This window comes from Homo sapiens, chromosome 5 (assembly GCF_000001405.40).
Source record: "Homo sapiens chromosome 5, GRCh38.p14 Primary Assembly".
NCBI lineage: Eukaryota > Metazoa > Chordata > Mammalia > Primates > Hominidae > Homo > Homo sapiens.
Window position 1 is genome coordinate 39,488,083 of NC_000005.10, and position 72,089 is coordinate 39,560,171.

Genomic DNA, 72,089 nt, shown 5'->3' on the forward strand with positions numbered 1-72,089 from the left:
CATGGAAATATAATTTGTATACAGGAGCTGAGATTTGACTCAGAAGGTCTAGCTCAAGTTGTAGTAGTCAGCTATTACACTTGCTGTCCTTTCACTTAGCTTTAGAAGATAGTGGTCTGAGCCTATATTTCACTTTCTCGTCACTCAATATCCTATTGAAATAACTTTTAAAAAATAAGAATGAACTAGATAAAGAGACTTCTGGAATGGCAGTAGAAGGAGCTCTGCAGAACTGTTTCACAGCAAAACAGACACAGCAGGTGAAAATTATACATATTATATTATACACATATAACCATAGCAGGTAAAAATTATATATAATATTATATATTTGGAATATATAATATTATTGTAATGTATTGTAATATAATATAAAATATATTATATATAATATATTTATTGCTATATATTATATATTATATATAATATACTATATATAATAATATATAAACATATTATTGGAATATAATATATAATATATTGGAATATAATATATAATATGTTATATTGGAATATAATATAATATATAATATGTTATATGTTATATAACATATAACATATAATATAATATATTATATATAATGCATAATACATAATATATAATATAATATAACATATAACATATTATAATATATTATTCTATAATATAATATATATATTATATTATAAATAATACATATTATATTATATTATATTATATACAATGTATATTATATTATAAATTATATAATATATACTATAGTATATATTATATTATAGATTATATACTATAGTATATATTATATTATCGATAATATAATATATACTATAGTATATATTATATAATTTATTATATAATATATTATATAATTTATTATATAATATATTATATAATTTATTATATAATATATTATATAATTAGAATATATAATTAATTTAGTCATTATTGTTTATATATTTATATATTATATAATTATATATTACAATATATTACATTTTATATAATAAATTAATATTATATAATATATTATATATAAATAATAATTAAATTTATCATATATTATATAAATATATAAAATATAATTATACAACATATAAATATATATTATATAAAATATAAAATTATTCCCTCAAAGCAGGAGGAAGGTATACTAATAAAATATAATATATCATATTATATTATATTAATATATAATATATTATATAAAATTATATATAATATATAACATATATTGTATATATATATAACTCCAACCACTTAAACTCCAGAAATTGTCTTAGTGGCATACAGAAAAACCTAAAAGAAAAAAAACACTCAAGAAAATCTACTGAATTAATGAGAACAGTGAGAGTCTGTGGCACTTAAGCTATGGCTCTCAAGCTATAGCTCTCTTCTTCTACCCCCCTACCTCAGCTTGAGACAGGCTCTACTGCAGGTGGATTTGGCCAAGAAGAAGGGATCTCTCTCCTCTCGCCTCTCACCAAGGATATGGTGTCTCACCAGAGTGGGAGGCCTCCAGCATTTCTCAGCTCCCCTTCTCCATGCCCTCCAAACAACTCCAGGTTGTACAGATCAAATTCCCACCAAGTGCAGCTGAGTGGTTGGGAGCTCCCTTCCTCCACCCACTTGCCATTTGTCGGTGGAGTCCTTACTTCAAATCAGTTAAGCTGGGAATAATGGGACCCTAATTGCCCTCACCCAGCTCTCTTGTTGAGTTGAGATTCCACATGAGAGGAGGCAAATCAAATATCTGGAGACTACTGTCTCACCCAGAATCCTGTTCATAAAGCAAGGATGTCACTCTGAGAGAAGTGGGCCACAGTTCCTGCCCTCAAGTCAGAGCAGGGGCCCAGAGATCTTGCCCAAGGAGAGAAGTCAATAGAAACAGAGAGGTTTGAATCTCTCCACAAATGAACTGACGTTATTTGCAACAGAGTGTGGGAAAGCTCAAATTTAACTACCAAAAACGATGGAAATTTTGGTGGTAGGCTGTTAAGAGGCAGCTGATAGTTTAATGAGAACAGTAAGCTAAACTATAGGCCAGATAGTTTACCAGAGAGGAGCACGAAAAGAGACAGCTATGAAGAATTCTTCTGGAAACAGAACAAACTTCAAAGCATGGCCTCAAAAACTACCCTTGCAAAGGAACCCAAATCTTAATTGTTTGAGAGTGTGGAATACTTTATGTCATAGGGTATTATTTAAAACAATAAAGCAGAATACAAAGTCTTCTAAAGTGTACATGAAACATTTTTCAGGATAGACCATATTCTTAGTCACAAAAGAAGTCTCAATAAATTTAAAAGGATTGAAATATACAGAATACAATTTCCAACTACAATAAAGTGAAATTAGAAATCAACAAGAAAAGAATTTGTGAAATTCACAAATATGTAGTAATTAAATAACATATTCCTAAATAACCAATGGGTCAAAGAATACACCATAATAGAAAGTAGAAAATATTTTGGAAAGAATGAAATGAAGAAAAAAACATATTAAAACTTATGGGATGCAGCCAAAGCCCTACTTAGAGGAAAATTTATATCTGCGAGCAGCTATATTAAAAAAAGGAAAAAGAAATCAAATTAGTAAGTTAAATTTCTACCATAAGACACTTGAAAAATAACTGCAAGCTAAATCTGAAGCAAGCTGAAAGAAATAATAAAGATTATAGCTAAAATAATAAAATAGAGAGTTTCAAGACAATAAAGATAACTTAAAACAATTTGGTTCTTTGAAAAACTCAACAAAATTGAAAAATCTTTAGACTGATCAACCAACTAACCTTAAGTTCATAAAAATCAGGAAATCCAGAATGAAAGGGAGAATATGCATGCTCACCTTACAAAAATAAAAGGAAATATAGGAAATAGTAGGAACAACTGTGTATCAACAAATTATATAACTTAGATCAAATCAACAAATTCTAGGAAAGACACAAACTACTGAAACTGACTCAAAAAATAGAAAATTTAAATCACCCTATAACCTATAAAGATTAAATTTATGATTAAAAATGTTTCTTTATCCCCTTCACAATATCCCAGTATTTTATGGTTTCACTGGTAAATCTTATGACACATTTAAGAATAATTAATATCAGTTCTTCAAAAACTCTTCCTAAATACTGAAAATGATGGCACACTCTCCAACTAATTTTATGAGGCCAGTATTATTTTAGTACCAAAATCAGATAAAGATATCACAAGAAAAATACAGATCAATATCCTTTATGAATATAGAAAAAAAATATGCCAGACTGAATCCAGCAACATGTGAAAAGATGACACACCATGACCAAATGGGATTCATTATAGGAATGCAAGGTTAGTTTAACATCAGAAAAATGAATATAATTTACTGTGTCAATAGAATTGTCCTTTGTTACAGGACAAAAGCAACCTGATTATCTCCATAAATGTGGAAGAAGATTTTGCCAAAATCCAAAATGTCTTCGTGATAATATTTAACAAACTAAGAATAGAAGGGAAATTTTTCAGCCTGATAAAGGGCATCTACAAAAAACTCACAGCTAATATCATACTTAAAGTGAAAGATTGAATGCTTTCCCCTAATACTAAAAGCAAAAGAAAGATGTCTACTCTTACCACTTATATTGAACATTGTACTGGAAGTTCTACCCAGGGCAATTAGGCAAGAAACTGAAAATAAAAGACATCCAGATTAGAAAGGAAAAAGTAAAACTATCTCTGTTTCAAGATGACATGTTCCTGTATTTAGAAAATTGTAGGGAATCCATTGCAAATCTTTTAGAACTAATAATCTAGTTAAGTACTTCCAATAGACAAAAATCAACTGTAGTTTCATACACTTGAAATGAGAAATCCAAAATAGATATTTAAAATAGCTTCTCTAACAATAGTATCAAAGAAATAAAATACTTAGGTATAAATTTACAAAAGAAGTACAAAACTTATACTCTAAAAACTATAAAATCTTGTTGAAATAAGAACACCTAAATAAATGGAAAAGCATCCCAAGTTCATGAATCAGAAAGCCTAATATTATTAATATTGTAATACTCCCCCAATTGATCTATAGATTTAATGCAATTGTATCAAAATCCCAGATGGTTTCTGTGAAAGTAGATGAAGTGGTCATAAAATTTACATTGAAATATAAGACAGCAAGATAGCCAAAATAATCTTGAAAAAGAGTATAGTTAGATGGCTCACATTTTCCAGTTTCAAAGCTTACTACAAAGCTACAGCAATCAAGACTGTGTGATACTGGCATAAACATTGACTGTATGATCTTAAACATAGATCAATGAAATAGAGTTGGGATTCCTTCACGTTTACTGTCAATTGATTTTTGCCAAGAATGCCAGGCAATCCAATGGAGGAAAGAAGAGTCTTTTTGTCATATAATGTTGGGACGATTGGATATCTGCTTGCAAAAGAATAAAGTTGGACTCCTATCTCACACAATACACAAAATTGCATAATGGGTCAAAGACCTAAGTGTAAGGTCTAAAACTACAAAATTCTTATAAGAAAACATGTATGTATGTATTTTTGAGCTTTGATTAGGCAACGGTTTCTTAAATATGATGCCAAAAACATAAGCCACAAAGATAAAGATAAATTAGACTTCCAAATTGAAAACTTTTGTGCTTGATGTTTTTTACCATCAAGAAAATGAAAAGACAAATAGCACAATTGTTCTTAATGTACTTACAAAGAAATGCATCTTGAAACTAGATACTTTTTTTTCCCAACTAGAACAAAAATGTTTTAATAGTGAGAAAATTTAGACTCAGTGATAGTGTGGGAATATATTCTCTGTTGCTTTTTTTTTACAAAGTAGTTTGGCAGTGTGTATCAAAATTTTAAATGTTCCTTTCTTTATATTCAGAAAGTCTACCTCTACTAATACACCATATCAAAATACAAAAATACACAAAGGTTAAAGAATAAGGATGACTACTGAAGAATCATTTACTATACCAAATAAATGAAAACAACCCAAAAGCTTATCAATAGGGAAGACACTTAATAACGACTGGTATAGTCATTATGTATAGGATGACTGTTTTCTTATTTCTATAGGAGTGAAGTAAATCTGCATACATTAACGTGGAAAGTTGTTCATGCTAGATAAAGACAAGGGAAAAAATTATAATACATGACAATATGTATAAATATAATATCTTATGGTTTAATAAACATAAAACAAGGCTTTTGTGCCCATTATTTCTCAGGAAACACCTAAACATTACTAATTAGATAAATACTTGCTGCAATTATCATAGCTTATGATATAGATTAGTACCCATAAGGGAAATAACTTTATCCCAAGTGAAAATACATGGAATTTGAATATTTGCCTTTTTGATGTTTGATTTAGGGCACAGTTTTGAAGTTACTCTTTGTTTATGCCATCATGACTTCAAACATATACTCCAAAATTGGTGAATATTTATTTAGTCAATTTCATGTAATACAGTAATGCATTAATAGAAATGTAATTCAAATTATATATATGCATATATAATTGCCTGGAAATATATATGTCAAACAATTTTCAGTGGTTACTCAGAGTACAAATTGAAAAAAAAAAAGAAGAATTAAAGGGGGCATACTTTATCTTTTCTTCTCTAATCTTCTATGTTTGAATTTAACACTGGAATTTAATATTTTTATAACTAAAAATAAAGAAAATGTTCAGTTAAATATGTGTTAAAGAAAATTAAACTTAAAGAATAAAAATATTACTACATTTAGAAAATGCTTTTTTTATATAAAGTAGTTTTGCTTACTCTTTACATTTTTTACTTTTTTCTTTTTCTATTCCTGGAACACTCAAAAATTGGCCACTTCCTTGAACTCAGTTTTTCTCTCTATAGATTTCTTTCTTAAGTATTGCTGAGACAGACTAGGTTAAACTTCTAATGTTTAAAAGTTCCCCATCTTGAAGTCTCTGATGCCTTGTTTTCTGTCTTTTTATTAGGATTACATCTCATTTATGTCCCACTTTTAGTACTCACTTTTCATTATTCTCTTGGTTTGACTGACTGTTTGTGCCAAACAGCATAACCCATTATTAAGAGTCTAGAGTATCCAAGTTTTGAGACTTGCACAGAGCGTTTTCAGTATCACTTACTGTTTTATGTGTATGCTTGTCAAAAGCAATTATGCCTGATTCAGCAAAATTCAATGCTTTCTAACAAATGATCAGGAGGGTAAACAACTCATTTACATGGGGAGGTTTATATTTTCAGAATTGCCTCAAGGGAACCTTTCCAAGAGGCCAGAAAGGAATTCAGCAAAAAGGAAACAGCAGGAGGATCCTGTATTTCTCTGCGATTCAGCAGTGTTGGTTGCCAATACCAACATCATAACATTTCAGAGCTCAATTTTCCATATTTTGAAACTTCTTACAGGGATTTCATCAAGCAAGTCAATCGACTATCAAACCCAACTGTGTCTGTTAGTTGCTGAACTTTCTACTTCATGGCACCTGAGCTAAGCTGCAGAAGTTTTACATCCTGATAATAAATCAGAAATGATAGACACTTACATTTGCTTTCTGGTTCTCAAACTTTGGCTTGCATCTGAATTGCTTGGAGGGTCTGTTAAGATGCAGATTCTTGGGCCCAACCACAGAGTTACTGATTCTATGAGTCTGGGATGGAGCCTAAGAATTTGCATTTCTAGTAAGGTCCCAGGTACTGCTACAGCTGCTGTTCTGGGCACTATATTTTGAGAACCACTATATTAACTCTTAAGTCCCCAGGGCCCCCCAGTTAATAACTAGATGCTTTAGCTCACAAAAAGATATGCTCCGGATTCTCAAATATTAAGGAACCCAAACATTAGTGACACAGCCTCTGAGTATGATTATTCCAAGAAGAAGAGAAAAGAATGGTATATGTGGCTAGCATTTTTGTAAAATAACACATCTGAGTGCTTATGAAAAACGGTACATCAGTGCTGAGATGTAGCAGATTGTCTTTTACAAGAGTGTTAATTATTTCAGTGTAAACAACTTATATGATCTTTATCTGACACCTTTGAATTAACTGGGAAGAGTGGACAAACTGAGGTTACATGTAGGTACTGTGCTTTAAGATTTCATGATTCTAAAATTCTCAAAACAGCAGCTTTTAACCATGTGCTTCGCTGGAATTGTCCACATTCACAGGAGAGAGTGTTGTCTAGAGGTAGATGCTTCTAAATAATTTCATTAGGCTTCTGATCATATAAGGAGCTTTCTGGTCTTTAAAGCAAAATTCATTCAGTTCTGGTTTGTAATTAAGCAAAATTACCATGCTTCATATTTGTTTCTTTTGGTTTGGCAACTGTGACAGTTAATTACTAATACTGTTATTAATTAAAAGTGAAAGCTGTTATTATTACAGCATAAACTGGAACTGTGCCAGACAAAGTAGGAACATAAGAACATCCAACTTATTCAGCAAATCCAATGCCAGATGCAGTGCTGTTTCATGTACGCTTAAATGTTTTCCTTTTTTTATGTCATATTGAAATGGGCAGAGCTTTTATTTTATCACCAGTTTGGTCAAATTGATTTTCAACTGAATCATACCCATTGGCATGGATTTCCAGAAAGCTGAGATTTGCCTTATGAGAAGCCAAAGGCAACTTCAATTTTACTAAAAACATCACTTAGGGTGGGAGGAGGCTATATGAGCCTTCCCTTCATATATACTTAGGTTGGAAGAGGAATAATAATTCATCTTTACTGCAAATTTTCATGAGTGTAAAATTGGAGCATGTTATTAAATCAATAATATTTAATATTCATAAATGTTTTGAAAACATTTTTGTAGTCTTATCATTTAAGTAGTTCTGTAAAAGTGTAATTCTCATTCATATTTTATGTTAAGATAGATGAAACATAAAGAGGTAAGGCAGTTTCCTTAGGCCCTAAAACAGCTGCTTTGTAATAGAGAGCGAAAGAGAGAGCACTGGGACTAGACTCCGTTCCCTGACCCATGATAAAAAGAATGGACTTTCGGCTGGGCGCGGTGGCTCATGCCTGTAATCCTAGCATTTTCGGAGGCTGAGGCAGGTGGATCACCCGACGTGAGAAACTCGAGATCAGCCTGACCAACATGGCGAAACCCCGTCTCTACTAAAAATACAAAAAATCAGCCGGGCGTAGTGGCAGGTGCCTGTAATCCCAACTACTCGGGAGCCTGAGGCAAGAGAATCGCTTGAATCCAGGAGGCAGAGCTTACTGTGAGCCGAGATCACGCCATGCACTCCAACCTGGTCAGTAAGAGCGAAACTCCGTCTCAAAAATAATAATAATAATAATAATAATAATAAAATAAAAATAAAAAGAATTGACTTTCTAGTCAAGCACAGGTTGTTTGGATTCCAGCTCTTGTTTTTACTAGCTGCATGACACTGAACAAATGACTCAACCTTTCCAAGCCTCAGGTTGCTTATCTGTAAGATGGGGCTAAGGCTTTTTTTTTTCTTTTTTTTTTCCCGAGATGGGGTCTCACTCTGTCGCCCAGGCTGGAGTGCAATGGCGCAATCACGGCTCACCGCAACCTCCGCCTGCCGGGCTCAAGCAATTCTCCTGCCTCAGCCTCCCGAATAGCTGGGATTACAGGCACGTGCCACCGCACTGGCTAATTTTTGTATTTTTAGTAGAGACGGGGTTTCACTATGTTGGCCAGGCTGGTCTCAAACTCCTGACCTCAGGTGATCCACCTACCTTGGCCTCCCAAAGAGCTAGGATTACAGGCATGAGCCACCGTGCCCAGCCGGGGCTAAGGCCTTCTTACTTCACACGGTTGCAGTTGTTGTAAAGATTACAGCTGATTCTGTGTAAAGTACCAAGCACACAAGTAGTCAATGAATGTAGTTATTATTAGCACATACTGGGTATTGGGATTCTAGATGGTAGGTTCTGTGTGGCCAAAAACCATGTCTCTTTTGATCATCATATCCCCAGAATCTAGCACAGTACATGGCACAGAGAAAACAGTCACTGAATATACATTGAATGAATAAATGCACCAGACATAGTAACTACTTATCATTTAATTAATCACATGGCTTGACATGGCCATCCTTATACAGATGTTAAAGTGTACTGGAGTTTTTTTGGTGTGAACAAAATTACCTAAAATGTTACCCCCAATTGCACAATATGACCCTTACCCATTTTTATCTTTATATTCCTAGGCTCTGTGATACAAAGAACAATGCAAACAATAACATAGCATTTTTATGTCAATTCTTCCTAAAAACTTAGAAACTGCTCCTTATTTTTTCCTTTAAAAATCCATTCGTAATGGCTGCTAGTGGAAGAATATACTGAGGGTAATTTGCATCTGTGTCTCCTGCATTTCAGTCCTCAAGTTTGGCCCAAATAAACTATTTACTTATGTTTTTTAAATGCACAAGAGATTATGCCTGTGCACTGATCTCATCTTCTTGGAAACAAGACAGGTAGATGAGGATAGAGATGGTTAGCCATTGTGATACTTTCTCCCAAACAGAATAATGCATTGTACTTTTTACCGGGGAATGTGATGGGACGGAAATACCGACTCTTGGGAGACAGCATCCTGTAGTATTAGAGAAAACTCAAACAGATCTCCAACTCTGGGATGACCTAGGTTAACTGACATGGAATAAATCCTGTGTTAAGAGTCTCAAGCCTCAGTGAGGACAAGGCAGGGCCTTAGCTTGTGCACAAATGTGGGTATTCACATGCAGAAGCACATGAATTCAGAGCAGCACATCAAGAGAAACCCTTCCATAGAATGGAGTTTAGAATGTGCCTCACACCCACCCCCTGTAAACTGGTGGCCAAAATTGATTGAATCTGAATTAATTTTTGGTGCTTTGATGCCAGAAAAATTTGGATTTGAAACTGAGCTCTTCTACACTCTAGCTCTTTAAGTTGTGCAAGTTACCTAGCCTTCCTTGCCTCAATGTACTTATATATTAAATGACGATAATAATAGAATCTAGATGCCTTAAACACTTGACAGGTACTGGCTGTGATGATGTAGCAAGTTAGAAGACATCCTGAGAGTGGTACCTTTACTGGTGGGAGAGGATTGGGTAGAGCTTAAGATACAGGGTTTTCAGCTGGGTAAACAAAAGAGAATTGGTATGTATCAAAGGCAAAGATGAGGGTAACCCAAACACATTTTCACCTATTTAACAATTTCACTTGAGGATAACATGAGGGGGGTAAATATCAGTGGAAATTGCCCATAGTTATTCAACTTGACAGGCTGGTGTTATCTAGTTTTTCACTGTTCTGCAAAATCAGGATTTTAAATGTGCACTTTTCTGCATATCTTTCCAATGACAGAATTGGAAAAATGCCAGACTATGTTCAAAAACAACTCTCCTGTTGGGTTCTAGCAGATCGAGTTTATCATGACCATTAATCTCACGGATGATGTTGTAACTTCTGCTTTTTTTGCTTTCTCTATCTTGACCACAGGCAAACTTATAGTTTATCAATTCTGATCCTTCTCACTTCCAGGAATCTAGTGATCCCAATGTAAATGCTTTCCACTTGTGCAATAATCAGGAAAAGTGTGCTGATGGCATTATCCACACAGAGGTGTATATTATTTTTCTCAAAAGGTTGGCAATGTGAAAAAAAATGCCTGGAGAGGCTAATTCTTATCTCAAAGGAATTCATATTTTATGATGGAATTTCAGGCTTTGTAGAAATTCATGGGAATGAACATCTATTGAGGTAGGAAAAGAATATGAGTTGGGGAAAAAAACGAGAATTTTTTTTTTTCATCCCTCTTGTAATCGCCCATGTCTACATATCTCTGTCAATCCCCATTCTGTCTAACACATTCAACCATTAGAGAGAAAATCCACAAAACACAGGATTTGTAATGATTGTGAGAACAAACATATTTAAGAAACACTGACGTATACTGTGTATAAATTGTTCAGCCCAATGTATTAAAATTTAAAAATGTAAGAGTAGAGCACAGGCAGGATTATTTTCTATGATTGTAATGAATTTCTGTGCAGATTCTAACAAGTAAATGAAACAAACTTAACTCCAAAGTAGACACTATAGATTAAGAGCTAAAAATAGTCATTTTCTTAACCATTAGAAGTGGGCAGGGTTGGGTGTGGTGGCTCATGTCTATAATCCCAACAATTGGGTGGCTGGGGCAGGAGGACGGCTTGAGTTCAGGAGTTTGAGACCAGACTGGGTGACATAGTGAGATTCCCATCTTTACAAAAAATTAAAAAAACAGCCAGGCATGGTGGCACATGCCTGTGGTCCAAGCTAGTCAAGAAGCTGAGGCAGAAGGATTGCTTGAGCCCGGGACTTGGAGGCTGCAGTGACCTATGATCATGCAACTGCACTTCAGCCTGGGAGACAGAGCAAGACCCTGGCTCTTAAAAAAAGAAAAGAAAACAAAAAGAATTGAGCAGCATGTCTTTAGCCTAAGAGATCCTCAATCCTCAAATTCTCAGGCAGTCTCTTTCTTTCTTTCTTTCTTTCTTTCTTTCTTTCTTTCTTTCTTTCTTTCTTTCTTTCTTTCTTTCTTTCTTTCTTTCTTTCTCTCTCTCTTTCTTTCTCTCTCTCTCTTTCTTTCTCTCTCTCTCTCTCTCTCTCTTTCTTTCTTTCTTTCTTTCTCGCTTTCTTTCTTTTGAGACAGGGTCTCATTCTGTCACCCAGGATGGAGTACAATGGTGTGATAATGGCTCACTGCAGCCTCAACCTCCCCAGCCTCAAGTGATTCTCCCACCTCAGCCTCCCAAGTGGCTGGGACTAAAGGTATATACCACCATACCCCTGGCCAATTTTTGTACTTTTTGTAGAGTTGGGGTCTCACTATGTTGCCCAGGCTGGTCTTGGACTCCTCGGCTCAAGAGATCTGCCTGCTTTGGCCTCCCAAAGTGATGGGATTACAGGCATGAGCCACTGTGTCCCACCTAAGGCAGTATTTTTCAAAAGAATTAATTATACAGTATATTCCATGAGGACAAAGACCTTATTTCCCATAGAGTCTTAGTACTGATCATGGTAGCTGACACAGAGCAGAGGCTCTATAAAGATACGTTGAATAAATGAATGAATACATGTATTCCATATACTTTGGTTGTAATAATGTTTATACTGAGAGAGTGGTGATCAGTAAGATGGATTCCTTATGTCACCTGTTGTAGGGAACCCAACTGACTGACAGCTTCAGGGGCTGTCCTTCCGGATCCATCATTGTATTTGTGCCGGGGTCATGCCTCCCAAGAACTACTCCTAGCCAATGACTGAGCACAGTGTGGGGTGGGGATGGAGGAAATTAATGAGGGCTAATTTCTGTGAGACATGGGACTTTCCAACAGTCCCAGATAGTTCCCATTGCCTGGCCAAACCTTACTTGGAATTATGCTGCCATCTGAGACTCTTCTACCAAATCCTTCTTCTTTCCCTCTCTCCTTCCACTGGTGTCAGACTGACATTACCATCTTAAATATCTCCTTGTCTTCTCCTGCTTTCTCTCCCAGTACATTTCTTGCAAATCTTATTCTGTCTTTTAAGCAGTCTAATCCTGCTTTTAAGTAGTCCTGAAATAACAGGCAGATATACAGTGGCTAAGTCAGGGAGAGGCATGGGAAAGTCTATGCCATGAGCAGTTTATATTTAACTTGTGTTAATCCGGCCCAGCACATTTAAAAAAAATTAGTAAAGAAATTTTCATCACATCAGCAAAGTTATCATTAGTCTCACTCAAATGTACTTAGTAACAATGACTTTACTCCTTAAAAACACCCTCTCCCACTACTGGTATCACCAGGGAGTCATCCATAGACATGAAATGAGAACATTCCTAATCTGAGTATACACTGAGAAGCAACAAAGGTATTTACAGTACCACCATGATTACAGATTTAGATTAAAAACCGTGAGTTTAAAAAAAAGTGTGGAATTACTTACATGGTATACATGTTAGGCTTACTGCCTAATATTTCTTCATAGAATCCAGTATTATTTGAAGCTCTGGGCATGTGAACCAAAGCTTATTTTTACAGCTGGGCTTAACATCCTCACTTTGGATGATTTGTGACACAGTGACACCTCATGTGTCTAATAAACTATAAAAAATGGTAAATCTTTTGGAATTTGAATGTCTACTTAATTTTACACTTAATCATATATTTAATCTTCAAAGAAGCAAAAGTTGTCAGCTGCATATAAGTCTTATAATTGCAACAGAATGCTTATTTCCATATAATGTTTGTGCAGTGCTGAGAGCAAGGTGGGCATTCAATACCTACCCATGGATGAAAATATTTTGAAAAAAATGATTACTAAGATACAGAAACAGATTCAAATGGACATTTTAGTATTTAAGTCAAGATATCTTCAGCAGACACATTTGGTTAATAAAAACCAACAACTGAAATGCAAAAGATGATATTAGTTCTTAAAGTCAAGCTGGATTCTTTCCAGCAGGCAGGGAAAGGCCATTACCCAAAGGGCCAAGTCATTCCCAGCGAGCTCTCCGCAGCCAGCAAGCACAGCCGTGAACTGGAATAACATTTACTGGAATGGGATGCGGAGGCCTCCTTTTGGATGACTCTAGAGTGATTCACAGGAACAATTTATAAAATTTTCACAGGGTTTCAAACTTTTTCCTGCTTTTTGAAAAATATATGCATTTCTACAAGCAGGGCAGAAGGGGCAAATGCGGGAATGTGGATGGTTCCAGTTCATTGTCCCTCTCATTTCAGTGCAGACCCTGTGATTGCTCTTTTATTTTATTTTATTTTTAATGTAGCTCAAAAGGCTAAAGGGAAAAAAAATCCATCAGCTGTGAAGAATGACTAAGTGCCACCTGTTTGCACAAGTAGTAACCATGCGACTCCTACATTCTGATAGTTTTTAAAAAATTAACATGTGTTTCGTGTGTGTGTGTGTGTGTGTGTGTGTGTGTGTGTGTGTCTTGGGCATGGTTAGGTTTGCTCTTGCCCTAGGTCGGCATATCTAGTTTCAGTTCTAGGCAGCCATGGACAATTTGCCTTTTTATTCTACTTGGAAACTCTGCTGATAAAGCTGTTTAAGGGGCTCAGGTGCTGACAGGCTGGGCACTGTCAGTATCTGGGATTACAGGAAGTCCATCAGATTACTGAGCTGCGTTTGCTCCACACGTGGTAGCAAGGAAATGAAAGTCATTCATTGTGCTTTTTCCTTGCTCCCTGTCACTGGCAGTTTAAGACCCTTCTTCAAACTCTTTGACTGAATCATAATTTTATATGCCAATGTTTTAGCAAAATTACACACTGGTGTTACTATAAGTGATAAATAACAATGCTTTTCATGTTTCTTTTACATTTAAATTTTACAAATTTAAGCTCTTATTTTAAAAATTATATCACCTTCTCCCACTTCGCTGTATCCTGACCCCAGAGCAAATACATAGTCACACACAGGCTACAAAAGCCTGGGATATAAACTGGGTCATTTTTGTATTCACATGCAGTGATGGATCGCTAATTTTGGTGTGAATCATGGAGTTAGGTGGGACTTGTTAAAAATATATGTTCCTGAGTCCCTATGCTGAAGGCCCTAAATCAGGACCTTTGGGAATGGCTCTCTGGGTCTCCTACACAGTAGTCTGAGAACAATCGCTACATTAATTCCCTAATGTGGTCTCAATTCAGTGGAAATAAGACTTTCAACTCCTTTTTAAAGCCTTTTCTCCTATCACCTTACCCATGTCACAAGCTACTTCTATGAGCCCCTGAACACCGGCTCACTGTGTGTCTGAGAGCAGTCACCTTGGCTGCCCTGGGACTCCATGGTGTTTCTCCTGCTTCCCTCAGCCCCCTTTGGGCAAGTCTTGTGCAAGACTAGAGAGTAGCAAGCACTCTCTAGAGCTAACGCCTGCCCCATATCTGTGCCGAGAGTAGTCATTTACTCTCCTTTTGCTGTGAAAGCCACCCTTGTTGATTCCTCTCTATCAAACCGGCTGCCCTGAACGTACTGCAAAGTTCTACCACGAAAAGTGGAAACTGCAGCACCAATAGGCTTGCTCTTCAAATTACCAGCTCGGTGCTTATGATGAAATTGAAGATCTGTTTCTCTACCTATAAAATAAGAGTTGTATTAAATAAATTTTTGAAGTGCTTTTCTACTTTAAAATTGTATGCTTCTAGATGGCTAGTAATTTTTGTACTTGTAGCACGTTAGAGTTATGGAACTCTCCAACAGCAGCTGTTTTGGCTCATATGATTTCCCAATCTGTCTGTGGGCTCCCTGCTTGGGAGGTGTCCTCTCTCATGAGACAGAACTTAGCAGAAATAGTGTCTTGGGTGTGGCTAGTCAGCTACAGGAGGCCAAAGAGAAGGACACTAATCTAGAGATGGGAGGGTAGAGCCATGTAAGGAACCACATAGCTAATCAAGTAGTCCAGGCTAGTGATAGGTATATAAAGAACTAAATTCAAGAGGCAAAAGAATTTGAAATATTATAAACAAAAATTGGGGGTGGGGTTTGCAAGAGAGATGTTTGGGAAGTCTAGGTTACTGGCAGGCATACTCAGATCAAAAATCAAATCTCTTTTAAGAACATAGAGAATGTTAGAAATTATCATTGAAATCTTGGGGTGGACTGGGGTTTGCAAGAAGGTGTTAAGAAAAGAAATGCAAACTTGACATTGGCTGGCAACAGCCTCTGATTCAGCCTTCTCCATAAGATACCAACAGGTTGGTTGCTACCTTTCCCTACAGCCAAAAGGGGTTCCAGCCTATGTTCTCAGCCTCCTTAGGCCTTGAATTAGTTTGGCCAAGTATTTAGTAGAGGAGAAGGTTGGGGCCACTAGCTGGTAGTGTGTGAGATCAGGCTTGCTCTATTTCCAGTATCCAGGATTTGCAAGGTGGGACTGAGATGACTTGGCTGAGTTGCAGCCATCCCTTCCTTACTTCTGCCCCATTTTCTTTGTCCCCATGACTATCTTTCTGCCTTGCTGTCTCCATCTTTTATCCCAGTTCTCTGGAGCTTTGCCAGTTTAACTGGGGTTTGCATTTGTTTCCTAGGGTTGTCCTAACAATGTATCACCAATCTGGTGGTTTAAATAACAGAAATGTATTGTTTCACAGTTTTGCAAACTGGAAGTCTGAGATCTAAGTGTCTACAGGGTTGGCTTCTACTCAGGGCTGAGGGAGAAATATGTTCCATGTCTCTCTCTAGCTTCTGGTGTGTTGCTGGCAATCTTTGATGTTTCTTGGCTCCTGTTAGTTACCCTGATTTACTCCTTTATCTTTATAAGGTGTTCTCCCTGTGGGCATGTCTATGTCCAGTTTTTCCCTTTTCATGAGGAGATCAGTTATATTGGATTAGGGGCCCACCGTCTTCCAGTATGAGTATGTTCTTATTTTAATTAATTATATCTACAATAACTGTGTTTCCAAATAAAGCCACTGTCTGAGGCTCTACAGGATTGGACCTCAATATATAAACTTTTTTTTTGAAGAGGGAAGCAATTCAACCTATAGCAAGGTTATTGCCTGTTTTTGTTTTCAATTTTTAAAAATTTGAGACAGTCTCACTCTGTCACCCAGGCTGGAGTGTAGTGGTGCGATCTCAGCTTACTGCAACCTCTGCTTCCCTGGCTCAAGCAATCCTCCCACCTCAGCCTCCCAAGTAGCTGGGACTACAGGTGTATGCCACCACACCCAGCTAATTTTTGTATTTTTTGTAGAAACTGGGTTTTGCCATGTTGCCCAGGCTGGTCTCAAACTCCTAATCTCAAGTGATCCTCCCAAAGTGCTGTGATTACAGGCATGATCCACCACACCTGGCCAATTGCCTAGTTTTTAATCAAACTGTTTTTCTTACACTGGAAACTTCCTACCTGCATTTCCCAGTTATTCCCAGGAATTGAGCTTTAAGCTAGAGAGACCAATCAGAATCACTGTACTGATTGTAGCTCACCCGATGAAAACCACTCAGCCTAGAATCCTGTTACCATGCCTTAGCTACCTGATCAGACTCCCATGGCTAGCACTGCTGACCCTGGAAACTTCAAATCTGTGCTTTGAGCTGTTTATGTTGCCATTTTGCTTTTTGAGACCTGTCCTATATACAGGTTAGCACTCTCCACCTTCTTCTACTTCTCAGTGCCTCCTCTTCTTATCCGTATGGTACTTCTCCAGGCAAGTGCATGTAGCCAATAGCTTGGAAAGCCTCATAGCAATAACAGTACTTCCACAGGCTGTAGGAACTATTAGTTCAATTAGTAAGTCATGTAGATTCAAACAACATCTTTGCACTTTAGAATTCACAAAATACTGCCAAGAATACTACCACCAAATCACATATAGTCTATGGGTATTTCAACTATGAGTGGCCTATGGAAAATCTATAGGTAATGTAGCTTAAATGGTGGGTCAAAATATGAGAAAGTTGTGAGCCATCTATATAGTACAATGCTTCCTTCACTTTCAAGTTTAACTTGCTGGAATATTTCTGAGGAAATCCTCATGAATCACTCATTTGGCAAAACTTCTGTTTTGAGCATTAGCTCTGTACCTACTGTACTAGATTTTGGAGGTAAAGACATGAGTGAGAGGTGATTTCTGATGTAGGGGTCATGAGCCCCCTTCCAAAGGATTATTCAAAGGACCAATAATTTGACTAGATGATAGAAGTTACTGAATTTGTCAAGTCCATAAGACAAGTATGAAAAGATTAATTTCTTATATCTGGGAATGGAATAAGCAACAGAGGTGGGAAGTTTGGCCTGTGACTTTTGTTCTAACACCAAGACTGTTGCATTCTCTGGGGATGGTTTTTTATTAGAGGCTAATTAGTTCTCTTGGCATGAACTTGGACATCTCCGCCCTCTGACATAACTGTGAATCCTCTCCAGGGGCCCCATAAGGCTCCAACATAGCAGCGCCAATTTCTGTGGTTGGTTGACAAGTCAAAGAACATCTCCAAAAGAAATAAGGCAAGTCCAGAGAAAGAGAAGCGTAGGAATGGGTGGTAGGGGTGTAGGGGTGGGAAGCTGAAAGGAGCTAAAATCGGGGGGGGCGGGGGTGAAAAGCTGCTAGATTTTCATAAAAACACAGTAGTAATAGATTCTGCCAAAGCAGCTGCCCTGAATTCTCTCCTGTTTACAGTAAAATAGTAATGAAGGGAAATTGTAGATGAATATTACCCAAGGAACAACTTTTCTCGGAAACATAAGTTCATACAAATAAATTGGCCTTAAGGCAAGTTAAGAAGCAAAGAAAAGTTCCTATATGGGACAAAAGGAAATTTGTTGTCAGTTCTGGCTGCACGGCTGGATCCACCTCATCTGCTGGGCGGAGGCTGCTCTGTAACTTGTTCTCCATTGGCTGCAGGCTTGGATGGTTCATCCCTGCAAGCTTCTCACATGGCGTTCCAGAGTCTCTCCTATAACAAATCATCAGGACACCACCATGACCTCAGGACAGCTGTGTGAAGCAGGCCAGAGACGGAGACTGCAAACCAATGTAGCAAGCCAGCTATATAGGATAGACACAGATTTTGGAAGTCATTCCTACTGATTTACCTTGTTTTGAGTAGCTCTGAATGTTGATATTATACTCTTAATCTGAACTTTACAGCAGAGGTTCCTCCATGGTTTTAGTTTGAGCTTAGCTGGCCCTCCATCAGCTGCATAGAAGCCCTCTCTCAGCAGTCCTAGTGTGCTGAACAAATGTGTTTTACCTCCAACTCTTCTTCTTCCTTTCCTTCACTTTCCCCCAAACTTCTCTTCAACTCCTCATCTGTGTTTGTTCTCATAATGGTTATTTACCTGTGCTCCTTTGATTCTGTGTAAAAAGCACTGCTATTGCATTTCTTGCCTTTCTTAGAGTTGTGCCTATGAAACTCTTCCCCCTGTTCGGTGGCCCATCCTGCCTGTCACTACCTGGACTTTTCTGATGGCAGAGACTACGCCTCAGACACCCAAGCACTCTTGCATAATGTTTGGCAAGGATGGCCCCATCTATCCTAATCTGGAGGCAACAGAGGGACAATTCAGATTTCCTCACAAACGTTTCTTGGTGATGTACCACTGGCATTTCACATCAAACCAAACTTCACTTCTTAATGAGGGGAAAACACCATGTGCAGGGCAGTATGCAAAGAGCATTGTCATAGCTCCTGACCTCAGTGACCTTGCAATCCAGTGAGAGCGGTGGGGCACAGACTTATGGAAGGATATATAATAACTCTAGGCAAGGCTGTGGTGGGTAAGTGCATAAAACTCAAAGTCAAGAGACCCAAAGACTAGTCTCCTCTCTACCAGGAACAAGGTGTCTAAACCCAATTTCCAGGGCTCAATTCTCTATTAGTAAATTGAAGGGAATAAGCTAGATCAGTGTTTCTCAAAGCATGAGATGTGATTTTTTTTTTAAGGTAACACATAGACCCTGAATTAAATAAGATTAAATCACATGGTAAGAAAGTTATTTCCTTTTAAATTCTCTTTCTGGTCACAAAGGGATGCAGCCACTAGCTGTTTCAGACTCAGGGTCTTTGCATACTGTAGAAGCTATGACTGATAAATAATGCTTTTTAAAAATTGTATTCATTTTCACACAATATTTTGTTAGTACTATTTCATTTATGCAAATTTATTTTTAATATATTTTAGCAAAATAAATGAGTTGATTTAAAGAAATATATCAAGAAAATCATAGACCATGTTATGTGAATATAATAAAAATTATGAATGTTGTGCTAAAAATGTGAAGCTTAAGAAATAAGTCAACTCTGAGGTTCTTTACAGTCTCAAATGTCTTTGATTTTTGTAATATTTCCGAGGGAATAGTGTGGCTAGTAGGAGAAAAATTAACATATCAAGACAACGTACTGACAACTCAATATGTCAAATTATCCATTAAGAAATTATCTGTGATATAGGTAGAAAGAGAGAGAGAGACAGATGATGATATAAAGATATATATATATTTATATGGTGTATAGAGAAGTATATAGATACGGATAATGTCTGCAAATATAATTATCTGTGATACAGAAAAAAATGGGAGATCTGTTTCCAGCTTCCTCTTAAGGGAAAAGATGAACCTTTGAATTCATGAGTCGGGATTTCTCTTGACTCAGGGGAAAAGTCATTTTTTCTTCATTTTTCTAAGTGTTAACCTCTAGAGGTGTTAAAACTGCCCTCTCTAACATGGAAAAGGTTCCTGAGGCTTTAAAGAGGAGTGGTCTCACTACAGGAAGGTGGACAGATGATGGGGACTAGAGAAAGAGAGAGCTGCTATTCTCCCAAATGTAGTAGACCCTCAGGTAGGGTGACTGTACTGAAAAAAAACAAGGATTAAGAGCAAGGGCTCCCATGATTCCAGTGACTCCCCACCCTCCACAATGGCCTGGGTAAGCATCTGGGCAATGACCATGGAGTGAGAGCCATGGGCAAAAGATACATAACTAATTACACCTGAGACATAACATTTTAAGAGTCAAGTGGACGATTTATTCCACATCCAGCACTTGGAAATGACATGACCACATACACTAATGAAATGCTATGAGCATATCCTGTGATTATTATCATCCTCATCTTGTGAATACAAATTTCACTAAACCCAACCTAGGATTGGATTTTCATGGTTTAGGTCATTTCTGTTTTGATATCCAAAAGTATTGTTCACATTTTTTTGAATGTGTCATATAAGTGTTCTTTTTAATTATAAATAATTACTTTTGAAAAGTTTCCCCATAGCATTTTGCAGACTGCCATGTATGTAACACCTATTTGTGGGAAAAAAAAATGGATGGATGGATACTGAATAAATTGTTTATAGTCAGATTTTCTCTACAGTCAAAATTTTCCACCCCATTAAAAACTTAAGGAAGCTTTTCCTCTGTTGCTTGGCTTCCAGTTCTGTGAAGTGGAAAACCATGATGAATATGGCAGTTTATTGCACCATATTATGTAATTAGTCCACCTCTAAGAAAAGAGACTTTTTGAAATGTGGTATCATCTTCATACATACAACTGGAATGTAGTGTGTGTGAGTTAGAGACTATAGCAGGAGAAAAAACCCTGGAATAGAGTCTAGCCATGAGCAAAAGGTTAACGGGCTCTTCGACCTCACTGGGCACTAATCTTTAGCCTTCCTCTATTTTTGAGGATGCCACAGGAATATTTAGAGCCTCCAAGAAGAATCCACAATTCTTTCCAACAAAGTTCTAGTTAAAGGCACATTTTGATGAAATGGATTCATATATCCAGCTCCTGCCTGGTTTCTATTAAATATTCCAGTCTTTCCTGTGAAAAATGGGGAGTGATTTCATGCTTTCATTATTCAAACTGATCTGGTTTCACAGCGTACTCCATGGCTATAGTCAGTTCAAAAAGAAGGAATATTTTGTTTTCTTGATTTTGCATGCAGTTCAGAAACCTGCTGGCTGCTGGACTCACAGTGGTGGCCATTCTAAGGGAGGCTTGATGGCAGGAACAGGTGACAACAGAAGCTCAAAGATTATTTGTCTATACTGAGCATGTTGTACTTTACCTCAGTTCTCCCATTTAGTCAAATGAATTTTATTCAGTTGAGAACACTTGCTTTAAAGGCCTCAGATGCAATATCTTTATGTTCCTACAACATCTGCAATTGCATTATAAGGAGTAATTTAAATGAAATATGGACAATGTCATCAACCGTTCCAATTTTCTGCCCCATTTCCATCCACTGTCACCTGGAACCTTATGCCCTAAGGTTGCCAACCCAATCTTGGCTCCTTGTTTTTCCTTCACAGCTCTTCTAGTTGGGGTTTCCTCCAGATTAATGGACACCAAAAGATTATTACTTCATTCTGACTAAAAACTAGAACTAAGAATAGAGAAAGGTTATAAACTCTTTCAGAATGAGAGAATTCTGGATTCTTCCTGCAGAAAACAACATTCGCATAATATCCTTAGAGAATGCATGAAATGAGCCTATTTAAGCTACAGTTTGCACATCAGTAAAATGGAAATAATAATACTTTTCTCATGGGACTGTTTTGAGAATGAAAGAGAGCACACAGACACCACATGTGGTGTGATATGTCCTTTATAAAGGAAAGTTGCTAATTTTTTTTAAAATGATAGTTTTCAAAACAATACTTTCTGTGTGTTCTATTAAACCTACTGTATTAGTCTGTTCTCATGCTGCTAATAAAGACATACCTGAGACTGGGTAATTTACAAAGGAAAGAGGTTTAATGGACTCAGAGTTCCACATGGCTGGGGAGGCCTCAAAATCATGGCAGAAGGCAAAGGAGGAGAAATGTCATATCTTACATGGTGGCAGGCAAGAGGGCGTGGGCAGGGGAACTGCTTTTTATAAAACCACCAGATCTTGTGAGACTTATACACTATCATGAGAACAGCATGAGAAAAACCCACCCTCATAATTCAATTATGTCCCAGTGGGTCCCTCCCATGACACATGGGGATTATGGGAGCTACAATTCAAGACAAGGCTTGGGTGGGGACACAGCCAAACCATATTACGTACCCTATTGTGTACTTCCTGACAAATCATTTGAAGACTCTTTGTGAAAGAAAAGCAAAAATCAAACATGATTCCTTCAAAGGTACTGTAGGTCAGATGGATGAATCACAGGCAAATGTGTCTGAGAAAAGGAAAGGCCAACGATGAAAGGTGAGAGAAAAAGATTCTAATGCAGGTTTCATTGCTTCTCCTGGGTCTATTTTAATGGTCTTCAAATAAGTTTTGCACGGTCAGTTTATCTTCCTGCTTCAGCCCTTCCTGGTTATTTCTGCTAGATGAACAGTTTTGCCACACTATGACAATTCCTTGTTCAGAAACCTTCAATGATCTCCTGTCTGAATTACATCCTAACCCACATGATCAGGTTACAAATTCCTTTAAAATCTCGAGAACACATGGACACAGGGAGGGGAACATCACACACCGGGGCCTGACGGGGGTGGAGGACCAGGGGAGGGATAGCATTAGGGGAAATACCTAATGTGGGTGACAGGTTGATGGGTGCAGCAAACCACCATGGCACATGTATACCTATGTAACAAAACTGCACATTTTGCACATGTACCCCAGAACTTAAAGTATAATTTAAAAAAAGAAAATAATTCCTTTAAAACCTCATCTCTCCTAGTTCTTCTTCATACACTCCAGCCACATTGGACATGTTTTATACTTATTGCATGTCTTATTCTTTTCCTGCCCTGGGACTTTTTGTATGTGGCTTGCCTCTCTGTAGATCTCTGTAGAAGACAAATTCAAAATATGATCCTTTTCCTAATATTCTTCCATGATCCTTCCAGTAAGAAGAACTCTGTGGGACTTTTGAATTTCCACATTCTTTTAATGCATATCTGTAATGACACTTAACCTGATCTATACTATAGTGTGCTTATTTTTCTGAGTTTTATCTAACAGATTAATAGCTACTTAAGGTACCAATGACATTTCAATTCTACTCCATGCAAGACCTAACACATTGCTGGAGTTCAGTAAATGTTTGCTGAATAGATGAATAAAGGACAGTGCTGTTATTAAAATTTCTTAGTGGGGTTGAGAGGCACGATAAAGGCCTCAGAATAAATAGCAATGAAATATAGGTAGAGCTAGTGCCAAATAGGAGTGTAAGCAATGGTTCAAAATTTCAGAGGAGAAATAATGAAATTGACAGGGAGATTTAGTCTTGGCCACTGAAAGTTTTAGTGGTCTCTCACAGGACATTAACATCTGAGAGCAATTCCAAGACCTTCTCATTCCCCACAAAGTAAATTAAAGCCAAATAGGAAAATGATCTTGTTCCATATACTAAAATGTTTTGTATTTTTCTATATGTAAATAGAGTTGTGTAAAATAGACAAATTTTTCCCCCATAGGACAAAGAAGCATTCTAAAACTCACATGAAGAACCCATAGGCTATCTTTGCTGAAGATAAGCTCCCTCTTTTGGACTATGATTTAGGTTACAAAATCTCCAAATTCTATTTCATGAGAAGAAATCAGTAGCAATGGCTTAAGGCTTAATAGTTTTGAAAAAGCAATAACATGATGACGTTTGAATGAATTATAAACATATGGATTAAATTTTTCCTTACGGAAATAATATGAAAATAATGAGGGTTCTTTTTTCTACATATCTGGATTTTACTGAAACTTTAAAAAAACCAACCCAAGAACTGAATAAATAAACCCATAAGACACTGAGCAGGAATGCTCTTATTTGCAATTATCATGTGTTGATTTGGGATTATAATGGAGTTAGGAAGATCTGTGAAAGGGAAAACACATCCTCCCTATCATAGCTTAGGTCCAACACCAAGTATTAGAAACCCAGATATAGACATTGTTCACTCCCACGGAATTGGGAGCTTAGAATTCATCTTTTGTCAGTGGTGGTTCCCATCCACAGTATCTCTGAAGATACATCCAACAAACTTCTGTAACTGTGAGGCAGGTTGAAACAGAGCATAGGATGCGCTAACTGAAAGCAAAAAATACTCACTGACCCCTGCAGAGAGAGCACAGCACAGTAGTCCTGCCCAGTACTTGTCTGGTTTTCACACTGAAAGTCCCATATCCCAAACAACCCTCAGTCCTCAGTGATCTGGGACAACTGGTCACCCTACCCCCAGTCAAGGATACACTTCAATGTGTATCCTCAGCACCTGCAGATCTTGTTAAAATACAAATTTGCATTTAGTTTGTCTATGTGAGTCCTAGGATTGTGCATTTCTAACAAGTTCTCAGATGATGCCATGCTACTGGTCCACAGACCACACTTTAAGTATCAGGGTTTAGAGTGTGCCTTGTGGACTCAGAGGTAGACTGAGACCCAGCTTCACCATTTACTAATTTTGTGTCCTTGGTCAAGCGACTTAACTTCACTAAACCTCAATTTCCTCATCTCTAATAGAGAGTACTAATAGTACCTTCCTCTCAAGATTGTTGTGAGGATTAATTGAGGTAATTCTGGGCACAGAATAAGCACTAAAGAAGTATTGATTACTTTTTTTATCATTGGAATTTGTATCATGTGTAATCTTCCAATAGATGGCTGAGACTGAAAATACAAATAAGTTGAGGAAGGTTTCAGGTAAATTCATGGTTGAAGGATTCATAAGCACTGATGTTTTCAAGGTGAATTAGAATGTTTGAGGCAGAGGCATTTTATCGGGTTGAGGGGGAATTAAGTCTGACTCAGCTGTATCATAAAGTTTATGTTCACTATAAAATACTAGTTTTTTATACTGTGTGCTATACAATCTACCTCCCTATTTTGAGTTCCCTAGAACACAAAAGGAAGATAGAAATATAAGTGTGTGTTGTCCCAGCTGCTGGAACAATAGGCCTTTTGCAGAAGTTTAAATATCTGACTCATAAAGAGGGAATTAGATCCACTGATAAGTTATGCCCAAGTCCCACCCTCAGTTCCAGTTGGCCTTTATGACCCACACTGCCGCTATGTGAACTTGCAGAAGTTATATAACATCATCTTTAAGCTTCAGCCTCCTTACTGCAAACAGAAATGATAATACCTACTTCATAGACTCATAAGAGAATCAAATATAAAGTGCCAATACAGGGCTGGCCTATGTTAAGTGCTCAATAAATACTGGCTAGTGTTCTAATTATCCTGTTGGTATAGTAATAGAACTATTTCTGTTTAACATTCATTTAGAATGGAGAGCCACTAGATTGATTATATCTTGGTTGTGCTGGTTCTTGAAATGTGATAATAGCTTAGACCTTCACCTTCAGATTTCCCCTGACCACATGGTGAGGAGCCATTAAATGTTAATTCCCTGTAACTTTTGTGACCTTTAAACCCATCTTCATTCTTCTTCACTGGAGCAGAGCTAGAGTTTGATTATTTTGCCTATAAATAATAACCACTGTTTAGCCAATGAGCTGTGTTTGAAGCTTGTCAGTGGCTAATTTGACATGTTGTATTTCTAGAGATGAAAACTTGGGTTTGAAAAGGGAAAACTCACCAAAATCAATGTTAGGGAACAGCAATTCCTGGTGGCCAGGGAAGACAAAAGAAAGTTCTAGGTTGGAAAGATGTGAAACAGTGATGGTTATGTCAGCAGTTAGGACAACACATATTTATATTTCAATCCTCCCTTTATGGGCAAGACACTTTTTCTAGCCCCAGGCTTCATCTCTGATGCTGCATTTGAAGGAAGGGTAAAAAACTTTAATCCCAGGTCCAAGAAACAACGCTATCATCCAGTTAGAAACTTTGCAAGCCCTTTGGTTTGCCACTTGTCTCAGAATAAATAAATAAATAAAAGTCACTCACAAACCTTTCTTTGGATTTACTTGACCAAACTCATGAATGCTATCTTACTTCTCATGCCTGGATGCCCTCACTGGATATAGAACCAGGTTAGAAGCTCAAGCCTCTTCAAAGGGTATTGGGAGAATAAATGCTATAATGTCCACGTGACTCCAACAAAGCTTAGCTCATAGAAAGCATTTGATGAATATTCATTGTCTTCCTCTCTTCCCCTATGTTTGACACCTTAATGTGTGTATACCTGTTCCAAACATTAATGTCTATTGTCTACTCCACTTTTGAGATATCGACAAAGTCTAACATCTCACTGTAGATGTTCATGACTGATATGGAACACCTTGAATTTCTGTGTCATTTAGATCCACTATTAAACGCTGGATACCGTAGGCCCCACAATAAAATTACCCTGGGTAATTACATCGCTACCATTAGCCCCATTAGCCCTATTGTATTTCAAAAATCCATTTCACAGTTTGGCAAAAAAAAAAAAAAAAAAAAAAAAAAGTAGGGTCCTAGTTTTGAAATCCCTTCAAAAACTCATGAATTTACCTGAAAGCGTCTTTGACTTATTTGTGTTTTTAATCTCAAACACCTTTTACAAGATTACTTCACTGATACACACTATGAATTCCAATAATTATGAAAGCAGTTAATACTTCCTTAGTGCTTATTCTGTGCCCCAAATTATCTCAATTAATCCTCCCAACAATCCTTTGAGGAAGATACTATTATGACTCTCTATTACAGATGAGGAAATTGAGGCTCAATGAGTTTAAGTCACTTGAACAGAGACACAAAATTGGTAAATGGTGAAGCAAGCACTCCATCCTGATATAAAGCCCTTGCGCTGTAACCCCATGGAAGACTTCAGTAGGTAATTGCCATAGCCTTTCACAGGTTTAAAATAGGTGAATCTGCTACAATTACGACCTGAGAACTGAGATCTGCACTCATATTTACTCCAACCCCCTCTAAATCTTTGCTCCAAACTCCTCTAAATATTTATTCCAAACCCCTTTGCAAAGTAAGCATACACATTTAGTCTTTATTTTTCATATTTTAGGACTACTAAAATATGAAAATGCATTGAAAATGAAGCCCATGTTGTTGGAAGCGTGGATCAATAAGGATTATTTGGTCTTGGCTAAAGGTTTAGTAAAATGTACTTAGATAATAATAATTAAATGAATGACTTAATTTGTTTTTCTTTCAAGCTTTATTCTTTATAAGAATTCAGTTTTCTTCACACACAGCAAACATATGTGATCCTGTGTTTTTATTTATAGAAAGAGCAAAAGCCAGGAAAATTAGGTAATTTGAATTTTAGTTAGAATCCTGTCTTTTTGATCTAAGTGATTATGTGAAAGTGGCTTGCTTTGAGTTTATCTTCATTTCTGTAATGATGGTTTGGACTGGTAAACTTCAATGGCACTTTCCAATTCTGAAATTTCATAATCCTGTGAAAACTCTTCATTTTTAATCTAAAATGATACAGTTGATATTTCTGCTGTCTAATGTGCCTCATTTATAGAAATGTATAGAAATTATTCCTGAGAATATATATGTCATTGCTCACTATACTAGAAAGCAGCATTCCTTATGGTAGATCACAAAGTTCTCATAATTGAGTAGGTAGTGACTTAAAAGCTTGGGCAATTCAGCTAGAAAGCTAAACAGCCGTCAATAACCGAACATAATTACTTCTAAAAACAGGGAAGGAAGTTGAGCATGAAATTCTAACTAAATAAGCATTTTATGATTTCTTCCCTCACTGACAGGCCACTGGGTACATTCCCTGTTCTGGGTTTAAAAAAAAATCCATTGGTATTTTTCTTAGAAAATGAAATATCAGATACAAGCAGCGATTTTCTAAATACGTAACAAAAGATATGTTATGAGCTCCCACCAATCAGAATAGAGGCCAAACACAAATAATTTCTACCCTGAACATAAGCCTTAAGAAACTAAACCAAAGAAAACACAACTTAAAAGTACTTTCCCTCCCCCTACCCTCAAATGAGAATGTATATTTTTAATCCTTTAAAATACAAATATGTTTGTCTCCAATTTATTTTATTTTTTTTTGAGATGAGGTCTTGCTTTGTCGCCCAGGCTGGAGTACGGTGGCACGATCTTGGCTCACTGCCACCTCCAACTCTTGGGTTCAGGAGAGTCTCCTGTCTTAGCCTCCCAAGTAGCTGGGACTACAGGCCAGTGCCACCACATCTGACTAATTTTTGTATTTTTAGTAGAGACAGGGTTTCACCATGTTGGCCAGGCTGGTCTTGAACTCCTGACCTCAAGTGATCCACCTAGCTTGGCCTCCCAAAGTGTCGGGATTACAGGCATGAGCCACCGTGCCTGGCCAGTCTCCAATTTTGAAAGAAATAATTAAATAGGGAAGCATCCACCTGATCCTTGCCCTACTTCTTATTCCATCGTATCCCACCAGGCCACCAGGTCCATCCACACAGGCCTTCTTTACATTTATTGTAAACAATACACACATGCCCACCTCCATCCAGAATGCCTCTTCAGATCATGAACAACAGCTTCCTCTTCAGATCATGAACAACAGCTTCCTTTTCATCATTCAGTATCAAGAGAGTGTCATATCACCTCCTTGAACAGGTTATCTCTGGCCATTAATGTTGCCAACACCTTGTTAACTCAAAACCTTACTCTGTTTTATTTTCTTTTTAACATTTAGTGACATTTGAAACTATTTTCTATTTACATTCAGTACTTGTTTATTTTCTGTCCACCCTACTAGGATTTCCATAGCTCAGGGAACTTGGACTATCTTGTACATGCCCAACCAATAGTAGTCCATCAATTAATATTTTCATAATAATTTTAGTGCTAATAACAAACCTAGTAATTTATGGTCACCTACTACATGTCAGGCTCTTTATAGATTATCTCCCTAATTATCAAATTAGTTCTATTAATCTTTTAACAGATGAAGAAAAAGGGGCTTCTGAGAGTTTAGAGAAGATAACAGGCCCAAGATCTCAATGTTCTTAAGGATGTAGCTGCAATTATAATTTAAAGTTCTGACTTCATTCCTGGCTATAATGACTCCTTATGCATTCCATATTTAATAAATCAAGTAAAAAATTTCCATTGCTTTATACTATCAGACATCACTGGATTGTATTACTCTTCAATAATTCTTAACATTTTATTTTTAAGTTCTTTGTACCTTTTCCTTAATAAACTACGTCTGTAAGAAAATATGCTACCATGGTGAATCTTTTCTTACCATGAATAATAATTTTAAAATTTAGTTCAGCCAAACACTCACATCACTGTATATAATGTCTTCTGTAAGCAGAAAGATATTGAAACAATGAGAAAGATCAGATGAACAAATATAAATGAGATTTTAGCATAGGAATAGATTGCATGAAAGTAATACAGAAGCCAATAAATGTAAAGAAAAATGGTTAGGAAGAATAGATTTGATGACAATATACAGATATAGTATTAGCTATTGGCTGTTTTCATACTGGGTCCTAAGAAACACTTGAGGTAATTTTTAAAAATAGAAATTCCAGGGCCCAATTCCAGATCTACTAAATCAAAATCCTGGGGTGGAGGTGGGGGAAGAAGAGTCATCCCAAGTGAATGTTACATTTAAGCAAATTTGAGAAGCACTGGGAGAAAGAATGCTTATTTGTTATGAGTAATACAGGAGGCATGGAGATGATAATGTTAGGCAGTTGGAGGTCTTCAAGTAATTATTTACCCAGAGACAGTAGCACTAAAACTTACTGTATACTCATGATTGCATTTTTGTCATTTTCTATTGTTTCTTGTATGTCTGTGTGTGTGTGTATGTGTATATATGTATGTGTATATATATATACTATCAGAGACCACTGGATTGCATTACTCTTCAATAATTCTTAACATTTTATTTTTAAGTTCTTTGTACCTCTTCCTTTATAAGCTACGTCAGTAAGAAAATACATATATATATATAATATATATACATAAATATATATATACACACACATATATGTATATATACATATACACACACACAAAATGTGTATGCTTATGATCAGAATTCAACACCTACATTAGATGAAAGGTTTAAAAGTTTAAATATTTTAAAAGTCCCACCATTGAGATTTTTTGTTAATTTATTGACTCTAAGGGCCTGTTTCTTTTACTTATGTGCACACACACACACACATTCACATGGTTCCATGGCAGCAAAGAAATTCTCACATTCCAAATATGTCTTAGTGAAGCATGATAGTTAAGAATTCTCAATATTTTAACGTTACTTAGAGCACCAGTAGGTAGGTTACCCTGGCCCCATTCCCAGAATTTAACAGTAGGGGCCTTGTGAAATGCTAAACGATGTGTATAACAGTATTCAGGCTCTCCAAGAGCCAATCCGTCAAAACATTTGCTGCTTTGAAAATGTGTTCTTCAAAAAAATGGGCATATGGAACTTATTACTCTGCTTGGTGGAGTTCAGGCAGCAGGGTCCAAAGTAAGCACAAAAACCTTTTGAGGACATAATCCTACCTAAAGGTAGCAGGGTCTCCAAAACTGTCCTTCCCTGACCCAAGAGGTATAGAAGTCTCATGGGAAATAGCAGAGTTCCAAATACTTTCCTGTAATTCAAGTATTAGAATAGCTCAAAACTAGGTAGAAGCATAAAAAAAGGTAATATTTAAATAGACAGTCTATAAAATATTGGACTTGTTTTGGTAAATGATCCCTCAGTTGGTATCTCTTTATCACCCACTTCTAGCACAACTTTTGGTCCATATTTGATGTTTAATAATTATATGTGAACAAATAAGTCAGTGACATTTTGCTGCTATATACTGAAGTAGAATTTAGAATGCATAGCTACATACTTGTGGAAATTTCACCAATGAAAGGGAAATTGAATTCTCTAATCCCCATGGGAAATAAATATTTTCACAAAGAAGAAAACCATCAAAAGAAGGACAATGATTAGCTTACCCTTACTTTTTCTCTCCCTATTGACACCCATGTCATCTGGATTTAAATGAGTATATATATATATATTTAATTTACATGTTCTTAATATTTAATTGAAATACATTTTAATATTTCAATACAGTATTAAATACAGGAAGCTTATTTTTAAAATATATTTTAATATTTCAATTAAATATTAAACACAGGAAGCCAATTGATAGAATTTGCAAAGAATTAACTTACTTTTCTTTGAAACTGCGTAACATTTGCTGTACTAGCTATTAAAATAACACAATTTTCACTAGTAGAAAGGACAGGAAATGCTAGTATCAGCCCTTGCAGACAAGAACAGAATTTAGTTTTTGAAGCTGAGAAGGCTCAAACTCCTTGCTGTGTTTTATTATGCATAACTGAAATTCTTCACAGTTACAAAAGTGTAAACTTCTCTTGATTGCATCAATATGTACTTGGAACAAGGGGATATGTAGGTCAGTGCTTGTGAAGGAACTCTGTAGCTACATTTAAGTTTGCTTTGAAGGAATAAAAGTAAATACATAAAGTGTGCCTTTTTTTTTTTTTTTGGTAAAAACCATGCAGGCATTCCATTTTTAACTTCTTTCGGATCATAGGATGGATTTATCTTCCTCATTGAAAAATTCCCCTTGCTTGAAACTTCCTGACAGTTACAGATTTTTTTTTCCCCTAGAATGTTTGATCATTTGAATAGCACTGTATGGACCACTCTTTGATGGTTTATATTCTCCCAACGTGATGCTCACTTCTGTTCATTACCTTATTTTTCATTATTTCATAATTTGTCTTTTGTATTTTGTGACTGCTTCCTCTGGGATTTTTTTTTCCTAGAAAAATGACAAGAATGATCCACACAAGTCCATAAGAGAGGCTGTAAAATAAACATTATACCATGTGTGGGGTAAAAAAATAAATAAATAACTGCAAATGGCTGTTCTCACTTTCTGGCATTTACACACATGGCCATCTGTTTGAGGGCTGTTTTAAATGGCTGTTTTCCAACATTTATGTAACTGGCCAATTGAAAGGAAATGACATCATCAAGTTTCCTGAAGGCTATAGCCGGAGCCACGAAAAAGTTCGGAAACAAATTGCTTGGTAAAGAGAAAGATGTTTTTGAAATGTCTCTTTTTAATATGTACTTCTTTCTTATTTCTAGCATTTCTAACATTTTCCCCCTTTTTCTATACATTCTGTGTTTATACCCCTCAATATTTGCACAATCTACTTTGGGGCTTCTCCTCTCTAAATTGTAAGGGAGTTAAAGAGAAAAATATCCTCTTTGTTGGGTCTGTACAATCTGGTCAGAATGTGCTGAAAACCAAAGAGTTTTCTGACCTACTTAATATCCAAGAATGGACTTGATTGACTTTGTCACTGAAATGACGGCAGATTTTGAACTTGTAGACGTAGGCCTTGCAAAGCATGGAAATAATTCCGGACAGACATAGACTGTTCTGCTACCAAGGTGCTGCTGTTGAACTACCCCTCACAGCACAGCCCACAGAGCATGACTGAGTGAAGAGGAACATTTGGAAAGTTTATCATATTTGTTGGAATCACCAAGAAATTAAAGCTAGGAAGGGTAGAGGTTTTTATTTTTATACTTTTAAGCTCAGGGGTACATGTATAGGTTTGTTACATAGGTAAACATGTGTCATGGGGGTTTGCTATACACACTATTTCATTACCCAGGTATTAAGCCTAATATCCATTAGTTATTTTTCTTAAGCCTCTCCCTCCTCCCCACCCACTATCCTCTAATAGACTCCAGTGTGTGTTGTTCCTCTCTATGTGTCCATGTGTTCTGATCATTTAACTCCAACTTGTAAGTGAGAACATGTGGTGTTTGGTTTTCTATTCCTGCCTCAGTTTGCTAAGGAAAATGGCCTCCAGCTCCATCCATGTTCCTGCAAAAGGCATGATCTCATTCTTTTTTATGGCTGCATAGTACTCCATGGTGTATATGTACAACATTTTGTTTATCCAGTGTATCACTGATGGGCTTTTATGCTGACTCCATGTCTCTGCTATTATGAATAGTGCTGCAATCAACATATGCATGCATGTGTCTTTATAATAGAATGATTTATATTCCTTGGGGTATATACCCAGTAATGGGATTGTTGGGTCAAATGGTACTTCTGTTTTTAGGTCTTTGAGGAATCGCCACACTGCCTTCCACATGGAAAGGACACAAATGGTTGAACTGATTTACACTCCCACCAACTGTGTATAAGTGTGCCTTTTTCTCCACAACCAGGTCAGTGTCTGCTATTTTTTGCCTTTTCAATAATAGCCATTCTGACAGGTGTAAGATGGTATCACATTGTGGTTTTGATTTGCATTTCTCTAATGATTGGTGATGTGAGCTTATTTTCATATGATTGTTGGCTGCTTGTATGTCTTCTTTTCAAAAGTGTCTGTTCATGTTCTTTGCCCACGTTTTAATGGGGTTGTTTGTCTTTGTCTTGTAAATTTGTTGAAGTTCCTTCTAGATGCTGCATGTTAGACTTTGTTAGGTGCATAGTTTGCAAAAATTTTCTCCCATTTTGTAGGTTGTCTGTTTACTCTGTTAATAGTTTCTTTCGAGGTGCAGAAGCTCTTTAGTTTAATTAGATCCAATTTGTCAGTTTTTGCTTTTGTTGCAATTGCTTTTGGCATCTTCATCATGTCTTTATAGCATAGTTTACAGATCTCCTTGTCCCTGAGTGTCTCAGTAATTTGGACCACCGGACCAAAGAGTTCTTTCATCAGATTCCAAAATTAAGCCATCTCTTGGGAAAACCTAGCAGCTGCATTTAAGCCTCACATTTGTATGGGAAAAGTATTAGTGTTGGAGGAAATTAAGTGTACCTTCTCTTCAAACTTTCTTGGGAGGTCAGAGCAAATAGAGAGTTCATCTAAGCAGCAATCTACTTAAACTCCTATATTAAAACCATTTTGGAATTTTTAAATGCCTTCATATGATTTCAATCTACTGTGGTATTGTATTCTACCAGAATGTTGCAGTTTCTTGCCTGAATCACCATTCTTCCAAGTTGGGGCGGGGAGCATCACTTAAAAATTGTGTCCTTTCCACATTGCCTGCACTTGTTTGAAATTTTCTTCTCTTCCTGTTTCCTTCTCCTCCTCTTTTCATTATCACGGTGGGTAGGAGACATGGTTGTTGCTCCACCAGATTTCCTTTGCCAGTTGGTGCATCTGTACTCAGGTGTTTTGGGTTCTTTCTGGAGGCTTGCCCTTTGCTGATAGGAGCCACCTGCTGGGGTTACAGCGCCACCTTTCCCCACCCTTCTGGGTCACCAATGGCTGACTGGTTTGGGGGTACAAAAGCCTGGGCACATATCCTCAAGGTGAAACAAGGTTGTTTCTTGGGGGGTGTGATTGTGGGAGGTGTGATTTATGCCCCAGTTTCCTGGGCATCAGCCAAGGCTATACTTTACCTGAGATCACATCTCTCCTTTCCTCTTTCCCCCTCAATGTTCAGCTTAATCTACTGCCTTCTAGGTTTTTCCTAAAGATCACTCCTTCAATACATCACATATATCTGGAGCCCTTTCTCAGTCTCTGCTTTTAAGGACCCCTATCTAAGACATTGTGATCACCAACAATGATATCTGAGTGATGAGTCTACAAAGTCCTATCCTATGTTTCAAGAGTCCAAAGCATGAGGAGAGTCTCTATCAGGGTAGATGGCAAGGGATGGGATGCGCTTGTGAGGTTGTGAGTCAGCAGCAGTATCTAAGGGAAAACATTTAAGGTGAGAGTTTAAGAAAGAAGGAAACATTGGTACTTGTTAGGTTACCTGACAGAATTTAATTAAGTTAGTAAAAATTGCAGAGGTAGATGAAAAATTGTTTCTTAGATAAGAAAAAAAAATTAACACTTGTGATTGAAGAAAATTTGGAAAATACAGAAAAGTGTAAAAATAACATCAAAACCACCTGTAATTCTGCTATCCAAATATCACCCCTGTTTTTGTATGTTTCCTTCCAATTTCGATGTATCTATCTTCCTATCACTGTATTTTATTCATATGTATTTATTTACATTTATAAATTGAGAATTGCTACATATACAATTTAATATCCTTCATTTTCTTCCTGAACATTACATATATTTTTATGCCATGTAGTACTCTTTGAAAATCTGATTTTCAATATCTGCATAATATTAAATTCTATAGGTTTGCCATAATATAAATATATACATATCATCAGAATTTCTTCACTTCATTACAGTCAATCAAATCTTTATTTTAGTTGAATTGTCTTAATATGTTGACATGCTGCATCACAAACACAGCTACTGTATGCTCTTGTCTTAAGGACATTTCATCCCTACATTAACATTACTGCACATCTGAGTGATCCAGAAATTGTGCTCAATATCAGTAGGACTTAGTAAAAGTAAGAGCATAAAAGTAAATATGGTATAAGCAAATTTAATAGAACTCAAAAATATCATGTAGCAAGAAGGAGCATGCAAATGACGGAATGACAGCGAGGGGGACTGAATGGGGAAATACGGAAGGCAAGGAGTGTATAGAGGTGCATGTGAACAGCCATGCAGTGCTGTGCAAGCCACGGGAAAAGGGCATGAACCATCTTCAGATTTTTCCTGTGTCTCCCCAAAGGTTTCTTATGGAATGGGTCTGGTATGTTCCTCATTTTGTAATGCACCAAGTGATGTGCTAAGTAAGAATGTGATGCTGTAATGGTTAATTCACTCATCTAATATGTATGATACTATAAATAACTCCCAAATTCTTTGTTTGAGTTACAATGGTGACTAAAGTATACATGTATTTTTGCTAATATATAATATGAATCTGTGTGCATGTGATTTCAATAAAAAAATTTTCAATTTTTAATGAATTATAGCTTTGTTAACAGCGTGAAGACTAGAAGAAAAAGAATGGAAGAAAGAAGTGAAAGAGAAACAAATAGGGAAGGGGATCCCTCGGATGACTGGGAAGGAAAGGAAAACCAGAAAAAGCAGTCAGGATGAATGCCTGACAAAAAACTCTGCTGCAGTGACACTTTGACATGAAGCAGATTCAAACTTTCTATGACTGAACAGGACATTTTCCATTTATTGCTCCTTTGATACCCAAGCTCCTCAATGGGGGTATTCTTCAATGAGACACTTTTACCAGTGACCATATTCTTGCTTGTTGGTTTCTTTTTTTTTTAAAGTATGTTGCTGCTGTACTTTTAAGAAAGTTGTGTTTTATCTTAGTACTTTGATATTCATAAATGGTATAAAGCATAATTTTACCACATAGCTTTAATGGAATACTTTTTACAAACAAAATAAAACTTGACCTTCTTCCACCCTATCTCCACATCGGAACTAATTTTACTACATTTTATTTTTCAAAAACTATTAATTCAGTCAATGAATATTGACTTTGGACTACATTGGGTCATTTTCAATGGATTGCTCTGGTACAGCTTTACTTTGTCATGTCCTTTGTTCTTGCTCTTTCTTGTCTACCTACCAGTTAAAATATGAAACTCATGAAGCATTTAGCTCCCTGGATAGTGATTCCTGTATCAGGGTGAATCATGCAAACTTTCATATTGTCTAAACTATAATTCAGAAATATAATGTGGCTTAAATGGGAACTTGGGGCTAATGTTTAACAAGTGTGCACCATACTTTATCAGTTCTCTAAGATTTATTTTCTACAAACAAAATTTTTTATGTAACGGGCTACCTTTAAGTGGTAATCCTAAAGGCCCTTTCTGACTTGTTCATTAACTTTTTCAAGTCTTCAGGCCACTGAGTTATCTGGTGCACAGAGTAATACCAAATCATGTCTGAGAAAGGTTCCATGATTCCCAAAGTGCCTGATTTTCCACGTCTTCCTGTAAGAAGTAGTAATAGATATGCTAAATGACTGGGGAAATAAGAATTAAGCCTACGGCTACTTTAAACTTTCCTATGGAAAGATTTTAATGAGTTTCCAAGTAGACTGTTCAGCTGAGACAATTTTATATAATGTGGTATATATGATTTAAAAATCTACATCCAAAAAACACATAAAAGACATACCCTACTTTAGCTATGTGTCACTATACTCAGCTATGTATGCATAATATAATATACATATATACATACACACATGTAGTTTAGACACACCCTACTTTAGTTATGTGATAGTATATATGTTTATGACTTAGAAACCCTACTTTAGCTAGGTGTTAGTTTTTTTCTCTGACTCTAAAATTATGTGTTTTGTTTGTTTGTTTGTTTTTGGAGACAGAGTCTCACTCTGACCTCTGTCGCCCAGGCTGGAGTGAAGTGGTGTGATCTCAGCTCACTGCAACCTCTGCTCCCGGGGTTCAAGCAATTCTTCTGCCTCCGACTTCTGAGTAGCTGGGATTATAGGGGTGTACCACAATGTCTGGCTAATTTTAGTATTTTTAGTAGAGATGGGGTTTCACCATGTTGGCCAGGTTGGTCTCGTACTCCTGACCTCAAGTGATCCACCTGCCTCGGCCTCCCAAATTGCTAGGATTACAGGCGTGAGCCACTGCGCCCAGCCAATTCTGTTTTGACTATGAAGTAATACGACTTAAAATATGAATTACGGAAGCCATGCTTCTGAGTCATGCAGTGACCTTCCTCCACCCATCCCCACGCCAGTGCCTCCCACTGTTATTTTTGTGCATTTGGCATAACCAGTTTTCTTTAATGAAAGAGATTTCCTTTCCAAGATAGGAGTGCAAGCTCCAGACTAAAATTATGAAAATGCAAATGAGTAGTGCTTCCTTTATCCAAGTTGCTTTCTTCAGGTATATGTTGTATGTGTGCTGTTGTTTGCTGGTAGCTAAAAGTCCATTCTTTCAGCAGGATTGTCTTCTGTCTCTAAGGGAACAAGAATGACCATTAAGTAAAAAACATGTATGAAATTATGCGGGTGAGAATCTTTACCCCACTTTTTGTTCTTTTTGATGGTAGAAAAACCTTTGTCTTGCAAAGGCAAAACTAGTAAAAACTTTCTGCCTTCGGCTTAAACATTAAATGAAAATATATCTATTTAAACAATGTTTTAGGCTGGGTGCGGTGGCTCACGCCTGTAATCCCAACACTTTGGGAGGCCAAGGCAGGCGGATCACAAAGTGAGGAGTTCAAGACCAGCCTGGCTTATATGGTGAAACCCCGCATCTCCTAAAAATACAAAAATTAGCTGAGCATAGTAGTCGGCGCCTGTAATCCTAGCTACTCAGGAGGCTGAGGCAGGAAAATTGAGCCGAGATCATGCCACTGCACTCCAACCTGAGTGACAGAGTGAGGCTCCATCTCAAAAAAAAAAAAAATTGTTTTGCCCTGAATGGGTAGACCGGTGGGTTTGAGTTCAGCTTTGGGAAAAGGTAGGATGGTTTTCCTCTAAGCATGAAGTAGGCAGAATGTGCCTGTTTTGTCCTTTCATGAGAGCAATTTGATCTAGAGGAAGTACGAGGCTTTAAACTCCGGGTCTACAGAATTAAAGGAGGGTAAAAGAAGGACAGCAGGACCTGACACTGGGCTTCTTATTGTTCCTGTCACAATTTAAATCATTTGTTCACAGTTGGTCACAAGACCTCAGTCTATTCCGTGCTGCAAGTGTATTCTTTCAAAAAACAGGAAGCAACACTTAAGTAATTGCAGATTTACAGTGACTACCAGGCTGATCCCAGCTCTTTGTCATGGCTTTCCTGTTTGGGTCTGAAGGAAGTGGCGGAGAAAGGAGAGAGAGGGTGGGGGAAGAAACTGTTAGAAGGACGGGTTAGCCTGAGCCTGGCTTTGCCTTAGTGAAAGAGTGATGAAAACACTTTAAACAGTTGCCGACAGGCCGGTAGAAAATATTTGACATCTCACCTACATCAACAAGCAAGAGTTAAAGGTTAAATCACACACAACTCAAGTGCTGGGAAAAAAGGATAGGTTTAGGTCATCAACTTTCTTTGTTCTAGGACCGCCCTATGTCAACAAGGAGACATATTCCCACTCCCTGGTTGGAGACACCAGGACAATAGAGACTGATCCACATTTGCTCTGGGTGGTAAATCCCCTTTTAAGCATTTGTAGCTTGCCTCTAGTCTAGCCTTCTTCATCGTTTTTTACCTGCTTCCAAATACCTATGTATTTAGGGCAATGTGGTTGGTGGCCTTTCTTCTTTCTTCAACCAGTTTCTTGAGATCCCAAGCATGAAGCTTAGTGTAGGAGGAGAACTAGGAAGTGAAAAGTGTTTGCATCCATTTCCTGTGTTGGTTCCAAATTCAGTGAGCATCCAACCTAAATCCTTTGGATGGTGGTAGGGCCAGGGAAAGGTGCTTTACATTGCTGGTTCTCACACACTCTAGGTTTAATGATAGAAGGACCTTTCTGGAGAGGCATTTAGTGCTTTTCACAAGGACTATAACAAAAGGTGGGGCAGATTTCTTCACTGGTTCAAGGAAGATTTGAATTGAAATTTGGGAAGAAAGGAAAATATGCCCAGGGGAGCAATGCAACACTGTTGTGGTGGATGCCAACAGGTGTGTTATAGAATGAAAAAGAAACAGCATAGAAAAGTACATTTTATCATTTGGTGGGCCAAGGTCCATTTTGAGAATCTGGTGAGAGCCATGATTATCTGCCTACACCAAAGTTTGTATCCATGCTTAGGAGGATCAGAAATTTTGATGATTTTTTTTTTTTTTTAAGAATTCCTAGAAGTTCAGCTGGGCTCAGTGTTTCACGCCTGTAATCCCAGCACTTTTGGAAGGCCGAGGAGGGTGGATCACCTGAGGTCAGGAGTCTGAGACCAGCGTGGCCAACATGGTAAAACCCCGTCTTTACTAAAAATACAAAAAATTAGCCGGCGTGGTTGTGGGTGCCTGTAATCCTAGCTACTCAGGAGGCTGAGGCAGGAGAATTGCTTGAACCTGGGAGGCAGAGGTTGCAGTGAGCCAAGATTGTGCCACTGCACTCCAGCCTGGGCAACAACAGTGAAACTCCGTCTCAAAAAAAAAATATATATATATACATATATATGTATGTGTGTATATATATATATGTGTGTGTATATATATGTGTGTGTGTGTATATATATATATATATATATATATAATTCCTAGAGGTTCATGGAGCCCTTTGAAGTGCCCCTAATGTAGAAGGTCCCTGTGGTATAGGGGTACAGCAAGCTGCCCATGCCTCCCCACAGTATTTTGAGAGTTAAACTAGATCTATATGCAATAGATAAGAATAGGTATAGCCAAAGCCCTTTACAACTAAATGGTTTCTACACACAAGATTCAGGACCCTCTTCCCTCGATAATGCTAAATGATCAAGACCAGCTCTTCCCACCTTCACATTTTTTGTGTTTTCTGTAATTTTAAAAAATATTCACCTGCTGGTAGACTCTTCATATGTTAATCCTATCATACGAACCACAACACAGTTTGTTTACTGTTCTTATTCCTGGCCTAGAAAACATTTGCCCAGTTCTATGGACTTGTCTACTTTCTGGTCCCTCTATTAGGAATATGTTTAATTTGAAAATGAATATATTAAGGTATCATCATCTGATGCTGTGAAATATTTGCATCATTTAAAGAGAGAGCATTCCTTTTCTTGATTTGGGGCTCACCAACAATTTGATCAATTTTCATGCAACTTTATAGTTAAGGCATGATATCTCAAAATAAAATATTGACTCAAAAATGCCCCAAAACCCACAGCTTTTAGGTCTTGTTGTTCAATGTTTTTAAAGAGAAGCACACATTTTTATTAAACTGTATTTGAAAATGCCTTCCAATATCATTTTCTTCCTTTGAAACATCATTTTCTAAAAAAATATTTATTTAAAAGCATTATTCTGAGAAGTATTCTACAGACAGAACTATTCTTCAGACAGTGAAAAGGGTCCATGTACAAGAAGTTTAAGAACTCCTAGCAAAGAGATAATGGAAATAATTGGTGCACTGGTACACTGAATGGCGTTCAAAGTTGGTGAATTTGCTGGAAATGCCATAAAGGTACCACTGGCCTTGCATGAATGGGAAGCAGTCTAACAACATTCAACAGAGGATTCTATAAACAAGTCACACTGGAAGGCCAACTGATTGGGCTGCCTTTCTAAGATTAAATCATTCTTACCAGGCACTTCTCAGTACATAAAGCAAACACTGAAATTTCACCAAATTCATGAGGTTGTGTTTTTGTTTTATTTTGTACAAAACTGGCTGGTAGCAACTAAATGTTGTAAAGAGTGTCAGAATTTAAATGAAGACTTTCCTTCATCATGGCATACCCATGTGGCACAGTGTGGTTGTTAGGGAAAAGAATCTATAGCTCCTATCTATATCTGACCATCAGAGGCTATAGATCCTATCAAAAGAACTTGACAGTTTTGAGTAGCCAAATTGTCTTTTGTCAGTTTTCCCCAATTGTTTTTTATTAGTCTTAACATCAAGCTTTGCAGTGTTTTCCATGAGCAACTGTTTTGTTTCTACTTTCAGACACTGTGAGTCTTGTAACTGACTGTTTGCTTTTTTCTTTGTATTGGCTGTTTGATTAAGGGTTAAATCTGTTGACCTACCATAGCAATTGTATGCAATTTCACAGAATAGCCTTTGTATTTATATTTCATTCCTTTTCAGTTTCCTTATCAATCTTCATAGTGGCATCTATGATTGAATAGAATAACACATTCAAAACATTTGAAATAACATCATAGACACAGTAAGAGCAAAACTATGTGTTAGATATTATTCCTGGCTCCATCTTATTTTTCCAAATTACTTTTTCTTTGGCTTATGTCCTGATTACTTTTGTTGCATTGTTGTTGAAATTTTGCTATTATTACCATGTAGAATGATTTTTTTTGTAAATTTTCTTTGTTCTATTTGGAGACCTGATAGCAGTGTGAGGTATGGGTTTGGACAGAATGGGATTTGAAATAGAATGTAAGAATAATTAGTTTGACAGACGATATCAACTAAAATAGTGGCAGTAGGGATGCAGAGAAAGAGAGGTATTTATGAAATCAAATTGAGAGGACCTTTATGTGAAAGCACATTTTATGTGAAAGCTAAATATAGTAATAGGAAATCTGAGTTGATCCTCAACTTGCTAGGTGGGCAAGTGATGATGCCATTAATCAAGATCAGGAATACAGAGGTGTCATGGGGGTGATCAGGGGTGGTGATAAATAGGGATAAATATGTTATGACCATGTTGAGATTGAGATTTTTTTTGCAGGATGATTTAGTAAAATCCAGTAAAACACACAAAATAAGCCATCTAGAGCTCAGGAAAGATTATGAAGCTGGATACACTGGTTTAAAATTTAGCAAAGTATACATATTTAGCTGAAGCAATGATTATGGGTAAAATTGCTCAGTAATAAGAGAAGGCCAAGGGACTTTTGGGAAATGGACTTGGAAGACAAAGGCTGTGACTTGTTTGTCTTTGTATTTCCAGCACCTAGCCCAGTGCCTGGCACATAAGAGTTTTTCAATAAATGTTTATTTCATGACTTACCAAATGAATGAGTGACTGAGTAAGGAGACCCAGTCTCCTCAGAGGAGACTGGGAAGGTGCAGTTGGAAGGATGACAGAAAACAGTAGAGAATGATGTCTTAGAAGATAAGGTAGCAGAAGTTTAAGAATGAGATTACAAAAAAAAAAAAGAATGAGAGCACAGTGAAAATTTCTGAGTGTTGGATGACAGAAAACTGAAACAGAGTTAGTGCACTGGATGATAGAACCAGGACTCAAAAAAATCTCAGGAGTATGGAAATTAGAGTTCGATCTCATTGCTATTTACTAGGGATAAATGTAAAAACCTAATGACAATTGAGAATATCAAATCCATGAGCACTAGAAGCAGATGACCTGGCTTAATCACGTTCCTAGGGTTTAATGGTATGCTGAAGGTTCAAAATAAATTAATATTGGAGCCTAAATGCCAAGGTATGTAATTAGGCAATGTTTATAAAAATATCCAGTGTGGAAATTGGGGATAAGAATACCTTAGTATAGTTTGCAGATACAGGTTGGAACAATGCCTTTCAAGAGGAAAAATACTATAGTAGGGGCAGAGAATGAAAAGAAGAATGAGGAAGTGCTTATTGGGTTCATGCTATAAGATAGACTTATGTATGCCCCAGGGATCTGGGGACAAAGGTCTCTGTTCTCATGATCTCTACAATCTGTGGAGGAAGAACACATGAAGCAAACCCATATATAAATATACAGAAAATTAGAGATGAGATGGCCATTTATGGTGAAGGCCAGAGTCACTGGAGCAAGGCAAACAGGGGAGACAGGGGCATGAGGTGGGCCATGGTCAGTTCAGGCAAGTCTTGGGGGCCTTTGAAAGAACTGGATTTATTCTAAGCACAATGGGAAGCCACTGGACAACTTTAACAAGGGTAGTAATATAATGAAATAAAATACATTAAAGAAAAATGAATTATCTGGATTCTATGTGGAGAATGCATTAAAGAAGGAAAAATTGGATGTCTAGATGAGAGTTGATGGTGTTTTGGACAACGATGGAGGCAGTGAAGATGGCAAGGCATGGCTATATTCAAAGCATATTTCAGGGTAGATTTAATAGTACTTGATGACTTGATTTGAATTACATTGATTTGATACCAGGAGTTAGAATGAGGAGTACAACGCTCAGAATTCTAGCTTCTGGAAGTAGATGAAATGTGGCACTATTTTCTGAGCAGAATCCTTGGAGGAGCGTGATGTTTGTGAAGGTGGGAAATTGATTGTGAATACTATTTCCTTTTGGATATACAAAGTTTGGGATGTCTGTAAACATCCAAGATACATCAGATAGAATTCAATAAAGACCAGAGCCAATAACATGTCCCTTAGGGATACACCAATTATATTGCTTGATGTTCAATGGGGCCACTTGACACTGATCTATTTCCCTTCAGCTTCCCCCTTCAACAGAAATGGAGGGAAATTTGAAGCCCAAATATTATGCTCTTTTTTTGTCAACAGAAAACTGAGTGGTGCTGACTTATCAAGGCTTTTTTTTTTTTCCAAGAAAGAATTCTGACAGAAGCCTTGTACTTGTGTAGATTCAAATCTGAGCTTTAAAAATGCTGGTTTTCAGATTACCTGTGGTCTTATACTTGTGATATTTATATTCCTCATGTTTCTTAGTACTGTGGGTAATCTTAGAGGCTTCTTTCTATAGTTAAGATGTTTTCTAAAGATCTGATTGTTTCCTGGCAATCAGGAAACATTCCTGCAGCAATATAGCTGCAGATAATTCTCCCAAATAATTATATTACATGTGAGTCTCATACCAGAAATTGCCTAAAAGTCTTTAAAGGCCAGTGTTTTCTGATAAGATTGGTGATGGATCTGAGAGAGAAGATCATTAAGTTAGGGAAGATAAGATAAACATTCCTCAGACTTCAGGTCTACTTTAATGACTAAGATTAAGTGCTGAAAGGCCTTTCAAATAAACACTTAAATAAGAAGGAGAAACTCAAAGAAATAATAAATGTTTGAGGTGAGAAGTATGCTAATTATTCTAACTTGATCATTACACACTGTATACATGCATCAAAATATCACTCTGTATACCGTAAACATGTACAATCATTATGTGTCTATTAAAATTAAATAAAAGGATTAGCCATATCATTGAATGATACTGTGTCTCATCATTCTCCTCCCAGCTCAATAACAAACCAATTTTCTTTATATAGTCTCTTAAGCCTCTGCTTCTCCACTTAACCCAACAACGAAGTCTACCACCTTATTTCAGCCCATCATCTGATATGTGGGTTATTGAAATGAAGTCCTATTTTAATCTCCCCTCCCTGCTGCCATTCTGCTCTCTGCCACCAAAGTAAATTTTCTGACATGCTTCTCTCACAATGCCTCTTTTGTGCCCCAATTCTCCACTAAGTCCACATGTTACAATAGTTAAAAAAAAAAAATCCTCTTTCTCTTAGTCAGGTAGTTAAGAACTTCTGCAGGACCCAATCCATCCTATCACATGGATTTTCCCCCATTCATTGTCCTGTAAACACACTCTGCACTTGCTTACATTGTTCTCCACTCCTGGAATGCAGGTCTCCTCCTTGAGTTAACCCTTCTTTTTTTTTTTTTGAGATGGAGTCTTGCTCTGTCACCCAGTCTGGAGTGCAGTGGTGCAATCTTGGCTCACTGCAACCTCTGCCTCTTAGGTTCAAGCCATTCTCCTGCCTCAGGCTCCTGAGAGTAGCTGGGACTAAAGGCGCCCACCACCATGCCTGGCTAATTTTTGTAATCTTAGTAGAGATGGGGCTTTACCATATTGGCCAGACTGGTCTCGAACTCTTGACTTTGTGATCTGCCCGCCTCGGCCTCCCAAAGTGCTGGGATTACAGGTGTGAACCACCGTGCCCAGCCAGAGTTAGCCCTTCTTTTAAGGCCAAGACTGAGCTCTCCCCTCTAGGACAGCTGATTCTTATATCATCATGCACTTTCTATCTTTATGTGATTTGCATCTGTGTCATTCTCTAGACGAGGCCCAGATGCAAACATTTCCTGCCCCAGCTCTTGGCAACCCTCTGCACAGCACAGAGAGCCCGGATGGCTGGCCTCAGGTCAGTGGGACCTTTGAGGTCATCTACATCTAGATTCAAGGCATTTTCCAATAAGAAAAGAACAAAGTCTAATTTGAAAGGCTACTTTTGCAAGTAGGAATGAAGAAAGACTGCTTCTGCCAAATGCTCTGGGAAGTATTCTGTGCAATAAAGTATAAGGCATTTGCCTCTCCTCTCTCTTGCTCTTCTCTCTTTTTCACTGTCTCAATTTTTAAAACCAATTTTCTCATCTTGTGTGCTGAGTCGTATTTTCTAGTTCCTCCCAGAAATGTTTTTTTCATCATTCCTAAGCGTATATCTTTAATCCTCTAAGACCCTTTTGCTCTCCCAAATCATCTCAACAAAATTCCTTATTTCGTTGTCTAACTACTTTTCTCTTCAGTTATAACACTTGATTTCTTTTTACTTATTTAGCTCTTCAATTTTACTTTTATTCATTCCTATTTTTTTGTTGGGTCAAGAGAGACCTCCTTCTTTTCTTTTTCTTCCCCCTGGATAGCTAAGCACTAAAGGCATTGACACTTGGACATACCCTATATTCAGGTTACCACAGAAAGAGAGCCTCATTTTATTCCTATGTTCCCTGGCCAGTAATACTATAACTTTGTGTACATTTTTAAATATTGTTTGAATGTTTATTTGGGAACTGAGGATAAGGTTTTATAATATATTACTTGGGAGTACTCAGATTTGCAGTCAGTTATTCTATATTACACACTAACTTGATTTCTGTTTTTAATGGCTTTGAGCTTTCTGAGAATCAATGAATGTTTTTGTTTTTGCCATTGCAGTTCTGTGATAAAATCTCTTGTGTCAGGTGGTCATTGTTGCAGAAAAATGTTGTCTTGGCGTATTCACATGATACGCAGTAAACAATATTGCCAGATACCTATAGAGGGCGGAGGCCTTTGTCATTTTTAAAGTAAATGGATTATTTTCCTAGCTGTGTAATCACATCAACACATTCTCAGATGAAGTGGTAGTTTCCTTCCTTCTGATTCAAACAAGTTCTTGTCTTAACAGTCCTTGTTCTAATGTCTTAGACACTATTTACTCAGCATATAGGGAGGGATAAACTCAGAATAATTGCCTAAACTCAATCTGTCCTGGGAGAGAAGTGGGGAAATGTGATGCATACAATTTAAGTGAATTTTTTTTTAATGCTAGTACTTAATCTGTTCCTCTCCATCCTGGCAGAAGTTTATCCCTGGGATGAACTGGTACCACAAAAGTCAAAACCCTATTACCTTGAAAGATGCTTAGGCTGCAAACAAAAAATTTATTAACCTAAAAAATACTGCTTTTTGTTTTTTAAGGCATGGTTTGAAATTGTGCTTCTATCCCTCTCACTTCCGTCCAGTACTCAGTCTAATTAGATTTTTGAATGTACTATGTATTGGTGGAGCTTGTGGAGACTTTGGCTTTCTTTAGATGAGTAGCCTGGACTGTCATTTGAAACATGGGAGGCATGAAGATTTCCATACATTTTGACATTCCAGATTTTATTATACCTTGTCTTAGCGTACCTGTAGTTTCAGGAATTGAGTAAAATAATAACAAAAACAATATTAATAGCTTAATGACAGTTAATGTATGCAAAGTACCATTTTAATCACTTTCTATACATCATCTTAATTAATCATCACAGTAATCTTATGATATAGATACAATTATTATAAAATCAATTTTCAGATGAAACTGAGATACAAAACTATGAAACAATATGCCTAAAGTAGCCTAGATCCATCCAGGCAGCCATGATTAAAGATGAACTTAATTTCCTATTATTTTACTTGCTACTCCATAATAAAATCATAGTGATTAAAAAGACAAAATTATGTATATTTGGTGGAAGTAATTGGCTAGATAAAAGATAAAATTGATCTTCCAAATCTAGTTAGTATGATTTCTGGAGTTCCAAGAGTGCTTGTTAAGTAAGGTTAGGAATATCTATTGGATATTAAAATCCCATGCCTCAACTTTATTCAATAATGTCAGGGTTTTAATTTAGACATAATGCAGATAATCCCAAGAGACATAATTCTTTTACTTTAGTAAAAATACAAAATCAAAAGAGAATCCAATGGCAAGGTGTTAGGGAGTCAGTACAAAGTTTGTAGTGAGAATGAGAGTTTTGGAGAGGGAAAAATGAGTCTTTTATGTTAAATACATGGTGAAAGGATTGTATTAATTCCATTGTAGTTGATAATCATTATCCAGTTGAAATCATTATTAAAATGTAGAAGTAATCTTATTGCTTGCTTCTAATGTTTGCCATTATTGCATAGATTTGAAAATGCAAACTTCAGAAATTCAAGCCCTAGATAGATTACATATTTCTTCATAGGATCTTAGGTATTTTAATAACAGATACAATGAAGTGCCTGGTAATGGGTTTATCGGTCCAAGGAACAAGTCATGCCCTTGTGTGAATAATGGAGAGGAACAGGAATGTACATTAAGACTAGTGGCTGAGCATGGTGGCTCACGCCTGTAATCCCAGCACTTTGGGAAGCTGAGGTGAGCAGATCACGAGGTCAGGAGATCGAGACCATCCTGGCCAACATGGTGAAACCCTGTCTCTACTAAAAAAAAAAAATACAAAAATTAGTTGGGTGTAGTGCCACGTGCCTGTAATCCTAGCTACTCAGGATGCTGAGGCACAAGCATCGCTTAAACCCAGGAGGCAGAGGTTGCAGTGAGCTGAGATCACACCACTGCCTGGGTGACAGAGTGAGACTCCGTCTTAAAAAAAAAAAAAAAAAAAAGACTAGCAACCTGCTTGGGCTTTTAATATGAAATTGCCTTGCTCTAAAATAACCTGAATTATGCACTAAACAAGAAACGTGATTTTATTTTACTTCATAACATAAAGAATGAGAATACATAGAACAATATTTAAAATCAATATTGGAAAACTCTTAAATGTCTTCTTTCAATGGTCATAATTACCACTTAAAATAATTCCGATATTTTCCCTAAACTAGGTCATCCTCCTCCCTCTCAAGGACAGAAACCTCCAGCTTCTCAAGGACAGAAACCCTCACTGAAAGAACTTTGTGTTCAATGGCTCTTTAATGGCTTGTTAAATGGTTTCTCCTTCCTATGTCCTTTACATTTATTATGTTATTTAACTTCCCAGCAACCCTATGTTATAACTGAGAAATAGCAAAAGAAAGTAATTGATCCCAGGCAACACAGTGAGCGCGATGATTTAAATTTTGGCTGCTTTACTCCAGAGTCCAGACTTTTAATCACTATCGATCTATTCATTTAATTCTGTTGACTAGTTTTGGAGTACAGTTCCAATGACCTTAGGATAAGAATGACAAAAACAAGCTCTCATCATGACATAAACAAACAAACAAAAACAACACACCATCCTGTAATACAGTTTCACTAACAAGATTCCTTGCACATTCCAGATAATAAGTCAGATGGCTTGAGGGTCAGGTGAGTTATACCCTCCAGCTAACTCCCCCTGCTTTGTCAATATAAATCACAGCTGGATCATTTCTACAACCTGTTCTTAAGGGAAGGAGGCACATTTCAAAAATATTTGAACAGAAAAATCTTTGAATAAGTATGATTGCTTCATTTGATAGGAAAGAATGAAGGAAATTAAATTATGTCACTGGGGGCTTGCATATAACTTAACTTACTTCCATTTAATTTTTTCAAATAATTTATGAAGTAATTATTATTCTCCCCATTTGAAAGATGAGGAGGAAATGGAATCAAAAAGGCTCACTAAATTTCCTAAGACCACAAAAGGCGGAACCAGAATACAGACCCAGTTTTCCTGGTTTTTCAGAATTTATATCTATCATTTTAGAGTGCCAAAAGATTGCTCTGTTGAATGCAAAATAAGGTTTCCAGTTTAACAGATAGATTTGCATTAAGCCATCCACCCTCTTATATTCCAAGATGCTGGCTGTGGTCTTGGAAAAGACACCTTCTCCTGAGGATCTATGTAAGGAAATTGATGTGACAGGCAAGAGAGGACTCAAAGTTTTCTAGCACGGTGTCTGGGGAGATGGTGATGCATTCACTGAAGATGTGATTTACTAGAAAAATTGACTGCAAAAGATTTTAATGAGTCCAATTTGGGACATGTTAAGTTTGAAGTGACTTTGGAACCTATCAATTCTGCTGTCTAGAAGGCAATTGGCGAACAGAGCTCAGGAGTGAAGTCTGGGCTAAATTTAGGCACGCTCAGTGTATAGATGGAGATTTGAGTCTGTGAGTGGGTAAGATTTCTCAGGTTTCATATGTATGAAAAGTCAGGGACCAAAGATAGAATTGTATGAATTGCCAGAGGGCTGGGAGCCGAGGAAGAATACCAGTGAAGGAGGCTGTACAGCAATCAGTGAGATAGGGGACAGTTAGAATGTACTGGTGTTTCTGAAGAAGGACACAGAAGAAACTTTCAAATAAAAGGGAACTATCAACTGTGTGCAATGATAAAGAGAATTTATGGCTGGGCGCAGTGCCTGTAATCCCAGCACTTTGGGAAGCCTAGACACGAGGATCACTTGAGCCCAGTTTGAAACCAGCCTGGGCAACAAAGTGAGACCCCTGTCTCTACAAAAACTCAAAAAATTAGCCAGATGTGATGTCATGCACCTGTGGTCCCAGCTACATTGGAGGCTGAAGCAAGAGGATCGCTTGAGCCCAGGAGGTCAAGACTGAGTGAGTGAAGATCATGCCATTGCACTCCTGCGTGTGCGACAGAGTGAGACACTGTCTCAGAAAAAAGAGAGAATTTAAGTAGGGCGAAAGCTGAAAAGGGGTCACATGATAAAAAAAAATATAGTAAGTCATTTGGAATACTTTGAAAAGAAAAATAATTGTGTTTTATTTATGGAGTTTCTAGACAGTGTTTTCAAATGACAAAGTCAATTTTCCACTGTTAACCAACTCTAGAGATCACGCTAATTTTTCATGTACATCAAGCAATACAATCATACGAAAAAATGAAAGCTTGCTACTAGGTAATTAGGCATATGTCACATCATCATTTGAGCTGAATGGAGTCACCTGGCAAGCTTGATGCATGGAAAGACAGCTTGTATGGCTGAAACAGAGTGAGAAGAGAGGACAGATTTAAGAGATGGCATCAGATAGGACTTTGAGGAGAGAGTGCAGGTCTTGAAAAATGATTGTATGGACTAGGATTTCACTCTGAATGAGATGGGTAACTTAAGGAGATTTGGAGTAGAGGAATGACATGCTGTGACTTATGTTTTCACAGGATCACTCCAGATACACTGTTGAGAAAAAAGTATGGGGCAAGGGGAGATGAAAGCAGACAGACCAGTCTGGAGGCTACTGGGATCCAAAATCGACATAAGAGTTGCTTGGACTAGGGTGGTAACTGCAACTATGGAGATAAGAATTCAGATAGTAGATGTGTTTTGAAGGCAAAGCTCACAGAGAAAATACTAGAAAGAAATTAGAAACTGTGCATACACACATTTGTTTTTCCTAGGGCTTTTTTTTTTCTCTTTCAGTAAAAACCAGCTGATTGGAGATGGAAGCAATGTTGAGATGAATTGTTTTCCACACTGAAAGAAACACAACGTAGTTGGATGATAATGAGAAAACTGTAGTGGTAAGGAAAAACTTAAAACAGGGGCAAATGGCCAGAGCAATGTCCTTGAATAGATAAGAGGGGAAGGGAGCTATGCCAAGGGGAAGGAATGGCCCACTCCTGCTTAGCCCTCTGTACTCTGACCTGATACCTCCCAAACGCTTGAGTAGATCCCTTTTTAATGCTAATAACTCTGAAGGACGATCTATGTTAGTGGTTGTACTCTGAGTACTCACTGATGAAGAAAACACAGAATTATGACTTTTTTTTTTTTTTTTTTTTTTTTGAGATGGAGTTTTGCTCTTGTTGCCCAGGCTGTAGTGCAGTGGTGCGATCTTGGCTCAATGCAACCTCTGCCTCCTGGGTTCAAGCGATTCTCCTGCCTCAGCCTCCTGAGTAGCTGGGATTACAAGGGCCTGCCACTATGCCCAGCTCGACCTCCTGGGTTCAAGCTATCCCCTTGCTTCAGCCTCCAATATAGCTGGGACCACAGGTGCATGACATCACGTCTGGCTAATTTTTTGAGTTTTTGTAGAGACAGGGGTCTCACTTTGTTGCCCAGGCTGGTTTCAAACTGGGCTCAAGTGATCCTCGTGTCTAGGCTTCCCAAAGTGCTGGGATTACAGGCACCGTGCCCAGCCATAAATTCTCTTTATCATTGCACACAATCGATAGTTCCCTTTTATTTGAAAGTTTCTTCTGTGTTCTTCTTCAGAAACACCAGTACATTCTAAATGTCTCCTATCTCATTGATTGCTGTACAGCTATCAATGTATAGATATATAGCTCAGATATATATATATATATACACATATACATATATATATATATATAGAGAGAGAGAGAGAGAGAGAGAGAGCTGGGCATGGTGTTCCATATATACAGATATATATTCGTATTTTTAGTAGAGACGGGGTTTCACCATGTTGGTCAGGCTGGTCTCAAACACTTGACCTCAGGTGATCCACCTGCTTCGGCCTCCCAAAGTGCTGGGATTACAGGCATGAGCCACTGTGCCCAGCCTGACTTTATTATCAATACTAACAAGCATTAAATTACATTTAAGAAAAGTCATGCCATAGGCATTTTGTTATTGCGATTCAGACCATACCCAATGTCTGGTGCATATATAGACGAACATATCCCTTGAAACTCTAAAGATTTACGCCTACAGTTCACAATTTGGAAAGCTTGCTTTAGTAAAACTGCAAAGCCCTTGGTTTTCTGAATATGCCTGGGTTATTTTGTACATGCTGTTTCCTCCAGGAGGCCCTTTCATCTTACCCATCCTTAAGGGCATAGTATAGTTTCTCCTCCACTCAATCACAGTTAGACTTCACATTTTCCTTTGTGTTCCAATAACCATTTATTCTTTCTTTTTTTTTTTATTTTGAGACGGAGTCTCACTCTGTCACCCAGGCTGGAGTGCAGTGGCGTGATCTCGGCTCACTGCAAGCTCCACTTCCCGGGTTCACGCCATTCTCCTGCCTCAGCCTCCCGAGTAGCTGGGACTACAGGCGCCCACCACCACGCCTGGCTAATTTAACCATTTATTCTTGCACTTTGAAATACTCGTACTCCATTTATGTAATAATTGAATATACAACTTAAACCTTTGCACCCTTAAACACTAAATATATGTCATGTGCAAATACATATGTGTATACATATGTTTTCTCTTCTATCGTCTAAGGTTATTTCAGAATGAAACTATGTCGTGTTCATTTTTGTTTTCCAAGAGCGGATAGTTCAGACTAAATGGAACAGAAAAATGTGAGAGATTGGATTTATTTTGTGGTGTTCCAGAGGACAGAATTTAGATTAGTGGGCAAAGTGGAGAACAAGATAGACTTGGCTTAATAAAAGGAAAGACTGAATGACGTTTTGAAATTTTAAAAATGGGATAGACTGTTATTGAAGACAATGAGTAACTGAAACTAGCCAAGTAATTTTTCTCCCTACGACTATTTAAGTTCCTAGCACTATACCAAGTATATAACATATAGTATCACATTTAGTCTTTATAATGTTCTAACAAATAGAGGCATTTTAGTCATCCCGGTTTTACTTGAAATGGTCAAGCAACTTGGCTCAGTATGCAGCTTGTAAATGACAGTGCAGGAATTAGAACTTGAGTCTGGGTAATGTTCGGCTCTAGATATTTAACCTGAATGCCTTACTGTGTAGGAGGGATTCTCACGTTGGGTAGAAAGTAAAAGTTACAAAGGTTGCAAAGGAATATAAAATACTAAAAATATGCAAATGACCTAAGTAGCTTCCTATGCTTTGAGTATAGTTGAGCAGGCCTGCTTTCAACAAAAGAGGGGAGAGATAGGCCCTTGAAAGAGAGAGAAACCAGTCTATAGTGAGGGGCTCAAGATAAAAGTCTTTTACTTCTTTTTACCTCCATTTATTCTAAGATCGAAATTATCCTTGATTCAGGATGACAACGGGTCAAAGATCATTGATAACCATATTCTGATGAGATCAACATCCAGTGGGGCTTTGGGTAGCTTCGAAGACTGCTTCAAATGTTGAGAGGACACATGAGCCCTTGGTCACTGGGCATGACTCATAGACTATGTCATTAATATCACCACGATTCTCAGCATATGCCTGAAGTACAGCAAGCACTTTATTAATCTTATCTCCTTTCTCCTGAGTTATCTTTGAGTCCATACATATTCTGAAGTAGTTTTTTATTAGAATTAACATATAAAAGAATCGTTTTTTATTTGATAATGTATTTTCTATGAATATAAGAACTAATACTGTACATTTATATGGTGAGCCACTGATCTAGTTCTTCACAAAAGGAGAATGACATATTTTTGAAAATCTTTTATTCTTGATGTATTTATTCAAGAAAATATACAATTAAGTAGCTATATGGGACTAAGATGTTGAGCAAAAAAAAAAATCCTATATGAACTTTCTCATCATATTTCAAGATGCTTGCTCTTTCAGCAAATAATCTGACTTGACATTGAAAAGCTCGGAGGACTGAGGGAGGTATTACCATCTCATTCTATTGTTTCTGTTAGTTATTTTGATAATCCACTCAGCATAAGTGAAGAAAGCTTTATTCAAGTGAACATCAACTTCACTTTCCATTGAACTGTGACCTTAAAAAACCAATCTCTTAACTTCCTTTGGGGAGACATATGACTGACTGCCTTGTCAGCAAGCTCCTTTTCCTGAATCTAAGTTATTTCCTTTCCTACAGAGAAAAATTGCTGTTATCACTTCCAACTGTTTTAGTAATGGCCCTTTTCATGTACAGTAAATGCTTTTTTTTAAGTGCATGTCTCTTCCTTTTTGCTTATTAGCTCAAAATTTGTTTATCCTAAAGAAAAATGTAAGGATATAAGCACATTTCATGTTCTTTGGAAAAATCAGCATTTACACAGATTTCCGACACAAAAGACAGCTAAGAGTTCTCCAAAAAGTCTATTTTAAAACATACATTTCAAATATCTAAACACAAGAGAAGCATGGTCTAGTTAAATCCAGCATCACCCAAATACTTCCCAATTTCTTTATCTTATGAGTTTTTTTTTTTTCAGTTTTTATTCTATGTGGCTTTTCTCTAACACTTCACACTGGAACTGCTTCAGTCGGGCTGGACATTTCCTCTTTCCTTGGCTTTTGAGACACTGGTCCATCCTGATTTTTTTCTCTTGATATCTTTATCTCCAGCTTCTTCACTACCTCCTCTCCATCCTTTTTCAGTTCTTTAAGTGCTCTGTCCCAAGCTCCCTGCTCCCTTTACATACTCTAACTGGACATTCTCTCGTGCACTCACCTAGCTTCAAGCCTCCTCTATTCACTGATTGTTCCCTCATTTAGCCAGTCTGCTTTGAACTCCAGGCCCAAATGACTCCTGGGAAGCTCCTCCTAGATGTTCTTCATCACCTTAAAGTATTGCATCTCCAAATGAACTCATTCTCTTCTTCTCAGCCAGTTCTTCCTGTGTTTCCTATCTCAGCAAGAATATCTGCATATCTTACACGTCCAGACACCAAAGCTTAAAATCCCTTAGTCATTCTCAATTTAATTCTACTATTAAAGATTTCTCATCTCTGTTCCTTCTCTTCCTTCCTCATTGTTATATACTGAGTTCATGCACTCACCAGCTCTCCAGATCATGTCGTCTCCCAACTCCCTAGTTGCTCATCTATTTCATATTGATATTGAGACTTACTGTTAAAATGGTATTCCATGCATCATTATTTCACTTTAAAACCTTTAACAATTCTCCATTTTATATACAGAAAAATTCCAAACTCCTTAACCGGTTTGGAATTTCCCATTTTCAATTGGAATTTTCACTCCTTACCAGTTAAGGAGCTTGGAATTTGAATCAATTGATTTGGTGAGGCCCAGCCCTCACTATATTCTCACCACCCCGCTGACAGAGGCATAGGCATTAACTGCCTCACAATCTTTGTATCTTTTTGTCTTTGCTCATGCCATTATTATCTCTACTTGATATTATTTCCTCTATTTTTTTTTCCTGCCCGATGATCGATGCCATTCATTTTTTAAGAGCCCTTTCAAATGCCATCTCTTCTTTAAGTCTACCTTGCCTTCTCCAGCTTTGTATGTTCTCCCTCTGCCCTGACTGCCCTCAGCCCCTACCTTCACACTGGCATCCACAGTCCTGGATTTTAAATACTATACAGTAGGAAATGGCATTTAGAGAGCAGGGAATACATTTTCTTCTTCTCTGAATTATAAGAGTCTATCATTTTGTTCAACTTGTGGTAGGCATTTAGTTCTTATTTGCTAAATATGTTGAATTAATGGATGATGATGAAAAAATCTTAACAGCGGCCCAACTGAGGCCAAATACCTATTCTAAATATCCGTATGTTATCTGTATTTTTTTTTTTTTCTTCCAAGGAACTTTGTTTACCTTCCACATGTAAGAAGCTCTTAGTGGGACTTCTGAGGTTGGTAATTAGGACCAAGGCTGAGGACAGGAAAGTATTTAATATCTGAACTGACAGTCACCAGAGTCAGAGCCAAAGCTTCTTAAGAGGTGATGGATGCAGCAAACTGCTGCCAGCCTCCGTCTTCTATATAATAAGACTGGGAACAAGACAGAGAGGAGCAGATCCAAGGGTCATTAGAATGCGGTGCGTTTGAGATAAGAGGAAATTCCCTGCCTTCCCCAAGGGAGGGAAGGGAAATTAGAGTACCTGGTCTTTCTTCCTAAAACCTCCTGAGAGGCTCTAAGAGACTCATTTACAAAGGCTGTCATATAATTTAGTTACCTAATTGGACATCTGCTGAGGAAAAGGACTTGTGGATTTACCTCTTCATCATAGGAGCAGGGGAGAACAGTCTTGGAGAGAGAAGAGATGTAGGGGTAGTGTGGATTCACCCAGTTTCAGAGCCAAGACAGGTGATGCCTGAGGTTCAAGTGGATGCTACTTTGAATGTAGCTGGGCTTGTTCAACCTCCTTTCCAAGACAGATTCCCGGCAACACGAGGCCATGCACTATATGGCCAGCAGTGAGAGCTCAGGGGCTTGAAAAAGTTGGCTTAAAATCACTGAAGCTCCAAAAACTCATACCTTTATTCCCCAGAGCTAGAATTTGAAGGCCTGCCTTGCAGATGATATCAACAGCTAGGCTGTGCTGGCCAGAAAAACAGCAGGAACCAAGAGGGAAAGGTTATGATAGCAGCCTGCTAGCATTACACTCTTTCCTTTCCCTGTTCTACCTCTCAGCTCGATACCATGAAGAGGAATACAACAAGGGGAATGCAAGGTGATGGTGTACCTGAGGCAGACTCCTAATTAGAGAGGGTGCCCGTTCCTACTTGCACTGGGTAAAGTGGAAGAGGAAAGAAGGGGAGAATAAACTAATGTTTGATGTTTTAAATTGGACTAAGCCTTAATATCAGAAAGCAACTGGAAACTATGGAGCTACCTTAGATGCCAGAGGAGAATGAAGTGTTGGTATAAAATAATTGGAAAAGAATGATTTAGAAATACAAAGCCTTCTTATTTCTGATTAAGTTAATACTGCTTAATAAATGAGATGTTTATGTAAAATTATTGAAATTCATTGAACGTCTGCAAAGAAAGAACAATTTCAACCCCAGACTACTATCAATGCAAACCTTCCATTACTGATTTATTGCTGGATCCGACAGGTAATATCTCATTCACTACATCTCTAATGAAGTCTCTGGAGATCAGGGTCCCCTTGGAGGACACACAGAATGCACAGTCTTATTCTAATTAAAAAGAGTTCATTGTGTAAAGAAGAAACAAACATGTTAGCCCCAAGAGACATGTTAGCCCTGCTTGGGCCACAGTTCAGAATGAGTACCTAGCCAGTTACAAGATGCTTCAGAACTTTCTGTATCCAGTGACAGCCCAGCTGATAAGTATATCAGAAAGGATATTACTGTAAGCTAGTCATATTTGAAAATAGCTGATATGTTAGCTCTTTTTTATTGAGAGCAGATATACAAAGTATTTCATGATGCTATAGGATATTAACAATTATTTCTCTCAAAACTCTTCTGAGGGAAGACTCGGCTATTATTGAATGAGTTCTGTTGAATTCTCTCTGTTCCCTCAATTCTTCTACCTCCACTGCATAAATATATATTGCATACTGGCCAAGTGCAATGACTCACACCTGTAATCCCAGTACTGGGAGGCCGAGATGGGCAGATCACCGGAGGTCAAGAGTTCGAGACCAGCCTGTCCAACACGGTGAAATCCCGTCTCTACTAATAATACAAAAATGAGCCTGGCATGGTGGCAGGCACCTGTAATCTCAGTTACTCAGGAGGCTGAAGCAGGAGAATCGCTTGAACCTGGGAGGCGGAGGTTGCAGTGAGCCAAAATTGTGCCATTGCACTCCATCCTGGGCAACAGAGTGAGACTCCATCTCAAAAAAAAAAAAAAAAAAAAGACGTATATTGCATACTGTATTCTTTGCTTGCTGACTCTGTTACTGCCAGCCCTCTATCAGTTTCAGTCTATTTTCTGGACAATTTATTGCCTTCTCATATCCTTTTCCCCATAATATCTCTGAGAATCTGAAATGCTTTGCTGTAATGAAACTCCTTAGCCCATATAATATCAGCCTTTAAGGTGATTGTATTGCTTATACACCTGGTCTGAGAGATCATTGATTTTCAAATTCTTCCTTGAAAATCGTCTCTTCTGTTCTTGAATCCCCTATGTCCCAATCAATTCCCCATGAAGTCCATCTTTTCCAGGACTCAATTCACCTGAACTTCAGCATTCTCTTTGGCCAGCCTTCCCTGGAAGTCTACTTAGGGGGCATAGTTGACAATAATGTATATACAGCAGCCACAGAAATGTCTATGAGAGATATCAATATTTTTCAGATTTTAACTTCTGAAGTTCCTACAGGTAAGTGTTTTGTTGATGCTAGAAGAAAACAAGTTATAAGAGGTGTGTGAGCTTGATAATTGCTTAAGATGTTAATAGTCATTTAATCCTTAACTTGGTGGGAATCACATTGTGTGGCTGTAATGTAGGACTTCAAAACAAACCATCAGAAGTGTAAAGACTGGTTTTAATAAGCAGAGAGTTTGGCCTGCCTACTTTCCTCCCCCTCAATTTTTAAATGGGCCCAAGCAATTTGAAAACCAGAATGTACTAAACAGATAAGTTGATGTTTGTGAAACAGATATGTTGATGGCAGCATCAACATATCTTATGTGGTAAAGGGAGCTAAGTTTTTATGAGGCTATTATAATGGCTCTTTTATATACCCTGGAAATCCCATTTTAGACAACCATTTCCATCAGAGACTTCGGGATTGCAATAGGTAGTATGAGATATGTTACATTACGTGGTGATCGAAGTATCATGAAATACTCTTATGCTCTGCAGGCTTTTTATACAAATATGGCATGTATACAGGCAACTTATACAAATATCTAAGGCTTTTTCCTTCTGATTAAAAATTGTTTACTCTGGAATTTAACATTTATTTAATAACGTTTTAAAATAACACGAAGGGGTTTGCGTTAAAATAAGACGTATAAAAGCTGCTAGTATCTGTCAATATTTCATTCTTTAAGTATTCCCTGGTCCCGAAAATGAAATGTTGAGAACGTTGACAATTTCATTTCACAGGAAGAAACCACATAGTTTCTTTATCATAACAGCTCCCCCTGCTGATACAAAGTGAGAGCTTCGTAACTTCCTTTCAACTTTTCAGGGACTCTGGAAACATGGCTGGAAAACATTATTCTCAACTGAACCGTAGCCAGGAAAGTCTCAGGAGGGAATTCTTTCCTGACATAAAATTAAACCTGGCTTCAGCATATCTTAGGGGGGAAAAAGAAGGAAAACTTACTGTCGATGTTTCTTGGCTTGGCTTGCTTTCTGTTCTTAAAGCAACATTATTTTTAAAATCTGCAACAAAGCTTGTCATCTGCCAAGTCAGCCCAAGTCTCCTAGCCTCTCCAGTTAGGTTTCTGTGCCTTGTTGCCCTTTTATGTCCCTTGACTCCACTCAGACTGTTACCATGAATGGATGCCTTTTAACTTACCTGCAGTAGGAGCAAGTAGATGTCACTCTGTTTCCCATGGAAGGGAACCTGGTGCTAAAAGTCCCACAAAGCTCCAGGCATGGTGGCACCTGTGTGGTGATGGAGCTTCCAGGCCACAGATTATATGACCTGGTGCTACTGGCAAGAAAGTAGTAGGTTATTTATTCACCTGAGGGCTTATGCTGTTAGAATCATTGAGTTAAAAAAAAAAAAAGAATTGCCTCTACCAGGGCACTTGTAGGTGAAAGATTTCTTATATTGCATGCATACTTGCCAAAGCAGTGCTGGTTTCTGGTCACCCCCTTCTCTGGCATGACATTCTTTTCTGTTTCCATCAAATGCAAAGACTTAGAGCTTATTTATGGGTGTGAAAGGACTACGGCAAGAGAACTGATCCCTCCCCACTGCAAGGAGCTTTATAGGATGCAGAAGTGGTCATTGTAGGTCTTTGGAAGTTCAGGCATTGGCGCCTGGCTCTGAAATTATTACCCTCATTAAAATGCTTTTCTAGGATTATGGAATGCTACGTTTGGTATCACATAGTCAATATGAACCCTGTGCAGACAGGTAAACAACACATCACACACTCCATATACCTTGCTAAAAAACACCCAGCAGAGACCCTGACAAACTTCAGCACATGCCTGTGTGATCTGATTTAAAATCTGCTCCTAGCAAGTTGCACTGCTTAAGAAAACATATCTTCTTCAATTAGCCTATATAGTAGATGGCTTTTTGGAAGCTAAAGTGTTATATATCTAAGACATTAACTTAAAATGTAAATATTTCAGGAAAGGAGAATAAAGTTAACATTTACACTGAATTATATTTTTAGAGGGAACACCTAGCCACTTACCTAGCCAGGAGGCCCTGATGATAGAGCTCACATTATTGATCGGGAGTGCAGTGCTTTGAGGAAGATGGGCTGAAGGGAAAGGTCAGGCTGGGGACAGTGGGTGTTACCTGGGAGGCCCTGTGCAGCTTTGCGAGTGAGAGACCCGGGTATACTGGAGACAAAATGAAGGCACTGTGGGATAGGACTTTGTCAATGAGGATGGAAATTGTAGGTTCCTGTGAATAGACAGATGCAAAGAAGAGAGTGGGCTCCAAAGATAAATTCAACTTCTCTTTCACAGTTTTCTGAGAGCAGACTTGAGAATTGGCCCTGCCTTCCCCAATATGCAGATACTTGTAAAGTGATTCAATTGTGCTTAGTCTTAACATGTTATTTTCTTCCCCATTTGCTTATGAAGATTTTATAATAAAGACTGGAATGTTAGGTTCCTGGGGAAAGGGTACAAATAAGTTCCTGCTGTCAGTGCTTTAGCCAGGCCTGCCATCATCTTCTGCCTGAACCACGTAGTAGTAGTATTCTTTCCACTTTCACATTCCAGATTCATCTCTATGTCAAAAGACAACCGCGATGGTGTCACCGGCCTACTAAAAAATATCAAGTGTTCACATTGGTCAACTTCTTACTGGTGGTAGATTGATTTATAGTTACTAATGATTTAGCCCTCTTCCCTAAGAGGAGAATATATCCCCATCCATCACAATGTGACTTTTCTATTGGCAGGTGTATTCTTTTGATGTCAGGCTTGGCCATGTGGCCAGTGGATTATGAGCAGATATGACATATGGCTTGTTTCCAGCAGAAGTTTCAAAAACCAGCCCTTTTCCTGTATTTCTGCCAGTCCTTTTCCTTAGGAAACCATGTTTCCCAAATCAGGGACTGCTCCTTCAGCCCGGGTCACAGGCTAAGATGAGAAGTCACATGAAACAGAATCATAGCAGCTGATCCATACTCACCAACATATAATACAAATGAGAAAAAAATATCTTTTGTCATAAACCACTGAGATTTCAGGTTTACTTATTATGATAGCAAAATTGACTAATATAAATCTCCCTCCATAGTCCATCCCCAACCTACTTATCTAGACTTATATGGAACTACAACTGCACATGTACCCTACACTCCAGCCAATCTGGAAGCATTTCTATTACCCCTCCTTCATGTTTCTGCTTTTATTATTCTCCTAGCTGAAATTGCTCCTCCCCGATATTCAATAGACCCCACTTCAGAGATCTTTCCAGCTAGCTCAAAATCTATCTCATACATAAAATCTTTCTGAATGCTTGGTTTGAAATAACATTTTCTTCCTCTGAATTTCTCCAGGCATCCCATGTTTATACCAGCTCTCATTCTATTTGTTAATAATAATAAACAATAGTTTTTATTGAGAACTTATTACATATCAGATGTTGGTTTTACCTATTGTGTTACTTTGGATACATCTTGATGGGACAAAATGAAAAAAAAATGTATTAGGGTTGGATGAAAGCCTGTGGAGAATAAAACAGGAGGGAGTAGCAGAAAGTGTCAGGATGCTTCATACCACAGTGATGGTCTGACACCTGTGGCAGAAGAGAGGGAAGGAAGGAGGATTAGGTAGAAAGAGTCTCCAGCTGCAATGCAATTTCAAGGAATGTTCAGACAAGCCAATGGGGAATCTTCAAGCCAAAGCCATCTTTTGAGGGGCCCCATATCTCACAGCAGCGGTCTGCATTGGTAGCCCCACTATGTTTGATCATTGGCCATGAGCAGCCCTGTGGGAATATGATGGCGAAAAGAACAGTAGTTGGGGTTGTTAATCAATTATGCTCTCACAGCATGGCCACCACACCTACATTAGTTCATTAAATCTTCACAAAAATCCTATGAGGTCAGGACTATTATCATTCTCGTTTTAAAGTAAGGAAACTGAGACCTAGAGAGATTAAGTGACTTTGTTACCATCACTCAGGTAGTAATGGGATAGAGCCAGGGTCCATCCTCTGAACTGTCATGTGACTTTCAAATCGGCATTGGTTGAGTGTATGAATAAGTAAGCATACTATGGTGTTGCTGTGAGAAGGTGAAAATCTGAGATGACAATAATTAATGCCACTCTGTTTTTGTTGGACTCAGAAATTGACAATCTTTTCTGTAGTTCTGGAAGATTCCATGTCTCATAGGAATGGCCTGCATTGCACACAAGTTCTTTTTCTATCTGTGGGCCAAGGAATAGAACTGATTTTTTTTTCCAGATGACTACTATTTATTGTTCTGTTAAAATATTCTAAAATATTTTATGAATAAAATAGTTCATTAGGAGAGCTTCCTAACACCCTAAAGAAACAAGGCTCTCATATATTTTTTTCTATAATCCTTCAGCCATTATTCCAGTTCTATTTCCTGCTGAGTCTAATAGATGATTTGTTTCTAATCATACAGTCGGTCACATTATGCCTATTCTTTTGGTTCTGTAAAGGCATATCCCATTTTCTCCTAAGAAAGTCTTCTTTTTTGGCCAGGTGCAGTGGCTCACACCTGTAATACCAGCACTTTGGGATGCTGAGGTGGGTGGATCATGAGGTCAAGAGATCAAGACCGTCCTGGCCAACACGGTGAAACCCTGTCTCTACTAAAAATACAAAAATTAGCTGGGTGTGGTGGCATACGCCTGTAGTCCCAGCTACTTGGGAGGCTGAGGCAGGAGAATTGCTTGAACCCAGGAGGCGGAGGTTGCAGTGAACTGAGACTGAGTCACTGCACTCCAGCCTGGTGACAGAGTAAGACTCTGTCTCAAAAAAAAAAAAAGATTTTCTTTTTTTTTTCTTACTCTGTAGTGAGAAGTTGTGAATGGATTTACTTAGAGAAGTAAATAAATAGTTAATATTTTGAAAGGAGACTTAAACCAGTCTCCTGTCCCCCAAAAGCACACACACACACACACACACACACACACACACACACACGTACCAGTGGGGGTACAGTGGTACCAATGCAGACCATAACTGTGAGATATGGGGCCCATCAAAAGATGGCTTTGACTTGAAGATTCCCCATTTACTTGGCTGAACATTCCTTGGAATTGCAGTGTAGCCTGAGACTCTTCCTACATCCTCCTTCCTTTCCTCTCACATATATATGTCATGTGTGTGTGTGTGTAGGGAATCAATACTCAAGATGGGCTTCTTTCTACTACTGTGGATGGTGTTTATGTAAAATGCTGGCATGTGGTGAGATCAAAAGACTTTCCAGGGTGAATATAACCTGCAAGAATCTTCTGCAATGGAAAACTAAAAGACACGAACAAACAAGCAGCCATACCTCAAACCCTTTATCATTCCTTTCATTAATCACGCTACTCCTGCCCACAGTATGTGGAATTATACTTTGTAGCTCCAGGTGAAAACCTGCCCTGGACATTGTGGTGGCTGTGGGATCAACTCTGTATCTTAGGAGCAATTGACTGGTACAACAAACAACCATAGTTAATGGACCTGTAATTAAAAAGCATTTCCCTCCCCCACCACTGCTACCTTAAGATTAATTCATTGGAGGATGATTTTTTTTCTGCCTTTGGAAGAGAACTCTGTCAGTCATCATGACATATTTGGTCATTCTTAGGTTTAAGAGACTCCAAATTGCTTGCTATAAAACACAGTCTTGATTTGCATTTCTCTGATGGCCAGTGATGATGAGCATTTTTTCATGTGTTTTTTGGCTGCATAAATGTCTTCTTTTGAGAAGTGTCTGTTCATATCCTTCACCCACTTTTTGATGGGGTTGTTTGTTTTTTCTTGTAAATTTGTTTGAGTTCATTGTAGATTCTGGATATTAGCCCTTTGTCAGATGAGTAGGTTGCAAAAATTTTCTCCCATTCTGTAGGTTGCCTGTTCACTCTGATGGTAGTTTCTTTTGCTGTGCAGAAGCTCTTTAGTTTAGTTAGATCCCATTTGTCAATTTTGGCTTTTGTTGCCATTGCTTTTTGTGTTTTAGACATGAAGTCCTTGCCCATTCCTATGTCCTGAATGGTATTGCCTAGGTTTTCTTCTAGGGTTTTTATGGTTTTAGGTCTAACATGTAAGTCTTTAATCCATCTTGAATTAATTTTTGTATAAGGTGTAAGGAAGGGATCCAATTTCAGCTTTCTACATATGGCTAGCCAGTTTTCCCAGCAGCATTTATTAAATAGGGAATCCTTTCCCCATTGCTTGTTTTTGTCAGGTTTGTCAAAGATCAGATAGTTGTAGATATGCAGCATTATTTTTGAGGGCTCTGTTCTGTTCCATTGGTCTATATCTCTGTTTTGGTACCAGTACCATGCTGTTTTGGTTACTGTAGCCTTGTAGTATAAGGATTATAAATCATGCTGCTATAAAGACACATGCACATGTATGTTTATTGCGGCACTATTCACAATAGCAAAAACTTGGAACCAACCCAAATGTCCAACAAGGATAGACTGGGTTAAGAAAATATGGCACATATACACCATGGAATACTATGCAGCCATAAAAAATGATGAGTTCATGTCCTTTGTGGGGACATGGATGAAGCTGGAAACCATCATTCTCAGCAAACTACCGCAAGGACAAAAAAACAAACACCGCATGTTCTCACTCATACGTGGGAATTGAACAATGAGAACACATGGACACAGGAAGGGGAACATCACATACCAGGGACTGTTGTGGGGTAGGGGGAAGGGGGAGGGATAGCATTAGGAGATATAACTAATGCTAAATGATGAGTTAATGGGTGCATCACACCAACATGGCACGTGCATACATATGTAACAAACCTGCATGTTGTGCACATGTACCCTAAAACTTAAAGTATAATAATAATAAAATTTTAAAAAAAACACAGTCTTACTTCCGAAATTTGGATATTCAACCATAGTGTCTTAAATAACACTGTAAGTGGCATTCAGAAAAAAAGATCTGCCTCGCACCTGTAAGAGCTGGCACTGGACAAGTCTGTCTTTGGTAAAGCGGGTGTCATGGGCTTCTTGCCAACTTTTCTTGCCACTCACCTTTCTGACTTCAGGGCTGAAGAAGGGAGAGGCAAGGGAAAGGCAAGGCAGATACAAGAAAGAGAAACAGTCTACTTGCCATGCCTGTAGTTGGCATCTTGCTCTCACAGCCTTGCAGATGATGGTCTTCCAAGACTCCCAACCTGTGTAGCCCCTCAGCCAATAACAGACAACTCTCCTGATGGTGCCTGGGGCTGGCCTTTGGCTCATTGCTCTGATCAGTCCTCAGATTCTGCTTTCCCAGTAATTCATTTTACACAGATATCCTGTCCTGATCTCCATGTCTTCCAGCGGCTTTTAGACAAATCTTTGGAATCTCATATAAAAGGGCTTCAGGCTGGCATTCCTTCCTCGGAGCCTCCACCTGGCCCCAGGCATCGCGGATCTTGCCTTGCAGTTGGAGGAATATGAAGTTGTTTTCTTGTTGCAGCTCTCTCTGCTCTCACAGAACACCAGAGGGTCTCTTGCTTCGGTCTGGAGCAGAGAAACTTCCTGAACTCCAAGCAACAAATGCACATTTTCTGAGTGGGCTCCTTTGAAATCCCTCTCCCTAGACTCAAAGTGAGGAGCCAGGTCTTAACCTCAACCTCTCCTTTGAGTGGAGGGTAGAACTCACACTATAGCTTCCAACCAAAGCTTTCTTAGAAACCTTCCTTTACATGTCCAGTGTGGGGAAGCTTTAGGATCCTTGAAGTGGGTGAGAGGCCCAAAGTCATGTAATTGATTCTGAGTGATTTCCTTTGAAATTTGTGTCTTAATTTTAGGCATCTCCACTCACTTGATATCTGACATTTTTTTAATATGGCATTTTACTTGGATCTTCCATTTAATATTGTGTATCATCTCCTTCAATATTTTCTGCTGCTTTTAGGCTCTTCTGTGCAAATGTAATTTTTTAAAATGCTATGTATTCTACCAAGTATGTAAAATGTGTCATCTCCCTCAGGCTTAGCCTTCCTTCACCCTCCTCATCTCACTTTTTTTGTTTATTTGAGGCAGAGTCTCACTCTGTCACCCAGGCTGCAGTGCAGCGGCATGATCTTGGCTCAGTGCAATCTCCACTTGCTGGGTTCAAATGATTCTCCTGCCTCAGCCTCCTGAGTAGCTGGGATTATAGGCGCCCGCCACCATGCCTGGCTAATTTTTGTACTTTTCGTAGAGATGGGGTTTCGCCATGTTGGCCAGCCTGGTCTTGAACTCCTGACCTCAGGTGAGCCGCCTGCCTTGGCCTCCCAAAGTGCTGGGATTACAGGCATTAGCCACCACCCGCCAGGCCCCTCATCTCTTTTTGACATCTGGTTCTGGTGCTTCCCACACCCTCCCACTCTCCATCCTATTTCAGATTTGGGGCTTGCACTCCTTAGAGCCTTACCCTTTGCTAATGTAATGACTGCTGCAAATGCATTGCAATTGTGTTCTTCCACACTGCACTGGGGCATTTTAATACGCAACCAACAGAAAGTGATGACTTGACTCAGTAATTTTCTAAATTTGTGGATAGTTTTTTATTGTTATTCTTTTTCTTGGCCTTTTGTTTTACTTTTTCGGAAAACTCCTTTTATGAACTAAATATTTCTATCCATGTGTTAGTAAAGATTTTAAACAAAAAACAATGCATAACTGGAGATATAACTACAGTGGAATTCTGGAGACCACCTATCAGCTTCTTTGGTAGTCCCTTAGGCACCAATAAAAAAAATCCTGGGACTTTGATAAGCACTTTGAAAATCCTTGCTTTAGAACAAAAGGAAACTTCTAAAATGGGAGCAAAGCATGGAGGAGTGATTTCAGGAAAGGATGTGAGTACTATAATCCTTCAGAAATCATAACAGTGGCCAGGCATGGTGACACTCACCTGGAGTCTCACCAGCTGTGGGAGGCCGAGTTGGGGGATCACTTGAGCCCAGGAGTTGGAGGCTGCCGTTAGTCTAGGTCTAGGTCATGCCACTGCACTCTAGCCTGCTGAGACAGAAAGACCCTGTCCCTGGCAGCTGCCTCCTTAACGTGACAATGAGTGAATACTAATGGCCACATATCTGATTCCTGTTCCTGTCTTGCACAATCAGTATCTAAATGACCGCCTCTGGGTGAGACCTCAGTGTGCCTTGGAATTTGTTTCATTTCTCTAAAACCTAAAACAGAACTCTGATACAGAATCCCTGTGAAGAAACTCACAAAGTTATGACCCCTTTTTCTTTAAAACTACAAAACAAAAACAAACAGCTCTAAACATTTTATTCTGTGGATATGATGTTTGTGGCATTTGGGTGCCATTTCTTAAAACTCTAAACCATATATGCACTGCTGAGACTTTAACAGAATAATAATGCTCCTGGCCTTTTGAACTTTGACTGCCAGCCACTATGTTATTGCTTTGAGTTTTCAAAAGGAGAGCCAAAATTTCCCTTTACTCTTTCTATGTCGATTTTCACCTGTAAGTGTATTAACGCTCTGTGATAGTGACTTTGCCTGAGCAATATAGAAGAATGGACCTTACCCCCCCTTTTTTTTTTTTTTGAGATGGAGTCTCGCTCAACTGCCCAGGATGGAGTGGTGTGATCTCGGCTCACTGCAACCACCATCTCCCGGGTTCAAGTGATTCTCCCGTCTCAGCCTCCCGAGTAGCTGGGATTACAGTCACCCGCCATCATGCCTAGCTAATTTTTTGTATTTTACTAGAGACAGGGTTTCACCATGTTGTCCAGGCTGATCTGTAACCCCTGACCGCAGGTGATCCGCCCGCCTTGGCCTCCCAAAGTGCTGGGATTACAGGCTCGAACCACCTTACTCTTTAACTGCTCCATTGCCAGCCGAGTGAGTATTAATATTTCAGCGTTCTCATACATATTCAGATTTCTTGGCCAGGCATGTGGAGTAAATCAAATGGTGGCTACTTCGTGAGGAATTGGCAGGATGCCTCTACTTTTTGGGTGAGCGTAAGAATTATGAAGAACAGAGGGGAAAAGATTCGTAAGTAACAGCAGAAAAAGAAAACGGTCTCTCTTTCTCTGCCCTTATCTTCTTCCGATTGGTGACCCCATTAGAGAATGTATGTGCTCTGTGGAACTCTTAGGACTGCACAGCAAGTAAAGTATCCTAGCAAGATATTGACACACCAGGCATGATTAAGGTCTGAACGTCCTGGACCCTCAAAGATTTCAGGCTGATTATTTTGCATTGCCTGAACTTTATCCCTGAAGGTACTATTAATAAATCCCTATCTGAGGTGGGGGGCAGGTGAGGCAAGAAGTCTTGCTTGAGGATCTGGAGTGCTTTTCTTAGAGTTTGTTGACTACAGAAATAACACATGCTCAGCGTGAGCTGCAGGAAAATCTCTCAGGAGCAACCTGTTGTGATTCACCTCGTTTGGACATTGGGAGTGGCAAGAACCTTCTATAATAATTGGAAAACATTGTTCAAAATAATTACTACTTTTTGAAATTAGCCATTTTTACTTAAAATGTATTTCAAGAGAATCCTAGACTGAAGGGTTGAAATCTAATAATTAACATCTAGTAATTAATATCTTGAAATCAGAAGGGGCGGAATCAAAGCTGTATCAACCAGGGTGTTAGCCTGCCTCTTCCGTGAACACTCCTGACCACTCTGGCTCTTTTCTCTCTTTGATATTTTTATTTACACATACAGCTTGGCATATCAGTATGTATTCTCTTACACAGCAAATGATTGTTTTACAGTTCTGTTTTAACTCTCCAACTACATATTCTCAGAGAATGAGATTATGGGTTTTATTTTTAATACTCTATATAGCACTTCCTGGCTTAGTGCTGGGCACAGGCAGGTCCTCAGAAAATCTTGGTTTGTTGATTATCGCTTGACAAATGTCACATGCATTCAAGAGTCTGATGGCTACACCTTGGTCAGCTTCTGTCAAACCCATATTGACCAGGTTGACCACAGAGGCAAATTAGCACGCAATGTGCATGGACGCTCAGGAAGCTGTTGTCAGTTCTATTGTATTCTTGGTAAATAAGTATAACCTGTTCAAAATGCTTAAACCTAACATGTATATTAAATATAACTATAATTGTTCCTTTTTGCCAATGATAAAAAAAATATTTTTGTGCCTACAATATTCTGATTACAATATAACATAAAAGTTTTTAAACACAGACTTTGGAACATTCACACCCTGGCTCTGCTATTTATTGGTTGTGACACTGAGAAATTCTTAAACTCTAGGCTTTAAAAAAATCTCTAAAATGGTGATAATGATAGGGTTAGAGTAAGCATCAAATGAGCTAATGCTTATGAAATGCTTAGCATATAAGAAAAAATTAAAATTATTTTAAATATATTTCAAATTTATGTATTTATAACTTTATAACTCCTGTGACTATAGTTACAATTGATTAGAATTAATTTTGTTTTGCAATTTAGTGAAACAATTAGGAGTACAGGCTTTGAAGGCAGACAAACCTGGGTTTAAATCCTGAGTTTGTCCTTCTGTGTGAATACAGGATTACCTTTCTTTTCTTGTTAGTAAAATGGGGATTATACCCATATCAGGAGTGGAGAGGGCTAATGAGCCAGCATTCTCATTAGCAGGGTCCCAGTGGAAAACGATGACACACTTGAGGAGAGTTTAAGAAAGGGGTGACACAAAGTTGTGGGTAGGTAGTAGAGGAAGCAGCAGAACGGCCAGTATTGTAATAAAGCCACACACTTTCTCCCATCCCCTGCTCCTCTATGCTGGAAGGGATGAGTGGAAAGAATGATGACCGGAATCTGGAAGGAGAGAGTGGTGTGGAATAGAGAATGAGGGAGCCACTGGATGCAGTCCACAGTGATCAGTATTTCTGGGCACAGAGTGGAAGGAAAGGGGCAGGATGAAGGGTGGATATGGAGAGGAACTGGAAAGTACCCAGCACCAAAATGATTAGCAAAGTACCTGGCATAGTATGCTCAATAAATGATGGTGGCTATTAAATAGAGTAGGATATGTAATGCTTATGATCTTGAAACTATAACTGGTTTTATTTTATACCCCAAGAAATCAAAAGAATATTTGCGGTTATATGTCTAGTGGAATCAGTGTGATTAAAATATTGGTTCTTGCCAATTTAGTGTTCATTACAGTCCTCTCCTAAGTACCTGGTGCTCTGGGGGCAGGAGAACTGTTTCCAGATCCTCAGCAAACATGCCTCTCTTGTGACAAGAGTATAAATATGCTATGTGATGAAGAACTTCACTGGCTATGATAAAGGACTCTGACTTGCTCAATTTCCAACCATGCTACCTGAATATTCCTTGCCAAGAAATAAAATGGCCATTGTATAAAAATGGTCTTCTAAGTGCTGGCATACCCCAAGACTCCATCTTCTGTCCTTTTCCTCCTCTCTGTCTAAACTCCAGTCTTGGGTAATCTCATCTAGTCCCATGGATTTAAGTATCATTTATGAGCAGATGACACCATGCTTAGAGTCTAGCCTGAGCATAATATTAATATATCCAATGGCCTGCATACCACCTCCATTTGGCTGTTAAAAGACATCTTAAACTCAATTCCCATATCCATTTACTCCATCCATATTGTCCCACAAAAAAAAAGAAATGTTGCACCTACATAATCATTCCATCTCATCTAATGTCATCCAAGCATTTGTCTAGATGCTTAACTTTAAACCTCACATTCATTCTTGACTCTTCTCTTTCTCTCACACTTCCCTTACTGTCTCTCAGGCCAATTCTGTTGGCTCTGTCTTCAAAACACAGTTACACTTTTCACCACCTCTACAACTGCAGCCCTGGTCGGTAGTCATCATCATCTCTAAATTGGAATAATCTGGATTCAGACTCGAATTGGTCTTCCTACTGCCACAGTTTCTCCTCTGCCACACCATCGTCATATTTTCTGCATGGAAGATATTTATAATATCAGTCAGATCATATTACTTCTCTGCTCAAAACTTTAAGTTGCTTCTCAACTCATTGCAAATAAAAATTAAATTCTTGCCATGTCCTGTGAAGTCCCTACATGATCTGTGCCCTCAATCCCACTCTCAACTGCCTGACATCATCTCATATTTCTCCACCCTCAATTACTATGTTCCAGCCTCACGGGGCTTCCTTGCTGTTCCAGGAATATGCTAAGTATTCTCTCATCACAGGCAGGTCATTTGCATTTGCTCTTTCCTTAGCCTGATACTCTCTTCTCTTCCTTC

The 72,089-nt window shown here is 38.0% G+C and overlaps 1 long non-coding RNA gene across 1 annotated transcript; it reads left to right on the forward strand.

Moving 5' to 3' along the window:
• Positions 1-32,348: 32,348 nt before the first annotated feature.
• Positions 32,349-36,626, forward strand: LINC02104 (long intergenic non-protein coding RNA 2104). The gene is made up of 3 exons (NR_104632.1): positions 32,349-32,380; positions 33,437-33,545; positions 36,169-36,626. It is a non-coding gene; the product is annotated as a long intergenic non-protein coding RNA 2104 (long non-coding RNA).
• Positions 36,627-72,089: the final 35,463 nt, after the last annotated feature.